The sequence below is a fragment of the Eleutherodactylus coqui genome, chromosome 2 (genome assembly GCF_035609145.1).
Source record: "Eleutherodactylus coqui strain aEleCoq1 chromosome 2, aEleCoq1.hap1, whole genome shotgun sequence".
In the NCBI taxonomy this organism is placed as follows: Eukaryota; Metazoa; Chordata; class Amphibia; order Anura; family Eleutherodactylidae; genus Eleutherodactylus; species Eleutherodactylus coqui.
The window spans coordinates 336,151,774-336,223,862 of NC_089838.1; the positions used below are offsets into that span (position 1 = coordinate 336,151,774).

At 45.8% G+C, this 72,089-nt stretch overlaps 1 protein-coding gene across 4 annotated transcripts; it reads right to left on the bottom strand.

Moving 5' to 3' along the window:
- Nucleotides 1-16,887: 16,887 nt before the first annotated feature.
- Nucleotides 16,888-55,557, bottom strand: LOC136613059 (uncharacterized). 4 transcript variants are annotated; one of them, XM_066593886.1, is made up of 8 exons: nt 55,361-55,556; nt 44,090-44,129; nt 41,302-41,423; nt 39,277-39,304; nt 31,571-31,728; nt 28,680-28,838; nt 21,263-21,403; nt 16,888-19,074 (listed from the first exon to the last, which is right to left on the bottom strand). In XM_066593886.1, exons 2-8 carry the CDS (start codon nt 44,094-44,096, stop codon nt 18,805-18,807), a joined length of 885 nt encoding a protein of 294 aa, XP_066449983.1. In that variant the 5' UTR covers nt 44,097-44,129; nt 55,361-55,556; the 3' UTR covers nt 16,888-18,804. The 4 variants fall into 4 exon arrangements, with proteins under 4 accessions (XP_066449983.1, XP_066449987.1, XP_066449984.1 ...); XM_066593890.1 differs by lacking the exon at nt 28,680-28,838 and having other exon boundaries at nt 55,361-55,557; XM_066593887.1 differs by lacking the exon at nt 44,090-44,129.
- Nucleotides 55,558-72,089: the final 16,532 nt, after the last annotated feature.

Genomic DNA, 72,089 nt, shown 5'->3' on the forward strand with positions numbered 1-72,089 from the left:
CACAAAACAGATATGGCGCTCCCATTAGAATCAATAATCAGGCGGTGTGTACATTATCACACAGATAGATCTGTCCCTGGAAAAAGTTCAAAGACACAGAGGGAAGAACAACACACAGATGTCCGTCCCAAACTGTCATGTTGGTTGTATCCTTGAGCCCTCGCACATGATGCTAGTGGTTTTTGTTCTGGACCCTGTCATTTATCAAGTTTATCATATGCGCATTTTGCACTTGTGGCCGTAAGTTCAATCCTGTCGCTTTCCATTTGGTCTGAAATCACTCCCCTTCGGTATGTTATTACCTGGTGCTATTGGTGGTTTATAACCAATAGTGTAGGTTGTAACACGGCCAATTTGTGGATATACCTCTTGATTATACTGTATGTCTGATTGTCGATGGCAGCTAGCATGGGGGGTAATAGCAACTCTATAGCGTCTATCGTTACAGATATCTATTTTCCTGCAATGTTCCTGCTGGGCTCATTTTCCTACATAGACTACATTGTCTGTGCTCTGGAACTGCCTAAGTTTCTGGGCCTGGGCCTAATTAGCATTTATATACACATTATTATACAGGAGAAATAATTCTCTTCCCTCTTGCTAGCCAAGCCAGAACCTACTGCACACAGATGAGGGGCAATCACCCCGAAACAGTTGTCTGCTCAGCTATCTTTTTCTTCTGGAGAAGATTCTGACATCGTGGTAAGCCTTCTTTACCCTTAAGGACACAACCTTTTTTTTCCCAAGTTCAGTTTTTCCTCCTCATTTTCAAAAAAATCATAACTTTTTTGTTTTTCCATTCACATGGCTCCCCCGAGGTTTTTGTTTTCTGGCATTAGATGTAATTTTTAATGGTACATTTTAATGTACCGCATCATAAACTGGAAAACATAAACATTTCTAAGTGAAATGGAAAAAAAAACACAATTCCATCATAGCGGAGGAAGAGTCTTGTTTCTACGGTGTACATATTGCAGCAAAAATGACAAACTTGCGGTTATTAGAACAAATAGTTTCCTATGGGAACGTTCAGATCAAGGAATTTTAGATTCGCAAAATAACGCTGAACGTTCCCATAGTAAATCATTGGTTCTAACAGCCGCAAGATTGTTACTCGTGTGATTTTTGTGCGCGCAGGTCCCTTCGTGAATGAAACCTAACATGGTATTTAAGGCTGAAAAAAGACATATCTGTCCAGTTCAGCCTATTACCCCCAATGCTGATCTAGAGGAAGGCAAAAAAAACTCCAATGAGGTAGAAGCCAATATTTCCTATTTAAAGGTAAAACGTTCATTTCTGACTCCAATCTGGCAATCGGAATAATCCCTGCATCACCGACCCTTCTGAAGTTATTAATAATTAGAACGTATAATATTGTATCACTCAAAAAAGGGCGTCTGGGCCCTTTTTAAACTCTTTTATTGAATTTGCCTTCCCCACATCCTCAAGCAGAGAGTTCCATAGTCTCACTGCTCTTATAGTAAAGAACCCCCTTCAATGTTGGTGTAGAAATCTTCTTTCTTCTAGATGTAGAGGGCGCCCCCATGTTACAGTCACAGTCCTGGATGTAAATAGATGATGGAAGAGATCTCTGTATTGTCTCTTGATATATCCATACATAGTTATTAGGTTGCCCCTCAGCGGTTTTTTTTCTAAACTAAATAATCCCAATTTTGACACCTCTCTGAGTATTGTAGTCCATCCATTCCATTTATTACTTTAATTGCCCACCTTTGTACCTGCTCAAGCTCTGATATGTCCTTTTATAATGCCCAAAACTGTACATAATATTCCATGCGCCATCTAACCAGTGACTTGTAAAGAGGAAGAACAATGTTCTCGTCATGCACCCCATGATCCAGTTTGCCTTGGCAGCAGCTTTCTGACACTGGTTGGACACTTGGTTAACTAAAATCCCCAAGTCATTTTCCTTGTCAGTGCTTCCCAGTAGTTTCCCATTTAGTGTGTAATGGGGACATTTATCTCCTCTGCCCATGTGCAGAACTTTACATTTATCAGTGCAAAATAGAGATGAGCGAACGTACTCGTCCGAGCTTGATACTCGTTCGAGTATTAGCGTGTTCGAGATGCTCGTTACTCGTGACGAGCACCACGCGATGTTCGAGTTACTTTCACTTTCATCTCTGAGACGTTAGCGCGCTTTTCTGGCCAATTGAAAGACAGGGAAGGCATTACAACTTCCCCCTGTGACGTTCAAGCCCCATACCACCCCTCTGCAGTGAGTGGCTGGCGAGATCAGGTGTCACCCGAGTATAAAAATCGTCCCCTCCCGCGGCTCGCCACAGATGCATTCTGACATAGAGGAGGGAAAGTGGTATCTTGGTGGAGCTGCTATAGGGAGAGTGTTAGGAGTATTTTAGGCTTCAAGAACCCCAACGGTCCTTCTTAGGGCCACATCTAACCGTGTGCAGTACTGTGGAGGCTGCTTTTTGCAGTGTTGCACATTTTTTTTTTTGGTATATCGGCCGTGCAGAGCATTGCGCCCTGCAGTAATACTCCAGGGCCAGAAGCGCTTAGGCAGGGACAGAAGACATATTGATTGAATATAGGCAGTGGGCCTTTGCAAAAAAATTTGGGGAAAAAAATCTATTTGGGCTGCCTGTGAGTGTCCTCAGTGTTCTGGGTCTGTGCTGGGTGTAGTAGTTCTCCAAATTCATACGCAGCCAGCTAAGTGTTACAGCAGGCTTGCGCAAAATTATTTCCTGGCTCTGTCTGGGGTCTGAAATCACCGCTGTATTGCAGTTCACAGTGCAACACTCTGCAGTTCTTTGACATACTCCAGGGCCAGAAGCGCTTAGGCAGGGACAGAAGACATATTAATTGAATATAGGCAGTGGGCCTTTGCAAAAAAATTTTGGGGAAAAAAATCTATTTGGGCTGCCTGTGAGTGTCCTCAGTGTTCTGGGTCTGTGCTGGGTGTAGTAGTTCTCCAAATTCATACGCAGCCAGCTAAGTGTTACAGCAGGCTTGCGCAAAATTATTTCCTGGCTCTGTCTGGGCTCTGAAATCCCTGCTGTATTGCAGTTCACAGTGCAACACTCTGCAGTTCTTTGACATACTCCAGGGCCAGAAGCGCTTAGGCAGGGACAGAAGACATATTAATTGAATATAGGCAGTGGGCCTTTGCAAAAAAATTTGGGGAAAAAAATCTATTTGGGCTGCCTGTGAGTGTCCTCAGTGTTCTGGGTCTGTGCTGGGTGTAGTAGTTCTCCAAATTCATACGCAGCCAGCTAAGTGTTACAGCAGGCTTGCGCAAAATTATTTCCTGGCGTTCCTTAAGCGAAGTCAGCCTCCAACCACAGGCCATTAAGCGGCACATTTAATTACAGCGTTCTGTTTCTGCATTACTGGTAATACAGCATGCTGAGGGGTAGGGGTAGGCCTAGAGGACGTGGACGCGGCCGAGGACGCGGAGGCCCAAGTCAGGGTATGGGCACAGGCCGAGCTCCTGATCCAGGTGTATCGCAGCCGACTGCTGCGCGATTAGGAGAGAGGGACATTTCTGGTGTCCCCACATTCATCGCACAATTAATGGGTCCACGCAGTAGACCTTTATTAGAAAATGAGCAGTGTGAGCAGGTCCTGTCATGGATGGCAGAAAGTGCATCCAGCAATCTATCGTACACCCAAAGTTCTGCGCTGTCCACTGCTGCAACTCAGAATCCTCTGGCTGCTGCTCCTCCTTCCTCCCAGCCTCCTCACTCCATTACAATGAGACATTCTGAGGAGCGGGCAGACTCCCAGGAACTGTTCTCGGGCCCCTGCTCAGATTGGGCAGCAGTGGTTCCTCTCCCACCAGAGGAGTTTATCGTGACTGATGCCCAACCATTGGAAAGTTCCAGGGGTCCGGGGGATGAGGCTGGGGACTTCCGACAACTGTCTCAAGACCTTTCAGTGGGTGAGGAGGCCGATGACGATGAGACACAGTTGTCTATCAGTGAGGTAGTAGTAAGGGCAGTAAGTCCGAGGGAGGAGCGGACAGAGGATTCGGAGGAAGAGCAGCAGGACAATGAGGTGACTGACCCCACCTGGTTTGCTACGCCTACTGAGGACAGGTCTTCAGAGGGGGAGGCAAGGGCAGCAGCAGGGCAGGTTGCAAGAGGCAGTGCGGTGTCCAGGGGTAGAGGCAGGGCCAGACCGAATAATCCACCAACTGTTTCCCAAAGCGCCCCCTCGTGCCATGCCACCCTGCAGAGGCCGAGGTGCTCAAAGGTCTGGCAGTTTTTCACTGAGAGTGCAGACGACCGACGAACAGTGGTGTGCAACCTTTGTCGCGCCAAGATCAGCCGGGGAGCCACCACCACCAGCCTCACCACCACCAGCATGCGCAGACATATGATGGCCGGCACCCCACAAGGTGGGACGAAGGCCGTTCACCGCCTCCGGTTTGCACCGCTGCCTCTCCCCCTGTGCCCCAACCTGCCACTAAGATCCAACCCCCCTCTCAGGGCACAGGCACTACCATCTCCTGGCCTGCACCCACACCCTCACCTCCGCTGTCCTCGGCCCCATTCACCAATGTCTGTCAGCGCACCGTCCAGCCGTCGCTAGCGCAAGTGTTTGAGCACAAGCGCAAGTACGCCGCCACGCACCCGCACGCTCAAGCGGTAAACGTGCACATAGCCAAATTTATCAGCCTGGAGATGCTGCCGTATAGGGTTGTGGAAACGGAGTCCTTCAAAAGTATGATGGTGGCAGCGGCCCCGCGCTACTCAGTTCCCAGTCGCCACTACTTTTCCCGATGTGCTGTCCAAGCCCTGCATTATCACGTCTCCCGCAACATTGTACGCGCCCTCACCAACGCGGTTACTGGCAAGATCCACTTAACAACGGACACGTGGACAAGCAAAGGCGGGCAGGGCCACTATATCTCCCTGACGGCACATTGGGTGAATTTAGTGGAGGCTGGGACAGAGTCAGAGCCTGGGACTGCTCACGTCCTACCCACCCCCAGAATTGCGGGCCCCAGCTCGGTGGTGGTATCTGCGGCGGTGTATGCTTCCTCCACTAAACCACCCTCCTCCTCCTCCTCCAACGCAACCTCTGTCTCGCAATCAAGATGTGTCAGCAGCAGCACGTCGCCAGCAGTCGGTGTCGCGCGGCGTGGCAGCACAGCTGTGGGCAAGCGTCAGCAGGCCGTGCTGAAACTACTCAGCTTAGGAGATAAGAGGCACACGGCCCACGAACTGCTGCAGGGTCTGACAGAGCAGACCGACCGCTGGCTGGTGCCGCTGAGCCTCCAACCGGGCATGGTCGTGTGTGACAACGGCCGTAACCTGGTGGCGGCTCTGCAGCTCGGCAGCCTCACGCACGTGCCATGCCTGGCCCACGTCTTTAATTTGGTGGTTCAGCGGTTTCTGAAAAGCTACCCACGCTTGTCAGACCTGCTCGGAAAGGTGCGCCGGCTCTGTGCACATTTCCGCAAGTCCCACACGGACGCAGCCACCCTGCGCACCCTGCAACATCGGTTTAATCTGCCAGTGCACCGACTGCTGTGCGACGTGCCCACACGGTGGAACTCTACGCTCCACATGTTGGCCAGGCTCTATGAGCAGCGTAGAGCTATAGTGGAATACCAACTCCAACATGGGCGGCGCAGTGGGAGTCAGCCTCCTCAATTCTTTACAGAAGAGTGGGCCTGGTTGGCAGACATCTGCCAGGTCCTTAGAAACTTTGAGGAGTCTACCCAGATGGTGAGCGGCGATGCTGCAATCATTAGCGTCACCATTCCTCTGCTATGCCCCTTGAGAAGGTACCTGCAATGCATAAAGGCAGACGCTTTGTGCTCGGAAACAGAGTCGGGGGAAGACAGTATGTCGCTGGATAGTCAGAGCACCCTCCTGTCTATATCTCAGCGCGTTGAGGAGGAGGAGGAGGAGGAGGGGGAGGAGGATGAGGAGGAGGGGGAAGAGACAGCTTGGCCGACTGCTGAGGGTACACATGCTGCTTGCCTGTCATCCTTTCAGCGTGTATGGCCTGAGGAGGAGGAGGAGGAGGAGGAGGAGGATCCTGAAAGTGATCTTCCTAGTGAGGACAGCCATGTGTTGCGTACAGGTACCCTGGCACACATGGCTGACTTCATGTTAAGATGCCTTTCTCGTGACCCTCGCGCTACACGCATTCTGGCCACTACGGATTACTGGGTGTACACACTGCTTGACCCACGGTATAAGGAGAACCTTTCCACTCTCATACCCGAAGAGGAAAGGGGTTTGAGAGTGATGCTATACCACAGGACCCTGGCGGACAAATTGATGGTAAAATTCCCATCCGACAGCGCTAGTGGCCGAAGGCGCAGTTCCGAGGGCCAGGTAGCAGGGGAGGCGCGGAGATCAGGCAGCATGTACAGCACAGGCAGGGGAACACTCTTTAAGGCCCTTGACAGCTTTATGGCTCCCCAGCAAGACTGTGTCACCGCTCCCCAGTGACGGCTGAGTCGGCGGGAGCACTGTAAAAGGATGGTGAGGGAGTACGTAGCCGATCGCACGAACGACCTCCGTGACGCCTCTGCCCCCTACAACTACTGGGTGTCGAAGCTGGACACGTGGCCTGAACTCGCGCTGTATGCCCTGGAGGTGCTTGCTTGTCCTGCGGCTAGCGTCTTGTCAGAGAGGGTGTTTAGTGCGGCTGGGGGAATCATCACAGATAAGCGTACCCGTCTGTCAACCGACAGTGCCGACAGGCTTACACTCATCAAGATGAACAAAGCCTGGATTTCCCCAGACTTCTCTTCTCCACCAGCGGACAGCAGCGATACCTAAGCAATACGTAGGCTGCACCCGGATGGAGGCATCGTTCTCTATCCCCATCAAAAACGGGGACCTTTTTGCTTCATCAATCTGTGTATAATATTCCTCCTCCTGCTCCTCCTCCTGAAACCTCACATAATCACGCCGAACGGGCAATTTTTCTTAGGCCCACAAGGCTCAGTCATATAATTTTTCTAAACAATTTTTATGCGTTTCAATGCTCATTAAAGCGTTGAAACTTGGACCTGAACCAATTTTTATTTTAACTGGGCTGCCTCCAGGCCTAGTTACCAATTAAGCCACTTTAACCAAAGCGATTAATGGGTTTCACCTGCCCTCTTGCTTGGGCATGGGCAATTTTTCTGACGTACATTAGTACTGTTGGTACACCAATTTTTGGGGGCCCTCGCCTACAGTGTAATCCAATTAATTTTTTGCCCACCTGCTTTACAGCTGACGTTACATCAGCTGTGTTGGGCACTGCAATGGGATATATTTATGTACCGCCGGTGTGATCCAGAGAGCCACCCATGCTGTGGGTCCACAGGGCGTTGTAACTGCATGTGTCCACTTCTAAAGAACCCCAGTCTGACTGGGGCATGCAGTGTGGGCCGAAGCCCACCTGCATTAAACATGACATTACCTCAGCTGTGTTGGGCAATGCAATGGGATATATTTATGTGCCGCCGGTGGCTTCCTGGCAGCCACCCATGCTGTCGGTCCACAGGGACTTCACAATAGGGAGTTGTACCTGCCTGTGTCTATGAATTAAAAAGCCCGGTCAGGTTGGGGCATGCAGTGTGGGCCGAAGCCCACCTGCATTTAATCTGACGTTAGCTCTGCTGTCCAGGGCACTGCAATGGGATACATTTATGTACAGCCGGTGGGTTCCAGGGAGCCACCCATGCTGTGGGTGCACACTGAATTCCCATTGCGGAGTTGTACCTGCCTGTGACTATTTATAAAAAAAACGCGGTCTGACTGGGGCATGCAGACACCTTGACAGAATGAATAGTGTGTGGCACATAGGTTCCCCATTGCTATGCCCACGTGTGCAGCTCCAGATGGAGGTGGCACAGGATTGGATTTCTCATTGCTTCTGTACAGCATTGTGGACTATCGCCCCGCCCCTTTTAAAGAGGGTCGCTGCCTAGCCGTGCCAACCCTCTGCAGTGTGCGCCTGCTTTTCCTCTGGCAGACGCACTTATAAATAGACATGAGGGTGGTGTGGCATGAGGGCAGCTGAAGGCTGGGCAGGGACAGTTTGGTGTGCGCTGTGGACACTGGGTCGTGGGGGGGGGGGGTTGGGCAGCATGTAACCCAGGAGAAGTGGCAGCGGAGTGTCATGCAGGCAGTGATTGTGCTTTGTTGGAGGTAGTGTGGTGCTTAGCTAAGGTATGCATTGCTAATGATGGCTTTTCAGAAGTAAAAGTTGTTGGGAGGGGGGGGCCCACTCTTGCCGCTATTGTGGCTTAATAGTGGGACCTGGGAACTTGAGATGCAGCCCAACATGTAGCCCCTCGCCTGCCCTATCTGTTGCTGTGTCGTTCCCATCACTTTCTTGAATTGACCAGATTTTCACAAACGAAAACCTTAGCGAGCATCGGCGATATACAAAAATGCTCGGGTCGCCCATTGACTTCAATGGGGTTCGTTACTCGAAACGAACCCTCGAGCATCGCGAAAAGTTCGTCTCGAGTAATGAGCACCCGAGCATTTTGGTGCTCGCTCATCTCTAGTGCCAAACCTTATTTGCCCCTTTTCTGCCCAAGCTCCCAACTTATCCAAATCCTCTTGCAATCGCCTTGCATCCTCTAATGTTAATTTCTTTACATAGTAAAATATCAATATTCGCAGAGGACAAAAAACTATGCAATCCTTCTGCCAAATCAATAGTAAATATATTTAAAAGAATAGCGCCCCAAAACCAGTGGTACCCCAGAAGTAATGGCGAACCAGAGTGTGTGGCATAAAAAAACCCTCTTCTTTCTATCACTGATCACATTCCTACCCACTTAGGCGGGCTGCACACGGACGGGTCGGAATCCGCATGCGGAAGCCCACAGCGTAATCCGGCTCTGACCGGCGACCCTGCATACTTGCTTTCTTCTGTATGTCATATGACCATGGCGGCTTGCGCTGCAGTGATTGGCTGAGCTGAGGTGCTCGAGAACTAATCAGAGCCAGAGCTTCCTGGAGGCGGAGTTTTTGAACCTACAACCAGGAAGCATTGGCTAAAGACTAGGTGCCGGAGCTGCAGAAGAGAAGTGCAGGGGTGTGGATTGCGCCTGCTAGGTGATGCATTGTGTTTTTTTTTAGTTTTTACATGCAGATAGGCTTATTTTTCAGGAAGGGCTTATATTTCAAGCCCCCCGGAAAATTCCAGCAAAGGAGCGCTACAAAGGCATGCGACTTTGTAGTGACACAAAATCGCAGTATCGCACAGAACACAGATGCGATATCGCTGTTGCCAATGTAAAAGAGGCCTTAAACAGGATTTTACATAAAGGTAAGCCCCGCAGCCTTTCCGGTTTTTACGATCTCTTTTTAACAGACTGTAACTCACTGCCCAGTCACAGCTTCATCCAACCAGGTCTCTATTATTCCCACTATGTCATAGTTTTTTTTTAGACATTATTACTTCTAGTTCATCTATTTTATTTGACAGACTTCTAGCATTAGGTAACATACAGTTTAGAAGGCTTTGGTTATTTTGTATATTACGTATATCCCTACCAACTATTCTGTCAGTTTTATCTGCACTAACCCTTCCCACGACTCCACCCCCATTTCCATTACTTAGTCCCGGGTCACTGTGTACACAGTCTTCCCCTCTATCGATCTGGTTGCACTTCCCCACAGCCCCAGTCCCTAGTTTAAACACTCCTCTAACCTTGTATTCATTTATTCCCCCAGCACAGCTGCACCCTCCCCATCGAGATGCAGCCCGTCCCTACATTTGAACCTGTAGCCAACAGCAGAGGAGTTCTCAAAGAACCCAAATCTTTCCTTCCTACACCAACTCTGGAGCCTCCCTAATCTCCCACCGCCTTTCTGTTGTGGCACAGTTAATATTTCAGAAAATATTACTTTGAAGGTCCTCACCCTAAGCTTATATCCTTGTTCTCTGAAATAATTTTTAAAGGACCTTCAACCTACCTCTAACTTTGTCATTGGTGCCAATGTGCACAATGACTGCTGGATCCTTACCAGCCGCTCCCAGTAATCTGTCAAGCCGATCCACGATATGTTGAACTTGAGCACCAGGAAGACAACACATCGTTTGACGATCCCGGTCTTTGTGGGAGATTGACCTGTCAGTACCCTTAATAACTGAGTCTCCTACTACCAGGACCTTCCCCTTCTTACTGGAGCAGACATCCTCCTGGCAGTTAGAGGCTGTTATCAGACCACACTGGTACCGATCTGATAACCTCGTTGCCAGGTGCCAAATTGGTAGATATGGAAGTCCGTGATGAGAAGATTTGCTAGCAATTATCTATCAATAGCATGAAATCACTCCATGTTATGTCAAGAGACTTCTCCATGAGAACTCAATGAATTCTACTTTATTATCAACATTGCCAACTCCTATACAGAAAGACAAGGGCAGATTTAAGAGTTACTTGGTACAAAGATTAGTGTTACATAGGTGACAAAACTGATTGATCATAAGGCTTATTGACATCTACCAAATAGTCTCAAAGCTCTTAAGGCTCGTCTCACACACAGAATTACCTAAGTCAGGATATTGCTGTTGCATTAGACAATATTTCTGTAATAGCTGTGTGTCTTCTCTGTTACCATAGCTTAGCCTTATTTAATTTGTCTGTTGACTTCTTATCTTAAATTCCTAGTTACCGGCACTACAACGCATAGGTTTTAGTCTTCTATTTAAGGGCCAATAGTCCAATACAAGGTAAGAAACATACACTTACTGCATTCTGAAACTTAACACTTTATATTCCACTAGCTTACCCGTCGCGCGTTGCTGCGAAGACAGACAGACATACATTCATTCGTTTTTATATATCTAGATAACAACCAATCACAGCGCAGCTTTCATGTTACCTCAGTGGTATAATATATAACAACCAATCACAGCGCAGCTTTCATGTTACCTCAGCAGAAAGAGAAATAACAACCAATCACAGCGCAACTTTTATTCTGCCTCAGCAATATAAAAAATAGCAACCAATCACAGCGCAGCTTTCATGTTACCTCTGCGGTATTATATATAGCAACCAATCACAGCGCAGCTTTCATGTTACCTCAGTGGTATAATATATAACAACGAATCGCAGCACAGCTTTCATGCAACCTCAGTAGTATAAGAAGTAGCCACCAATCACAGCACAGCTTTCATGTTACCTCAGCAGTATAAGAAATAGCAACCAATCACAGCACAGCTTTCTTTTTACCTCAGCATTCTCAATATCCAGCAATTGTCTTGCGAAACGTTCGGCGGATGCATCATTTTCTGGTTGAACACTCATCCCGTTGCTCGTAATGCCTTTTGCTTTCGTGCTTGAGATGGAAATCAAACGATATTTGTCTGGGGGGCATAACTGTCGACGATGCTCGTACGCGTGGCACCTATCGCAGGATGTTTGTACTATGCCTATAATCTTCCCAGGAATGTACTCAGCAACTTCCCAAAGTCTCATGGCAATTGGATGAATGGTGTAGTAATGCATAAAGGACAGACAGACATTCATTTATAGATATCAGGAAGTGAGCAAATTACATTCCGTACGTAAAATTTGGACACTAATTCTTTTGCACATAGAATTGAATAATCGAGTTGGGACCCATTAACTTTTCCTATTTATGGCATAATCAATGCCCGTGCCAAATTTCAAGTTTCTATGTGAGAAAATGACATTCCATACGTAAAATTTGGACGCTAATTCTTTTGCGCATAGAATTGAATAATCGAGTTGGGACCCATTAGCTTTTCCTATTTATGGCATAATCAATGCCCGTGCCAAATTTCAAGTTTCTATGTGAGAAAATGACATTCCATACGTAAAATTTGGACGCTAATTCTTTTGCGCATAGAATTGAATAATCGAGTTGGGACCCATTAGCTTTTCCTATTTATGGCATAATCAATGCCCGTGCCAAATTTCAAGTTTCTATGTGAGAAAATGACATTCCCTACGTAAAATTTGGACGCTAATTCTTTTGCGCATAGAATTGAATAATCGAGTTGGGACCCATTAGCTTTTCCTATCTATGGCATAATCAATGCCCGTGCCAAATTTCAAGTTTCTATGTGAGAAAATGACATTCCGTACGTAAAATTTGGACGCTAATTCTTTTGCGCATAGAATTGAATAATCGAGTTGGGACCCATTAGCTATTCCTATTTATGACATATTCAATGCCCGTGCCAAATTTCAAGTTTCTATGTGAAAAAGTTACATTCCGTACGTAAAATTTGGACGCTAATTCTTTGGCGCATAGAATCGAATAATCGAGTTGGGACCCATTAGCTTTTCCTATTTATGACATATTCAATGCCGTGCCAAATTTCAAGTTTCTATGTGAGAAAATTAGATTCCGTACGTAAAATTTGGACGCTAATTCTTTGGCGCATAGAATTGAATAATCGAGTTGGGACCTATTAACGTTTCCTATTTATGACATAATCAATGCTCGTGCCAAATTTCATGTTTTTATGACATCGCGAAGTGAGAGAATTAGTGGCAATGATGGAAATCAAACGATCTACTTGGGGGGGCCGCAACTGTCGACGACGCTCGCACACGCGCCATTTATCGTAGCATAAATGTACTATGCCTATAATCTTCCCAGGAGTGTACTCAACAACTTCCCAAAGTTTCATGGCAATAGGATGAATGGTGTAGTAGCGCATAAAGGACAAACAGACACGCAGACAGACACGCATACATTCAATTTTATATATATAGACTAGCTTACCCGTCGCGCGTTGCTGCGAAGACAGACATACATTCATTCGTTTTTATATATCTACATAACAACCAATCACAGCGCAGCTTTCATGTTACCTCAGCAGTAAGAGAAATAACAACCAGTCACAGCGCAACTTTTATTCTGCCTCAGCAATATAAAAAATAGCAACCAATCACAGTGCAGCTTTCATGTTACCTCTGCGGTATTATATATAGCAACCAATCACAGCGCAGCTTTCATGTTACCTCAGTGGTATAATAACAACGAATCGCAGCGCAGCTTTCATGCAACCTCAGTAGTATAAGAAGTAGCCACCAATCGCAGCACAGCTTTCATGCAACCTCAGTAGTATAAGAAATAGCAACCAATCACAGCACAGCTTTCATGTTACCTCAGCATTCTCAATATCCAGCAATTGTCAAGCGAAACGTTCGGCGGATGCATCATTTTCTGGTTGAACACGCATCCCGTTGCTCGTAATGCCTTTTGCTTTTGTGCTTGAAATGGAAATCAAACGATCTTTGTCTGGGGGGCATAACTGTCGACGACGCTCGTACGCGCGGCACCTATTGTAGGATAGATGTACTATGCCTATAATCTTCCCAGGAGTGTACTCAGCAACTTCCCAAAGTCTCATGGCAATTGGATGAATGGTGCAGTAATGCAAAAAGCACAGACAGACAGACATCCATTCATTTATATATATCAGGAAGTGAGAGAATTAGATTCCGTACGTAAAATTTGGACGCTAATTCTTTTGCGCATAGAATTGAATAATGGAGTTGGGACCCATTAGCTTTTCCTATTTATGACATAATCAATGCTCTTGCCAAATTTCAAGTTTCTATGACACCGGAAAGTGAGAGAATTGGATTCTGTACGTAAAATTTGGATGCTAATTCTTTTGCGCATAGAATTGAATAATCGAGTTGGGACCCATTAGCTTTTCCTATTTATGACATAATCAATACTCGTGCCAAATTTCATGTTTCTATGACATTGGGAAGTGAGAGATTTAGATTATGTACGTAAAATTTCGACGCCAATTCTTTTGCGCTAGAATTGAATAATCGAGTTGGGACCCATTAGCTTTTCCTATTTATGACATATTCAATGCCCGTGCCAAATTTCAAGTTTCTATGTGAGAAAATTACATTTCGTACGTAAAATTTGGACGCTAATTCTTTGGCGCATAGAATTGAATAATCGAGTTGGGACCCATTAGCTTTTCCTATTTATGACATAATCAATGCCCGTGCCAAATTTCAAGTTTCTATGACATTGGGAAGCGAGAAAATTAGATTCCGTACGTAAAATTTGGACGCTAATTCTTTGGTGCTTACAATTGAATAATCGAGTTGGGACCCATTAGGTTTTCCTATTTATGACATAATCAATCCTCGTGCCGAATTTCATGTTTCTACGACATTGGGAAGTGAGAGAATTAGTGGCAATGATGGAAATCGAACGATCTACGTGGGGGGGTGGGGTCGTAACTGTCGACGACGCACGCACGCGCGCCATTTATCGTAGGATAGTTGTACTATGACTATAATCTTCCCAGGAGTGTACTCAACAACTTCCCAAAGTTTCATGGCGATCGGATGAATGGTGTAGTAGCGCATAAAGGACAAACAGACACGCACACAGACAGACACGCAGACAGACAGACAGACACGCATACATTCAATTTTATATATATAGACTAGCTTACCCGTCGTGCGTTGCTGCGAACACAGACAGACATACATTCATTCGTTTTTATATATCTAGATAACAACCAATCACAGCACAGCTTTCATGTTACCTCAGTGGTATAATATAAAACAACCAATCACAGCGCAGCTTTCATGTTACCTTAGCAGTATAAAATATAACAACCAATCACAGCGCAGCTTTCATGTTACCTCAGCAGTAAGAGAAATAACAACCAATCACAGCGCAGCTTTCATGTTACCTCAGCAGTATAATATATAACAACGAATCGCAGCACAGCTTTCATGCAACCTCAGTAGTATAAGAAATAGCAACCAATCACAGCACAGCTTTCATTTTACCTCAGCATTCTCAATATCCAGCAATTGTCAAGCGAAACGTTCGGCGGATGCATCATTTTGTAGTTGAACACGCATCCCATTGGTCGTAATGCCTTTTGCTTTTGTGCTTGAGATGGAAATCAAACGATCTTTGTCTGGGGGGCATAAATGTCGATGATGCTCACACGTACCCCACCTATCGTAGGATAGTTGTACTATGCCTATAATCTTCCCAGGAGTGTACTCAACAACTTCCCAAAGTCTCATGGCAATTGGATGAATGGTGTAGTAATGCATAAAGGACAGACAGACAGACATACATTCATTTATATATATCAGGAAGTGAGAGAATTAGATTCCGTACGTAAAATTTGGACGCTAATTCTTTTGCGCATAGAATTGAATAATCAAGTTGGGACCCATTAGCTTTTCCTATTTATGACATATTTAATGCCCGTGCCAAATTTCAAGTTTCCATGACATTGGGAAGCGAGAAAATTACATTCCGTACGTAAAATTTGGACGCTAATTCTTTTGCGCATAGAATTGAATAATCGAGTTGGGACCCATTAGCTTTTCCTATTTATGACATAATCAATGCTTGTGCCAAATTTCACGTTTCTATGACATTGGGAAGTGAGAGAATTAGTGGCAGTGATGGAAATCAAACGATCTACGTGGGGGGCGTAACTGTCGACGACGCTCGCACGCGCGCCATTTATCGTAGGATAGTTGTACTATGCCTATAATCTTCCCAGGAGTGTACTCAACAACTTCCCAAAGTTTCATGGCGATCGGATGAATGGTGTAGTAGCGCATGAAGGACAAACACACAGACAGACAGACACGCAGACAGACACACACACAGACACGCATACATTCAATTTTATATATATAGACTAGCTTACCCGTCGCGCGTTGCTGCGAAGACAGACAGACATACATTCGTTTTTATATATCTAGATAACAACCAATCACAGCGCAGCTTTTTAAGGTTACCTCAGTGGTATAATATATAACAACCAATCACAGCGCAGCTTTCATGTTACCTCAGCTTTATAATATATAACACCCAATCACAGCGCAGCTTATATGTTAGCTCAGCAGTATAACATATAACAACCAATCACAGTGCAGCTTTCATGTTACGTCAGCAGTAAGAGAAATAACAACCAATCACAGCGCAACTTTTATTCTGCCTCAGTAATATAAAAAATAGCAACGAATCACAGCGCAGCACTCATTTTACCTCAGCGGTATAATATATAGCAACCAATCACAGCGCAGCTTTTATTTTACCTCAGCATTCTCAATATCCAGGAATTGTATTGCGAAACGTTCGGCGGATGCATCATTTTGTAGTTGAACACTCATCCCGTTGGTCGTAATGCCTTTTGCTTTTGTGCTTGAGATGGAAATCAAACGATCTTTGTCTGGGGGCGCAACTGTCGACGACGCTCGCATGCGCGCCACCTATAGTAGGATAGATGTACTATGCCAGTAATCTTCCCAGGAGTGTACTCAACAACTTCCCATTAACTTTTCCTATTTATGACATAATCAATGCTCGTGCAAAATTTCAAGTTTCTATTACATCGGGAAGCGAGAAAATTCGATTCCGTACGTAAAATTTGGACGCTAATTCTTTGGCGCTTAGAATTGAATAATCGAGTTGGGACCGATTAGCTTTTCCTATTTATGACATAATCAATGCTCGTGCCAAATTTCGAGTTTCTATGACATTGGGAAGCGAGAAAATTAGATTCCGTACGTAAAATTTGGACGCTAATTCTTTTGCGCTTAGAATTGAATAATCGAGTTGGGACCCATTACCTTTTCCTATTTATGACATAATCAATGCTTGTGTCAAATTTCACGTTTCTATGACATTGGGAAGTGAGAGAATTAGTGGCAGTGATGGAAATCGAACGATCTACGTGGGGGGGGCGTGTAACTGTCGGCGACGCTCGCACGCGCGCCATTTATCATAGAATAGTTGTACTATGCCTATAATCTTCCCAGGAGTGTACTCAACAACTTCCCAAAGTTTCATGGCGATCGGATGAATGGTGTAGTAATGCATAAAGGGGCACAGACACACACACACACACTTTTATATATATATATATATATAGATGACAAGGCCATGTTATGCTGGAGCAGTGCTTATCCTGTAATGTCATCCCCCTCATCTGCCAACTTTGCTACCTTATTGGGGTGTGCCAGTTTAGAACTATCATCCCTGGATCTTTTCCCTCTACCCCTCCGAACTGGTCACCCAGCTAGCTGCCTGCTTTTCCAAACTGCCATGCACCCCAGCGAGCGCACGCTCAGTGAGCAGCAAACGCCTTTTCATGTTGCCAATGGATTTCGGTGTTGCAAAATGTTAATTTAGATCCAGGATCTGGGCTTCCAAATACGCAACACGCTCACATCTCATACAGCAGTCTGCACCCGACTGTTCGAGGGCTGCATACAAGGCACAATATGTACACAGGATGGCATTGCCAATCCTGGAGCACATTCTAAATGGGGACCGTACAGAGAGGTTAGATGAAAGTAATATATACAAATGACTTTTCCAAAGTCACAGTTATGACACGGTACACTTACAACATAGTACCGTTACGTCAGCTCACTTTGGTTTGGATAATATAGCACTTGGCTGTAGCGCTTCTGTTCCTTCTTGGCTTGGAATGATAAACTCTCTGAGCCCCAGACTAAAGTTAACTTTTTCAGTATTTCTTTTAAATAAAAATAAAGTATCTTTGGAAAAAATATTATTTTCTAACCACCATAACTTTATTTTATCATCGTTATAGTTGTGTGAGGGCTCAGTTTTTGCAGGTTGTCCTATAGTTTCTATTTCTATCATTTTGGAGTGTGTTTGGCTTTTTGATTGCTTCTTATAAAATTTTGCTTGAAGATAGTGTAACCAAAAATGCACAACCTTAACTTTTTTTTCTAATTGTATTTATCATGCAGGATAATTAATGTGTTGCCTTGATGGATCGGACTTTTATGGACGTGGAAACACCAAATATGATGTTTTTATCCTTATTAGGGGAAGGGGCGGGGTTTAAACCTTTGTTTGCTTTATTTCTTAAATAAGTAAAAAAAAACAAAACATTTTTTTAGGCTGCATTGTGGACTTGAACTTGCAATTGCTTTATCACTCATACAGTATTATGTAATACCACAGCATTATATTAAACCACTTTTTCACAGGCACACCTTCATAGGTATTTAATCATTGCAGCCCTAGGGGGTTTTCAGAAGGTCCCTGGCTGCAATAACGAACAAACAGCACCCCAGTGATCACATTCTAGAGGGGCCATTCAGGACCTCTGCACAATGAGTGGGGTATTAAAATGCTGCTGTTTAAATTCCATTGTCAATTCTGAGAGTTAATAGCCAGTCACAGATAACCAGCACCTACTTTCTATGGACTGGGATCAGCTTACGATCCCCCTCTATATACAACTCGTACACTCAGTACATAAATATATGCCCTGTGGTGCTAAGGGGTTAAAAGTTCTGACATTGACTTGCAGGAATGCTGACTTCCCATAAGTGTTACTGTAGAAGAATTGTTCATCTTCCCATTTAAAGAAAAGTAATACAACGAATGACTATTGTATCTCTTACAAAATTGTCCACAAACCAAAGAGATAAGCCAGGACTCTCACCTCTAAGGCTACATGCATATGGGTGCAAGTTTCGCCCCAATATGGACTCCATTCTTTTGAATGCAGTCATGATGCAAGGAGTTTTTATATGAAAAACACCTAACATCTGCAGGTAAAATGCATGTTGACAAGTGTGATATTGGCCCAGGTTTCTTGGCCCGATATGGCACTCGCCCGTGTGAATGTAGCCCCAGTGTAATTGAACCTGGAAACATGGACAACATTTTCCGATATTTAAAAAAAAAAAAAAGGTAGTTTTAACCTTGATGAATGCTAAGATGGCCTAATCACTGCTCACCTCAATGCCCAGTGGAGATAAAAACACGAACACATTTTTTGTAGCCATGGACACATTTCATATAAATACAGTCAGTGGTATAAAACACACTGCAGGCATATAAGAGAACAAAAACAGCAGTTGCAGCATTCAGCGATGCAGATGAAACAGTCCCCAACCCAACACAGGCAGTTCCTGCATTCAGTGAGGCAGTCGGCTCCGTTACTGGAAAAGTCAACATTTCTGCCCTTCTCTTTTCCACCAGCAGATCCGTTTTCCCAGCTCACACAGTCAATAATCCATAAATCTTGGAAAGTTGTAGAAAAGTTATCCAGTCTCCGGCTCTCATGGAGGTGAAAGTTCTAAGAGGCAGGAAAACAGGCAGTTTATGTATCCTGATCTGGAAAAACTATTTAAATAATAGCAAGAAGAGTAAAAGTATGATGACTAATACTACAGGTCAACTAAATTTTAAGGGTTAGAAACTGGGTCTGTCTGACTGAAGGACACATCGCTCTCATCCTACTGGTATGACAGGCCTTGCAGAATGACTAAGCATGTAAAGTCTTATTTACACACAACAATTATCGCTCAAAATTCACTCAAGCCATCTTTTGGGTGATAATCATTGTGTCTAAATGAGCGCCCATCATGCACTATTCTAAGCAAGTTAGAAATCACCGATGACTGTTATCAGCGCCGCACACTGATTTTCTTAGCAGGCGGCGCTGATAGCATTCTTTCAGCTGGTATCCCGTACAGAACTCTCAGCAATAGCTCCAAGAAGAAAGCAGCTGTTTGCATATACAAAACAGCTGCTTTCCTCTGAGTTATCAGCGGTGTCCAGCTCTACCTGCATTTAACTCAAAGTACGAGGGGGTGCTGATAAGTCTTTGGCTTTGTGTTCTTTTTTGTCTCTATGGTAACGAATGTTACATCACATGAAAGCCTTATTCGTCCAATGTATGTTTTCAAAATTTTGTGTTTGTAGCTTATGGCATCAGTGATCTCGGCACGCGGGAAAACAAAATGGCGGAGTCTAAGGCGATATTCACAGTAAATGAGAGCCGAGAAGTGATAAAAGTCTTGTTTCTGCAAGGAAAGTCCATGAAGGATATTCATGGTGATATGGCGCAGACATTGGGGGATCAATGCCCTTCATATTCTACAGTTAAGAACTGGGTTGCCAAATTTAAAATGGGCCACTTCAGCACCAATGACGAGGAACGTCCTGGACGACCAAGAGAGGTTGTTGTTCTGGAGATCGTGGATGCTGTGCACAACCTCATACTGGAGAATTGTCGAATTTCAGCTGCAGGAATAGCCGACATCATGGGGATTTCTGGTGAACGTGTTTGTGTCATTATCCATGAACATTTGAACATGAAGAAGCGATCTGCAAAGAGGGTCCTCAAATGTTTGACAACAGATCAGAAAAGAACTTCCTGGATCGACTGATCACTATGGATGAGACTTGGATTTATATGTATGACCCTGAAACCAAGAAGCAGTCAAAAGAGTGGAGGCACAGTGGTTCTCCTCGCCCAAAGAAGTTCAGCCACTAAGATAATGGCGTCTGTGTTCTGGGATAAGGAGGGCATGCTGCTAGTGGACTACCTTCACAATGGTTCCACCATCAATGCAAGGTATTACATTGAACTTTTGGACCAATTGAAGGCAGCTCTGAAGGCCAAAAGGAGCAAGCTGTCCAAAGGAATTCAACGCCTCCGCTCATATTGCACAAGCGACCACGGCAAAACTGGTGGAGCTAGGCTTCAAGCTGGTTGACCACCCACCTTATTCACCAGATCTAGCTCCCTCCGACTATCATCTGTTTCCAGAAGAAACACCTCAAGGGGACCAAATTTCATACCATTTTTGATGCCATGGCTGCTACGGATGACTGGTTTGAAGCACAACCGAAATCCTTCTTTTTGCAAGGCTTACAGAACTTGGAATACTGATGTAAGAAGTGTGTTGGCATCAGTGGAGAGTATGTTGAATAAATGTAAAGGTTCATCTTTCTATCATTTCTTTCTGGGTAAAGCCAAAGAATTATCAGCAGTCCCTCGTAGCTACTTGCAAAGATGTTCGCTCAAAACTGTCACTCAAACGGTCGTTTGAGCGATTTTTGACGGATCATCTTTCAGTGTAAATGCACCTTAAGCCCAACCAGAATATATGTATACATTTAGCTGTTTTGGGGGTTCTTGCCCATAATTCCATCATTAATTTCCATATTTTTATATCCCAGGGAATATTGCATTTCCTATATAAACTCTCATAGTGCTTTCCACATTTGAGAACACTACCCTCGAACTCACATAGATGGTCTCTCACTCAGCCAACTAGAAGCCTGAAACAACTGTCTGTACTTGAGTATACTAGTTTGAATTACAACCCTAGTCCATGGCAAGACCTGTTAAAATGTTGGGATATTGACTCAAATAATAGCAACCATCCAATAGGTGGCGCCGTAGAGGATTATTCAATCACAGATTTGCATTCAACTACTTCCACTATGCAAACGGAAGATGAAAACACACTCACCAAGTAGAGGAAAGCTCCAAGGATTACAGTTTTTGCACAGGACTCCATGCCCATAGAGAACTGGAAGAGAACCTGAGCCGAAGTCCCGTCTCTTTCACCTATTATTTTGGCTACTTGATGAGACCCGTTCATGCTCAGTATCTTAGGGATGATAAGAGGACAATACAATTTTCTTAGAATACAATATGCTGTATGTAGACAAAATGGCAGTTTTGGTGAACTCTGACAAATATCTTGTTATATCGAGTATGGCTCTAGCAAAGTTTAACTTGACTTTACACGTTGTAACTCTATTTGGCCTCTCAATAGCTTCTCAATGGCTTTATCACCGAAAGTTATTACTGTCAACTTAAACTTTTCTAGATCTGTACATCACAGGTTGGAGACTACAGATGAGAAACAGCCCCTCCACCCTTCAACCATATACCTTATACATGTGACAGTAGGTGAAGACTCACTGTGTGAATGACTGATTTGGCTTTGGACTACTCCAAAAGGTCCCCTGGTTTTCACACTTTAAACACTTTTATAAGGGATTTGGTCTTAGCTGCAGGAACCTGTAGGGTCATTTCTGCAGGAGTAGTCTCAGTGCAGAAACAGCTGACCTAGGCCTGATCCAACGGTATCAGAGCGTGATATCAATGGACAAGCAAGGGCATAGTCAGTTTAACGGGCTAAGGTTGGGACAAGCAGAGTTTGTGCAATCAAACTGGGAGGTCAGGACATGTTCTGTCAGACAAGATGTAGTCAGAAAACTGGCCGGGATTGGGGCAGGCAGAGGTTGAGAAAGCTGGGTATACAGACAATGGTTAAAAACTAAAGATGAGCTAGCACCAAAATGCTCGGGTGCTCGTTACTCGGGACGAAAATTTCGCGATGCTCGAGGGTTCGTTTCGAATAACGAACCCCATTGAAGTCAATGGGCGACCCGAGCATTTTTGTATATCGCCGATGCTCGCTAAGGTTTCCATTTGTGAAAATCTGGGCAATTCAAGAAAGTGATGGGAACGACACAGCAACGGATAGGGCAGATGAGGGGCTACATGTTGGGCTGCATCTCAAGTTCCCAGGTCCCACTATTAAGCCACAATAGCGGCAAGAGTGGGCCCACCCCCTCCCAACAATTTTTACTTCTGAAAAGCCCTCATTAGCAATGCATACCTTAGCTAAGCACCACACTACCTCCAACAAAGCACAATCACTGCCTGCATGACACTCCGCTGCCACTTCTCCTGGGTTACATGCTGCCCAACCCCAACCCCCCGCACGACCCAGTGTCCACAGCGCACACCAAAGTGTCCCTGCCCAGCCTTCAGCTGCCCTCATGCCACACCACCCTCATGTCTATTTATAAGTGCGTCTGCCATGAGGAGGAACCGCAGGCACACACTGCAGAGGGTTGGCACGGCTAGGCAGCGACCCTCTTTAAAAGGGGCGGGGCGATAGCCCACAATGCTGTACAGAAGCAATGAGAAATATAATCCTGTGCCACCGCCATCAGGAGCTGCACACGTGGGCATAGCAATCTGGAACCTTTGTGCCACACACTATTCATTCTGTCAAGGTGTCTGCATGCCCCAGTCAGACCGCGGTTGTTTATAAATAGTCACAGGCAGGTACAACTCCGCAATGGGAATTCCGTGTGCACCCACAGCATGGGTGGCTCCCTGGAACCCACCGGCTGTACATAAATGTATCCCATTGCAGTGCCCTGGACAGCAGAGCTAACGTCAGATTAAATGCAGGTGGGCTTCGGCCCACACTGCATGCCCCAACCTGACCAGGGTTTTTAATTCATAGACACAGGCAGGTACAACTCCCTATTGTGAAGTCCCTGTGGACTGACAGCATGGGTGGGTGCCAGGAAGCCACCGGCGGTACATAAATATATCCCATTGCATTGCTCATCACAGCTCAGGTAATGTCATGTTTAATGCAGGTTGGCTTCGGCCCACACTGCATGCCCCAGTCAGACTGGGGTTCTTTAGAATTGGACACATGCAGTTACAACTCCGTGTGGACCGACAGCATGGGTGGCTCCCTGGAACCCACCGACGGTACATAAATATATCCCATTGCAGTGCCCTGGACAGCAGAGCTAACGTCAGATTAAATGCAGGTGGGCTTCGGCCCACACTGCATGCCCCTGTCAGACTGGGGTTCTTTAGAAGTGGACACATGCAGTTACAACTCCGTGTCGACCGACAGCATGGGTGGCTCCCTGGAACCCACCGGCGGTACATAAATATATCCCATTGCATTGCCCATCACAGCTGAGGTAATATCATGTTTAATGCAGGTGGGCTTCGGCCCACACTGCATGCCCCAGTCAGACTGGGGTTCTTTAGAAGTGGACACATGCAGTTACAACTCCGTGTGGACCGACAGCATGGGTGGGTGCCAGAAAGCAACCGGCGGTACATAAATATATCCCATTGCAGTGCCCAGCACAGCTGATGTAACGTCAGCTTTAATGCAGGTGGGCAAAAAATTTATTGGATTACACTGTAGGCGAGGGCCCCAAAAAATTGGTGTACCAACAGTACTAATGTACCTCAGAAAAATTGCCCATGCCCAACCAAGAGGGCAGGTGAAACCCATTAATCGCTTTGGTTAATGTGGCTCAATTTGTAACTAGGCCTGGAGGCAGCTCAGTTAAAATAAAAATTGGTTCAGGTGAAAGTTTCAACGCTTTAATGAGCATTGAAACGTATAAAAATTGTTTACAAAAATTATATGACTGAGCCTTGTGGGCCTAAGAAAAATTGCTCGTTCGGCGTGATTACGTCAGGTTTCAGGAGGAGGAGCAGGAGGAGGAGGATGAATATTGTGCACAGATTGATGAAGCTAAAAGGACCACGTTTTTGATGGTGATAGAGAACAATGCTTCCATCAGCGGGTGCAGCCAACGTATTGTTTAGGTATCGCTACTGTCCGCTGGTAGAGAGCAGAGGTCTGGGGAAATCCAGGCTTTGTTCATCTTGATGAGTGTAAGCCTGTCGGCACTGTCGGTTGACAGGCAGGTATGCTTATCTGTGATGATTCCCCTAGCCGCACTAAACACCCTCTCTGACAAGACGCTAGCCGCAGGACAAGCAAGCACCTCCAGGGCATACAGCGCGAGTTCAGGCCACGTGTCCAGCTTCAACACCCAGTAGTTGTAGGGGGCAGAGGCGTCACGGAGGACGGTCGTGCGATCGGCTACGTACTCCCTCACCATCCTTTTACAGTGCTCCCGCCGACTCAGCCTTGACTGGGGAGCGGTGACACAGTCTTGCTGGGGAGCCAGAAAGCTGTCAAAGGCCTTAGAGAGTGTTCCCCTGCCTGTGCTGTACATGCTGCCTGATCTCCGCGCCTCCCCTGCTACCTGGCCCTCAGAACTGCGCCTTCTGCCACTAGCGCTGTCGGATGGGAATTTTACCATCAGCTTGTCCGCCAGGGTCCTGTGGTATAGCATCACTCTCGAACCCCTTTCCTCTTCGGGTATGAGAGTGGAAAGGTTCTCCTTATACCGTGGGTCGAGCAGTGTGTACACCCAGTAATCTGTAGTGGCCAGAATGCGTGTAACGAGAGGGTCACGAGAAAGGCATCCTAACATGAAGTCAGCCATGTGTGCCAGGGTACCTGTACGCAACACATGGCTGTCCTCACTAGGAAGATCACTTTCAGGATCCTCCTCCTCCTCCTCCTCAGGCCATACACGCTGAAAGGATGACAGGCAAGCAGCATGGGTACCCTCAGCAGTGGGCCAAGCTGTCTCTTCCCCATCCTCCTCATGCTCCTCCTCCTCCTCCTCAACGCGCTGAGATATAGACAGGAGGGTGCTCTGACTATCCAGCGACATACTGTCTTCCCCCGCCTCCGTTTCCGAGCGCAAAGCGTCTGCCTTTATGCTTTGCAGGGAACTTCTCAAGAGGCATAGCAGAGGAATGGTGACGCTAATGATTGCAGCATCGCCGCTCACCATCTGGGTAGACTCCTCAAAGTTTCCAAGGACCTGGCAGATGTCTGCCAACCAGGCCCACTCTTCTGTAAAGAATTGAGGAGGCTGACTCCCACTGCGCCGCCCATGTTGGAGTTGGTATTCCACTATAGTTCCACGCTGCTCATAGAGCCTGCCCAACATGTGGAGCGTAGAGTTCCACCGTGTGGGCACGTCGCACAGCAGTCGGTGCACTGGCAGATGAAACCGATGTTGCAGGGTGCGCAGGGTGGCAGCGTCCGTGTGGGATTTGCGGAAATGTGCGCTGAGCCGGCGCACCTTTCCGAGCAGGTCTGACAAGCGTGGATAGCTTTTCAGAAAGCGCTGAACCACGAAATTAAAGACGTGGGCCAGGCATGGCACGTGCGTGAGGCTGCCGAGCTGCAGAGCCGCCACCAGGTTACGGCCGTTGTCACACACGACCATGCCCGGTTGGAGGCTCAGTGGCGCAAGCCAGCGGTCGGTCTGCTCTGTCAGACCCTGCAGCAGTTCGTGGGCCGTGTGCCTCTTCTCTCCTAAGCTGAGTAGTTTCAGCACGGCCTGCTGACGCTTGCCCACCGCTGTGCTGCCGTGCGACACCGACTGTTGGCGACGTGCTGCTGCTGACACATCTTGATTGCGAGACAGAGGTTGCGTAGGAGGAGGAGGGTGGTTTAGTGGAGGAAGCATACACCGCCGCAGATACTACCACCGAGCTGGGGCCCGCAATTCTGGGGGTGGGTAGGATGTGAGCGGTCCCAGGCTCTGACTCTGTCCCAGCCTCCACTAAATTCACCCAATGTGCCGTCAGGGAGATATAGTGGCCCTGCCCGCCTGTGCTTGTCCACGTGTCCGTTGTTAAGTGGACCTTGGCAGTAACCGCGTTGGTGAGGGCGCGTACAATGTTGCGGGAGACGTGGTCATGCAGGGCTGGGATGGCACATCGGGAAAAGTAGTGGCGACTGGGAACTGAGTAGCGCGGGGCCGCCACCGCCATCATACCTTTGAAAGCCTCCATTTCCACAACCCTATACGGCAGCATCTCCAGGCTGATAAATTTGGCTATGTACACGTTTAACGCTTGAGCGTGGGGGTGCGTGGCGGCGAACTTGCGCTTGCGCTCCAACACTTGCGCTAGCGACGGCTGGACGGTGCGCTGAGAGACATTGGTGGATGGGGCCAAGGAAAGCTGAGGTGAGGGTGCGGGTGCAGGCCAGGAGATGGTAGTGCCTGTGTCCTGAGAGGGGGTTGGATCTCAGTGGCAGGTTGGGGCACAGGGGGACAGGCAGCGGTGCAAACCGGAGGCGGTGAACGGCCTTCGTCCCACTTTGTGGGGTGCTTGGCCATCATATGTCTGCGCATGCTGGTGGTGGTGAGGCTGGTGGTGGTGGCTCCCCGGCTGATCTTGGCGCGACAAAGGTTGTACACCACTGTTTGTCGGTCGTCTGCACTCTCCGTGAAAAACTGCCAGACCTTTGAGCACCTCGGCCTCTGCAGAGTGGCATGGCGCGAGGGGGCGCTTTGGGAAACAGTTGGTGGATTATTCGGTCTGGCCCTGCCTCTACCCCTGGCCACCGCACTGCCTCTTCCAACCTACCCTGCTGCTGCACTTGCCTCCCCCTCTGAAGATCTGTCCTCAGTAGGCGTAGCAAACCAGGTGGGGTCAGTCACCTCATCGTCCTGCTGCTCTTCCTCCGAATCCTCTGTGTGCTCCTCCCTTGGACTTACTCCAATTACTACTACCTGAGTGATAGACAACTGTGTCTCATCGTCATCGTCCTCCTCACCCACTGAAAGCTCTTGAGACAGTTGCCGGAAGTCCCCAGCCTCATCCCCCGGACACCGGGAACTTTCCAAAGGTTGGGCATCGGTCACGACAAACTCCTCCAGTGGGAGAGGATTCGGAACCATTGCTGCCCATTCTGGGCAGGGGCCCAAGAACAGTTCCTGGGAGTCTGCATGCTCCTCAGAATGTGTCATTGTAATGGAGTGAGGAGGCTGGGAGGAAGGAGGAGCAGCAGCCAGAGGATTCAGAGTTGCAGCAGTGGACGGCGCAGAACTCTGGGTGGACGATAGATTGCTGGATGCACTTTCTGCCATCCACGACAGGACCTGCTCACACTGCTCATTTTCTAATAAAGGTGGACCCATTAATTGTGAGATGAATGTGGGGACGCCAGAAACGTGCCTCTCTCCTAATCCCGCAGCAGTCGGCTGCGATACACCTGGATCAGGAGCTCGGCCTGTGCCCACACCCTGACTTGGGCCTCCGCGTCCTCGCCCGCGTCCACGTCCTCTAGGCCTACCCCTACCCCTCAGCATGCTGTATTACCAGTAGTGCAGAAACAGAACGCTGTAATTAAATGTGCCGCTTATTGGCCTGTGGTTGGAGGCGGACTTCGCTTACGGAACGCACAGCAGAGGCAGGAAAGAATTTTGCGCAAGCCTGCTGTAACACTTAGCTGGCTGCGTATGAATTAGGACAACTACCCTCAGCAGAGACGCAGTACACTGAGGACGGTCACAGGCAGCCCAAATAGATTTTTTTTCCCAAATTTTTTTGGAAAAGCCCACTGCCTATATAGACTGTATATGTCTTTCACTGTCCCTGCCTCACCACCACTACTGGCCCTGGACTATGTAAAATTACTGCAGGACGCAATGCTCTGGACGCAATGCTCTGCATGGCCGATATACAAAAAAAAATAAAAAAAATGTGCAACACTGCAAAAAGCAGCCTCAACAGTACTGCACACGGTGAGATGTGGCCCTAAGAAGGACAGTTGGGGTTCTTGAAGCCTAAAATAACTCCTAACGCTCTCCCTATAGCAGCTCCGGCATCAGCAGCACTTTCCCTGATCTCTGTCAGAATGCATCTGTGGTGAGCCGCGGGAGGGGCCGATTTATATACTCGGGTGACACCTGATCTCGCCAGCCACTCACTGCAGGGGGGTGGTATAGGGCTTGAAAGTCGCAGGGGGAAGTTGTAATGCCTTCCCTGTCTTTCTATTGGCCAGAAAAGCGCGCTAACGTCTCAGAGATGAAAGTGAAAGTAACTCGAACATCGCGTGGTGCTCGCCTCTAGTAACGAGCATCTCGAACACGCTAATACTCGAACGAGTATCAAGCTCGGACGAGTACGTTCGCTCATCTCTATTAAAAACAGATAGCAAACAGAATACTGGAACACAGTCACTTAGAACTCTAGGAACCTGCTGCTCAAAGGGGTTGGGTGCCTTAAATCACCACAGAAGGGCCTGATAGATCAAGGACAGAAAGCCGGGTGCGTATGCTGGTATGCTTTACCAGAAGAAGAGACAGCCTGAAGCACAGTGTGGCATCTCCCACACAGAATACCAGGAATATGCCGTTGACTTCAGCCAGGGGAGGTGAGATGAAGCATTGACGGGTATATGAATATAGGTTTCCTGTACCCACCTTGAGGAATTCACTCACCTCTATTGAAGTGCTCCTTTGTGTCTGTAGAAACATTGGAAGACTTGCAATGAAAGTACATGTGTTCTTTGTCATCTGGATGCAAATATTGAGGTTTCCAGATACAGAATCAATTTTTACATTACCTATAGGGTGCATTGGAAGGGCAATGATCTGCAACTAAAGGAGAAGTAGGATGTATCTATTGTAGGTAGGCAAGTTCCCTCTTTCTAAGCAAGACACTTGAACATTTTGCTTTGTGGATTCATGTCCAGTTGACATTTAATTTACATATAATAATGCATGAGATCTCTCTGAACGAGTACAATTATTTTCTTGTCAGCCATTTTTCTTATTCCTTCTTTACTATATACAAAAATATATACTTTAATAAAAATAAAAACATAGCTAATAGAGATGAGCGAGCATACTCGTCCGAGCTTGATGCTTGTTCGAGTATTAGGGTGCTTGAGATGCTCGTTACTCGAGACGAGCACCACGCGATACTCGTCTCGATTAAACGAGCACTGACCATTGAATTCAATGGAGCCGGCAATACAGCCGGCTCCATTGAAAGCAATGGGCTGCCGGCGATCTCAGGATGAATTTTCGGGAAGGGCTTCAAAATATATGCCCTTACCTGAAAATCATCCTAAGGGTGCGTTCAGACGAGCGTGTTTTGGTGCGTGCATACGCACGCACAAAAACACGCTTGTATTTGCAACACTGCATTCCCTATGGTGTGTGCACATGTCTGTACTTTGCAGGTGCGTGCCTGCAAAGATAGGACATGCGTGCACCATAGGGAATGCACGCATTGTTTTCAATGGAGCCGCGGCTGCTGCCGGCGGCTCCATTGAAAACAATGGCCTACTGGCTCCCTGCATTCCTTTTCAGGGAAAGACTTTACATATAAGCCCTTCCCTGAAAAAGAAAGATTTTAGTGTAAAAAAGAATAAAAATGCAGGCATTCTCTTCAATGGAGCCGCTGCTGCTGCCAGCGACTCCATTGAAGACAATGGTCTGCTGGCACACCTGAATTCTTTTTCAGGGAAGGGCTTTACATATAAGCCATTCCCTGGAAATGAATTAAAAGTGATTTAAAAAACAAAAAAATAGATACTCACCTCCCTTCAGCTGCCGGGGCACAGCCGCGTCTTCTCCTGCTGCCCCTTGCACTGTGGTGCTGAACTGCTGATCTATCACCAGCTGGGGATTTAAAATCCCCGCCTGCTGAAAGAGCTGAATGTGATTGGCTGAGGTGCACACCCAATCAGAGGCAGCTCTCACTCACACCCATTCATGAATTCATGAATGGGTGAGTGCTGCCTCTGATTGGCTCAGCGCAGGGACCAATCAGGGGCAGCTCTCAGCTGTCAATCAGAGGCAGCACTCACTCACCCATTCATGAATTCATGAATGGGTGTGAGTGAGGGCTGGCCTCTGATTGGTGAGGCTGTGACCAATCAGAGGCAGCTCATTCAGCAGGCGGGGATTTTAAATCCCCGGCTGCTGAATACTACTCAGAGCAGTTCAGGAGAACTGCCGGCCAGACGTGGCTGAACTCCGGCTTCAGCGGAAAGGTGAGTTTCCTTTTTTTTTTTATTTTTACACATTTTAAGATGATTTTCAGGTAAGGGCTTATATTTTTAAGCCCTTCCCGAAAATTCATCCCGCGCTCGCCGGCAGCCCATTGCTTTAAATGGAGCCGGCTGTATTGCCGACTCCATTGAATTCAATGGGCTAACATCGTTCTTCTCTGCCACAGCTGTTACAGAGGAGAACGATCTTTATGCTGACAGTGCGGGGGGGGGGCACTCTTGCCGCTATTGTGGCTTAATAGTGGGACCTGGGAACTTGATATGCAGCCCAACATGTAGCCCCTCGCCTGCCCTATCCGTTTCTGTGTCGTTCCCATCACTTTCGTGAATTTCCCAGATTTTCACAAATGAAAACCTTAGCGAGCATCGGCGATATACAAAAATGCTCGAGTCGCCCATTGACTTTAATGGGGTTCATTACTCGAAACGAACCCTCGGGCATCGCGGGAAGTTCGACTCGAGTAACGAGCACTCGAGCATTTTGGTGCTCGCTCATCTCTAGTAGCTAAACAAAAAGACCCAACGTGTTTCTACAGGTCCATACCCACCTGATCTACTATTGATGCTTCTTGCCACTGACCCTACTTCATGACCAAGGTACGCTCTGCTTTCTGATGCTCCAAAATATGCTGATGCACAAAATACAGTACAAGTCTGCTGCAGAAACTCCAGGGTTTGCTCTCAAATACAAGGTTTGCTACATTGACCTACCTGGTACTACATATATAAGAGGAAATGAGTAAGGATGAAAACCCAGCAGGACAGGAAGGTGATTTCATTCGATAACTCCTATCCCGGCTCAGGACGCAAATATATGATATTGGATATATGGATGACTAGCTGATATACCCGGCTTTGCCCGAGTTAATTTGGTACTGGTGTTTTTATCTGGTGTTCACACGGAAAATCTTATGAAGTTGTGGTTACTGTTATAGTCATGTTACATGGCCTATTAAAATGTTGACTCTGTCTATTGTACCTTCCAATAGGTAGTGCTGGTTCTCAATCACCATGCTCTCTATACACCTTGTCTCCACCTATAATTGGAATCCAACCCACCATGTCTCATACTGATGTATTTTTATATAGAGAAGAGACCTATAGGCTCCCAGAGGCATCAAGGCACATGGCCAACGGCTATCTCGAATAATATTTTACTATGTGTGATAAAGAAGAGTTGTTTTGGTCTAGTGGATGCCATGATAAAAACGTACCCCTGGGATAAAATAACAGAGAGTGAAGGTTTTAGAGAGTGATGTACTGTAGAACTTTTGACTATGGTACAGATCAGTCTCATACCACAATACTTACGAAAGTATCATAACTGCCGGATCCATCGTCCGAGATCAAATGAAGCCCAACTACATCCTTCTTGTCACGGTCTCTGAAATATAAGTTTAGGGTCGGTTCAAGGTGGGCTTTTTCCTGATGTACTGAAAAGAGGGTCTGCCCATCACGAGTCTGGAAGACTGAAAGAGGAGTAACTGCAGTTAGAGCAGAAAGCAGTGATGTGCAATCCATATAAAACAGGAAATAATATGGCCTCTCCCCAAGAAGCTACATTGACCATCTTGATTAAGACAAAGTTACAGAGTAAAGTAGAAGCCTCCAATGTTAAGAAGAAGTAGTATGGTAAAATTCTTCCAAGTGAGAAACAGCAGCTGCTAGTGGTCAATTCATAGGAAAAAGAAACAGGGCCCCAACACCTTATCTATGCTGAGAAGGAGCAACAATTTAAAAGCCACACTGTCAATACCCATCAAAAACCTTAAATGCTTAATGCATTAAGTAGCCACCTACAGGTGGCATTAGAGAGCCATTTTGCATTGTTTGTCCAAAAAGGTGTCTTAGAACACATTACCTACTCCTACTAGCAAGAGCAGACTGTGCTGGGGGGGGGGGGGGGGTCAGGGGGCATATGTGTCACTAGGGCCAGTCAACCAGAGATCGCCTGCCAATGACGGTTGGAGCAGACTGGGAGTTTACAGCACACCAAGAGGTTCTGGCCCAGAAGGGAGAAATCTGTGGTTTGCACTCAGCTCTGATGAGCAGCGAAGCCATAGTGCAGCAGATTACAAATGAAGCCCGACAGCTCATCCCAGTGATGTCGCTCCTGTGCGGATCCACATAAATGAGTATCACTGGCATCACTTACAGCGCTGCTGAAATGGAGGCGGAGCAGTCTGGGGAGCACTCTCCCCCAGACCGCTTCTATTTAAGGTAAGCAGAGAGTCATTCAAAAATGAACGACTGCCATTTTCACCGAACGGCACGTCATTCAGTTTTCTGCATGCAGAAACTGAACAACTCTTGCTGCATACATTTACATGGGATGATTATTGTTCATATTCTCAGAGGAGTGTGGGAATCTGAACAAGAATCATCCCATGAGATGGAAACCTGGACGGCCCTAAACACGTTCTCGACCTGTTAGTCATGCGGTGTCATAAAGAGGCAAGTTGTGCTGCTAAACTGACTTTTGGGGGCTGGTAGCTGTTGGCATGGGAAGGGGGGAGTTGAGGGGTTCTTTGTCAAAAAAAATAAATATATATATATATATATATATATATATATATATATATATAGGTCAGAAACGCTCTTTTCTCCTTAGGGAGAGCAACTATATACTATAAACTAAGTGAGGAGACTCAAATGGCCACGCACGCTCCTCTGGGTAATATGCAAATAAGGGAGATGGAATAAATCCTCCACAGTGCCACCTATTGAAAGGCAGCATTCCTTCGAGTCAAAGTGGGACTTTTTATACAAGTCTTGTTACAATGACTGGGAATCAAAAGCAAAGCCAGACTCCATGTACATACAGCAAAAGCCAGACTCCTACTGTACACTGATGATGGGCAATAACCCGGAAACAGCTGTATGTACATGGAGTCTGGCTTTGCTTTTGATTCCCAGTCATTGTAACAAGACTTGTATAAAAAGTCCCACTTTGACTCGAAGGAATGCTGCCTTTCAATAGGTGGCACTGTGGAGGATTTATTCCATCTCCCTTATTTGCATATATAGCTAATGGATGGGTCTTTGCTCATGGGCCAGTGATGAATGCATGCGCCCATACTAAAAATGTGCGATCCAGTCCCTACCCACTAGGCCTGTTGAGGATCTATCTACATAGCTATAATATGATATATTTTTAGATTAGACATTATTCAGTTATAATGTGGCCATATTTTAACATCTTAAATATGGCTTCAAGTATCAGCTAGACCACAGACCTACAATCCACAATTAATGACATCAGTCATCCATACAGGGCTTTTAGCTTAAGTCACTATGTAGTTGTGCTGCGGTGAACCCCAGCCACACAAGTAGTGGGTACTAAAAGGAAGTATAATAGCTTAAAGTACTTAAAGGAAAATGGAGTAATTAACCAGAGCCAGCATGGGTTTGGAACAAACAAGTCATGCCAGACGAATCTAATTTCCTTCTATGACAGAATCACTGACTGGGTTGATGAGGGAAATGTGTCAGATATAGTACATCTTGACTTTATTAAAGCATTTGAAAAAGTGTCTCATATCATTCCTATTGAAAAAAAATTTACCAAATATGGGATTGACAATGCAAGTGTTAGATGGATTCAGAATTGGTTGAATGATTGTACTCAAAGAGTGGTCATAAATGGCTGCACATCCAAGTGGAAGAATGTATCAAGTGGGGTACCACATTTCTATAAAATGACCTGGGAGGAGGGAACTGATCAAATTTGCTGACGACACAAAGCTAGGAAGGTATAGCTAACAACAGAGAAGAGAGAGCGGATTCAAAAAGATCTAGAAAAGCTTGAACATTTGGCAGCGATTAACAGAAAGGCATTGACAAGGAGAAATGCAAGGCATCTGGGCAAGAAAAATGAAAAAAGCACATATAGAATGGGATGAATTGGGCTAAGCAGCAGCACATGTGAAAAAGACTTCGGTATACCAATAGATCAATCAATAGATCAATAGACTAAACATGAGTCAACAATTTGATGTAGCGGCAAAAAAGGCAAAATAATTCTGGGATGTATTAAGAAAAGTATAGAGTCTAGATCACATAAGGCAATTATGCCCCTCTACTCTTCCTTAGGGCTCCTTGATATGGGCACTGTGATTTTCGACCGTCTGGAGAAAAAAGAAAAAAAACACACAAAGTCACGGCTGATACATTTCCCGCTTTAACGCCCGTTCAGATGTCTGGGCCTGTGGCGTACATACTCCAGGATACACTTGGGCGTCAGGAGAGAGTTTAGCTCTGCTAAACTTCCTCCCCCTTCATTCTCCCTTTCTGCCCTTTGTCGGCTGTTGGCAAAGGGAAGCGGCAGGACAGGGAGGTAGTGTGCTAAACTTCCGCCACCCTCTGGCCCTTGCCGGCTGCCTGCAATTGGAGAGGGCGAGAGCTAGTGTGCTAATCTCCCACCCCATCCCGCCCCCTCCCTTTGCCGACAGCCGGCAAGAGGAAGGAAGGTGGAGGGAGTTTAGCAGAGCCGCTGCTAAACTCCTTCCCACCTCCCTTTTACAGCAGCTATCATAGGGTCCTATGAGTCATATAGGAGTCTATGGAAATGTCCCAAATATTCCATCCGGAAGATGGGTCCAGACCAGCCAGAATAAAAACGGTCAGCCAGAATGCACTCTTTTTTCCACCTGCCCGTTTTTATGCACCAGAAAATCACCCATCTGAACTGATACATTGGAATCCAATGCATCAGATGGTCGCGATTTGTGGCTAGCATTTTATCGCGGCAAAAACAGGATTTTTGGTACAATTTACCGTAAAAGCTCTTTCTCGTCCTATTCATTGGTGGACACAGCAAGACCTTGGGTATAGCTTCTGCCACTAGGAGGTGACACCAAGCATAAAAAGTGTTAGCTCCTTCCACTAGCTATACCCCTCCTGCAGGCATTCAGCTAGCTCAGTTTGTATGCAAGCAGTAGGAGCAGCCAGTAGGATACGACAATCGTTAATAACAATACTTAAGAAATTAACCCTTTGTACCACCATGTGCTACTGCACTGAGGACCCTCCAACCAAGGAGTACATGTTACAGTCCTAATACCAGACTGGGTGGGTGCTGTCCCCCCCCCCCCCTCCCCCAATGAACAGGACGAGGAAGTGATTTTACGGTAAGTTATACCAAAAATCCTGTTTTCTCGTTCGTATCATTGGGGGACACAGCAAGACCTTGGGACAATCTAGAGCAGTATCCAAGGGGGTGGGAAATTATAAGAAGCCAAAAGGTGTGACAAAGCGCAATAAGCTCTTCAACTGTGACTAGCGTTAATGGATAGTCCGGCCTCCAGTGGGCTCAGAGATGGAGCATAAGACAGCTCAAGAAACAGACCCATTCATCCATCAGGAGAGAGCTGCCTACAATGGAGCTTTCGATGAGGCACTCGCTGTCCGAATAATATGTGCCATAACACAGCCAGACAATATAATGCTCTTGGCACTGTAACCTCGTACTGCCGCAAAGCAGTATTGGTACTAGGAGTCAAAGGCCATGACTTGAGTTGTCAGGAGGACCAGCAGAGAGCTAGGACAACTGAAGAATCCCACTTGAGATAATCTTGCAGTCGGAAAGAACCACCTGTGATGGTCAGTGGGACAGACCACCATCAATAAACTTACCAACCGAAGTCTTCAGTAAAGTGTATCCCAAGACCACTTGCCATGAGGGAATATGCAACAGCTCGAAAACAACCTTGTCCTGATGAGAAAACGACCGTAAAAAAAAAAATCCGCCCGATAGAGCTTACTGCTCAGAAGATGGACTGCTAGCCAAGGTGAGTTGTACGTGACCTCAAGGCACAAAACAAATTTGTCTGTAACAGCTGCTGCACGACTAAGCATCCAAAAAAGATCTGTGGTGTCATCAGCAGCAACAAAGCTGTAAACTTCAAAGTACTGGGGCCTTCTAGCTGTCGATCTGGGTGAACAGCTGCCTCCACCAAAATCCCGACTGTAAACACTGTGGTTGGAAAGCTGGCAGGGAGAGGCTCGCGTTTCCCCAGGTCAACTGTCTTGAGAAAGTCGTACAAGCAGCTGACTATCTTCAGAATGTGGGGTACATAGAACACCGGCACCGCTGTTCGGTCCAAGGCCATATAACTGAAGTGCGGCATGGCCCTGATGCCGTGTATTCCGACAACCCCCACACGAGACGTTGGTTCTCTTGGCAGCTGTAAAGTGAAAAGGACTTGCGTAAAAAGGTTCTTCAGCCAGTTAGCTTGTCGTTAAATGACCGTATCTCTGTTAAATGGTGAAAAGGAAGCCTCCCAGTAGGCATGGGAGCTACAGCTAGCAGAGTGAATAGGGGATGTAGACACCTGGCTCACAAATACCAGTAGTAGCTGCATGAAACCTATTGGTTTGCAAAGAAGTCTGCTGTAGAACGATGAAAAAGAAGCACTCCACTGAAATTGTGACAATGTCTGCATGAAGGCTATTACTTTTCCAAGGCTGGACTTCTTAAAACGAACTCGGGTTGACCATGTCCAAAGATGTCAGGACAACCGTATGACTCTAAATCAGGCCAAAGAAACATTGACATTAAGACACTACGTGAACCTCGCTGGTCCCCCTGTGGAAACATCAGAGCAGGGAGAGACGAGCGCGAATGACTGAAAGCAGGATAACTGTATAGTGTTTCACGACTTCCTACAAGCAACCATGCAGGAGGAATATAGCACAGGAGGAGCGCAGCGTGTGTCCGGATCCGTCAGATTTAAACGCTTAGTCTATCAGATGGTGCTATATAAGGACAGCACCTGGTATTCCCAGGCGGTCTCCCCCACCCTGCTTAGCTTCCAATCAGAGATCAGGCATGTTCAGGGCGGTGTGGCCATAGGCTGCAGAGGGCCTGCACCAAACGAAAGGACTTGAAAAATGAAAATAGCTTCCGGAGAGGTTAACCTCAGGGACCGTAACCCCAGGGACAGAGTCCATGGATGTCAGAGTTGGCCATGGCAAGAATTCACCACAGATGAGAAATTTTGTTGCCGTAGTTGCTGAGGAACCCCTGCAAATTCTCTGCTGATGCAAATTCACTCACCTAAAGGGGGGCGCATCAGCCATAGAACAAATTTACTCTTGTCAAACGAGAAATCAAAGGATGCATGACATCCCAACTCTTTGGATTAGCGAAGCAGTTGTCAGACAGGCTCCAAAGTTGGACCAGAGCATTGTATCTGCGCAGGAAGGATCCATGGAGAATGCTCGAGGAGCATATTTGGACACTACTCTGAATACAGAGTGCGCCTTATGGCCACAGTCCGGCCATCCACAATCAAAGAGACTTCTTGGCCCGTTGTACCCATGAGATACCGACCCAACATGTCTCATCCATGCATCACAGACACCATGAGTGACCCACGGTCTCATGGCCATGGCTGACGGAACTAGCTGCTCATCGGTTATAAAGAACTAGATGCCGTTATGGTGCTGAAACCACATGACAAGGAATTGGACCCACAGTGGCTCAGTGTCTCATGGAGCTGACCGGAGGGGTGCCAATAATGGAATTACAGCCCCCAGGCACCCTGTCAAAGGATGGAACCCCAGACTTACCACAATATGTAGACTGTACGACAAGACATACTCTGACAGGTTGGCAGTCCTATATCGTGGTGAGAGCGCACAATAATATGCGGCTCTGGATGTCCCCTGACTGCCCTTTCCAGCTGCAGTCTGGGAAAACAGGGAAGAGGCGAGGGGTATACTAACCTCCTGTATACTCACCCCTTTTCCAGAAGATCCTGCAAGGATCTGTCCCCTGCTATGTTGACCTTCCATCACAGCCATCCGTCTGAAGAAGTGTTCCCCACCGGGAGTTGCTCCAGGGTGGGGAACGATATAGCTGGCGGGCCTCGATCTAGTGCACACAGGCATAATCTAGCCACCGTGTCTTCTTTGGGTTGGGCGTAACAGCATGGTGGAGACACTGTACTGTTCGCCCTTCCCTGGGAGGACAGCGAAGTCAGGGAAAAGCCCTGCTTCCCTGTATTCCCAAAATTGACATCTTCCATAAAGACCTAAACTACACATGTCTGCCTCCTGCAAACACTAAGCGAAAAAACTGAGCTAGCTGAATGCTTGCAGGAGGGGTATAGCTAGTGGGAGGAGCTAACACTTTTTATGCTTAGTGTCGCCTCCTAGTGGCAGAAGCTATACCCAAGATCTTGCAGTGTCCCCCAATGATACGGACGAGAAATTGCTGTAATAAAACACTCGTGTGAATAAAGCCTTAGTCAGACCTCATTTGGAGTACTGTTTCCAGTTCTAGGCAGACTGATTTAAAAAAGACAGAAAACTGAAACAAGTATAGAGAAGAGCTACCAAGATGGTGAGCGGTCTGCAAATCATGTCCTATGAGGAGCGGTTAAAGGATCTGGGAATGTTTAGCTTGCAGAAGAGAAGGCTGAGAGGAGACTTAATAGCTGTCTTCAAATATCTGAAGGGTTGTCACAGTGCAGAGGGATCAGCCCTATTCTCATCTGCACAAGGAAAGACTAGAAGCAATGGGATGAAACTGAAAGGGAGGAGACACAGATTAGATATTAGAAAAACTTTTTGACGGTAAGGGTGATCAATGAGTGGAACAGGTTACCATGGGAGTTCTCCTTCAATGGACGTGTTCAAACAAAGGCTGTACAAATATCTGTCTGGGATGATTTAGTGATCCTGCACGAAGCAGGGGGTTGGACCCGATGACCCTGGAGGTCCCGTCCAACTCTACCATTCTATGATTCCATGTTTCTGCCTATAGATTTATTAAATCTTTTTAACGCATTGCAGAATTTGTCAGTGAGAGAATGGACATTGACATTACCTTTTTGGCATATTTGTTATGTTATTTCTAAAGGTTGTGAGAAAATAAAAGGAAGTCATTTTTGGTCATGCTGTCCCACACAGAGTAAAGGCTCAGAAAAATCATGAATAAATGGCTGCCTGCTCTGGGCAGGACTAGCATATGATCAGTCATTATAAACAACAAGGTTCTACCATTATTTTACCTTTTTCTTTAAATATAATCTCTTCTACCTGTAATGAAAAAGAAGGGTTGAGGTTCTTGCAAGCACCAGCTGCTCGTGAGGACTTTTCGAATGACAGCAAACATGACCAGGGGCGCCCCTATGATGAAGTGACCCGAGATTATTGCCTCAGGCAGCAGTCTGCAAGACTTCAGAGGGTTGGCGGGTTGCCACCCGGCTGATGAATTTTTTTTTAACATCCTTTAATGGCCAGTAAGAAATAATTTCCCAACAAGCAACCCAACAAGCATTGCACTCACACAGCCTGCAGCTCCTGTCTGCCTGCCGCCCCCTTTCTGTGACCCCTGGCCTCTTTCCATCTGTGTTACTGTATGCACATCCTTGGGTTAGAGGACAGGTTTCACAGAAGCTGTGGCTGGGGGCAGACAGGACCTGCAGGCTAGGTGAGTGCACCGCTTGTTGGGTTGCTGCCAGGCTGGAGGCCAATATTATTAATGGACCACTATTGGGGCACTATTACTGCTGGTGCCACCAACAAGGTCAAGTATTACTACTTGGACTACTAACAGGGTAACTATTACTACTAGAGTCATTATTACTACAAGGGTGACTAACGGGGTCACTTACTACTAGAGCTATAAACCCCTTAGTGACGGAGCTTTTTTGCTTTTTTCCATTTTCGTTTTTTCCTCCTCCCATTTAAAAAATCGTAGCTCCTTTATTTATCCATCGACGTCGCTGTATGAGGGCTTGTTTTTTGCGGGATGAGTTGTATTTTTTAATGGTACTATTTATTATACCATATAATGTATTGAAAAAAACTTTAAAAAAATTCTAAGTGGAGAGAAATTAAAAAAACAAAACGACATTCCACCATCTTTTGTTGCGCCTTGCTTCTACGGCGCACAAACTGCAACAAAAAAATGACCCGATAACTTTATTCTATGGATCAGTACAATTACGATACCAAACGTACAGTTTTTTTTTTTTTGCTGTACTACTTATATTTTTTTTTAAATTAGATTAAGATATTTAATTTTTTTAATTATTTGTGTCCCTTTTCTGCGGACAATAACTTTATTATTTTTCCGTCGACATAGTTGAGTGAGAGCTCATTTTGTGCGGTACAATTGACTTTTTGGTCGTTTTTTATTACATTTTTTATTGGAGATAGGGTGATCAAAAAAGTGCATTTCTGGCGTTCTTAATTTTTTTTTTTCGTACCATGTTCACCGTGCGGGTAAAATAATGCATGACTTTGATAGATCGGACACAGTGATACTAAACACAAATTTTTTGTTTAATATTTTGATTTTTTTTTACTTTTAGTACTTTTTTTTTTAATAATTAGTAAAACTTTTTTGCTCTTATTTTTACACTTTCTTTTAGTCCTCCTAGAGGACCACAACCAGCTATGCTTTGATCGCTCCTGCAGTATGACGTAATGCTATAGCTACGTCATACTGCTTTTTGACAGGCAGTCTATCGAGCCACCCCATGGGAATGGCTTGATAGGCAGCCCTGTGGCCTTTCAGAAGTCCCCCGGCTGCCATGACACCTGCACTGCTGCCCCAATCTCACTGCGGGGGAGCTGTACGGGACAGCGGCATTTAAAGGGTTAGTACGGCCGATCGTAGATTTTGCCCGTGGGTGTCAGCTATAACAAACAGCTGATGCCCACGCTGTATGGAGGGAGATAGCGGCGCTATCTCCCTCCATACAAGTCCTGCAACAGCAGGACGTAAAAACACTATTGGACCATCACTAAGGAGTTAAGTGTGACACCCTAATTATTGGCGTCCCTGCACCTGGCCCCATTACTCTGCCACTTTAGACAAGTTTCAACAGTTCCGATGCATGTTGGATCTTTTGTACCTTTTGTGTATTGGCGGATTTGATGCCTGTAAAGAGAGGGTTTTTCTCTTTTGTTTGGGGGGGGGGGGGCAGTGGACAATATTTTTTACACTTCAATTTAGGCAACATCTAGTTTTGGGGTGCCCCTGAACACGGACTAATGGTATACTCCCGAGCACAGACATTTCTAACCTTCGTAAGGTAATCCAGTTCACAGGGGGCGATGGTCATCGATGCAGTGTACCCCTCCTGGTTGACATTAGCAGCTTGCCTGGGTCTTTGAGGTTGGCTTTGGATTGGAGAGAATTTGCGATCTGTAAAATACAAAAACAGCTGCCAGTGTCGCTTTCCACAAAATGAAAAAAGAAAAAACAAAGCACAGTTTACCCATTCAGAATACGTTTGTGTTCACATTATCACCAGGGCACAAAGCATCTTCATATCCAGGTGATCGTAGGAGTACGGGTTCTTCACTATGTCCAGTCTTCTGGGTTTTTCCAAGATCTTTTGTGTGGCATTTTTGATTTCTAAACTAGGTAGTAAATTCAGCTGTCCCATAATCCCCCAAAGAGGAAGATTCTTTGGCTTTATGCTGCATTAATGCCACGTTTAACCATTTATTAAAGAAAGTACCATAAAGTATTTTAGGCCAAGACAGGTCTCATCAGGACAATTTTTAAACTCGACTCCAACTGCTGATAAGCTGATCGTACGGATCCCCAGTGAGCGGCTCTTATCACCACAAAGCAGATCACACATTCACATGTATTACCTGCCATTCGCAGGGGCTACAGTATGCCAGCATACAATGCTATCCTGTTCAGCCTCTTAATAACGTGGCCCTTTTTTTTCTCTCTTAGTTTTTTTTTTCTCTACACTTTAAAAAAAAAAAAATAATAATCACAACTCTTATTTCTCCATTAATGTAGCAATCTGAAGACTGGTGTTTTGCTAGACGAGTTGTATCTTTCAATGGGACTATTCAATGTATCGTATACTATGCAGAGAAACTTAAAACACCTCTTAAGCGGAGTGAAATGGGTTAGAAAATGCAATGTTACCGTCTTTGCAGGAGTATTGTGTTTACAGCTTATTCACTGCAACTCAAATTCCAAGATCATTTTGTTCTGCGGGTCAGCAGGATTACAGTAACAAATTTGTTTAGTTTTTTGCTTTTTTTTTGCTGTAAAAAAATATTTTAAAAATATATATCTATGTAATTTGTTTCCTTCTGCCATCTTCTGACCGCAGTAATTTTTTATCTTTCTGTTGATGGGGTTCGGAGTTCTATTTTTGTAGGATGTCCCGTAGTTTTTATTGGTTCAGGCATCTTTATCACATTTTTTTCCCTTGTAGAAAGATTGCCAAAAAAAAAAAAAAACACAATTCAGACTTTGTGTTTTTTATGTGCTGACATTCACCATGCTGGATATATGCATCACTTTGATTGATCAGCCTTTTAGGTTGGTTTCACACGGTAGATCGTGATATTGTGACAAGAAAATTACGGCAATATCACCATTTTGCTCAAGAGATGTCTGAGCGTCAGTGATGTAATTTCTCGCAAAAACATTGCTGCCACTTGCGATTTTCCCGTGAGAAAGACGACAGGACTTTAATGTTAAAACGTATTGCATCACATGAAAATCGCAACATGGCGATAAAGAAGAGCAAAATGCAGAAAGATAAGGACATGCTGCGATTTTTTTTTTAGCCCGCAACATCGCATGAGTGAAAACATTGGAAAAGTGAAGGAAACCTTTGCACAGCAGGGGTCTCAGAATTCTGCATTTTCATGCGTGATTACCTTACTTGGTCTCACATGACCGGTTTTCAATTTTGGAATCAGCAATCGTCAACTGCACGGATGATCCGCGGTATTCCACATCTATTAACAAGAATGGAGCCTTGTCAGATCTGCTCACAGGATTTCTGCTTGCAGCATGCTCTGTTATTGTACAGATTCTGCATGGACAGCTTCTACTGAAGTCAATGGAAGCCATCCGACCCATGGCCGATCCGCAATTGACATTGCAGATTGATGCAGGTACCCGCGACCGTTGCCTAGCAATGGCGCAGTCAAAAAAATAATAGAAAACAAAATCTGTCCAATGCATGTGCGATGGCGAGCTGTCCGGACCGTCCGCAATCCAGATCTGAACATTTCCACACGGCTGGTGGTTGTGGTCAGAGCCAGATTCCGCTGTTGGCTCGTGCATATGGAATCCGACCCGTCTGTGCGAGACCGGCCTCACAGGTGCAGCGATACCAAATATGTTTGGGGGGTGGGGGGGGTTGTTTATTTTTTTTATTACAAATGCAGGAAAAGCTTGATTTTTTTTTTTCTTTTAGTATTCTTTATTTTATTAATAAAAAATAAAAAAATAAAAATAACTTCATCTTAGTCCTCATAAGAACTTGAACTTGCAACAATTTGATCATTTATCATATATGCTGTAATTCTTTAGTATTGCAATATCAGGTATTTATGACAGCATTCTGTTAGGATTGGGCACATGCCAGCACTGTGGGCCTTCAGAATGTCCCTGCTGCTATGGCAGCTGAACGGCACCTGGTTAACAACCACTCCTGTGGGCACTGATACTATTAGGGCCACTTCTGGGGAAACTATTACTACTGTGGCCTCAACCGGGAGCACTACTACTGAGGTTGCTGCTACTATTGGGGCCACTGAGGGGGATACAAGTACTAGTTGTAATTAGGTAAAGCCATACATTGTAGTAAGCCACACCCCATCCATACTTTTTACAGTTGCCTTTTAGTGATAAGGGTGCTGCCCCTATTGCTGCCCTGGGTACATCAGACCGCTCCTTAGTAGTTTCCCTTTCAGGATTTTGCACCCAGACGACCATTTCCCTGAACACGCTCTCCCCGCACCCTTACAAGGGACAGATATACATAAAGCAGCATCTCCACTGATGTGGCTCAGCGCCCCTCTTCCACCTGCAGCAGAACTTACTGGACATCACGGGTGGTCATCGGTCTTGGTTAGTTCCACCCTGTAGAATAAACAGATGGACTTTACTGAGATGTTTAGCCTAGAGCACACAGCGATCACGGACTGGCATCGCGCCCCGGGGTAGAACATTACACCAAGTCCCAAGAGTAACCATGCAAAGAGTGATACACAAAGCGGAGGCCCCCCCCATCCCCTATAGAGAAGTGTGTGAAGACCAGACCGACCCTCCTGTATACCAAACCAGCCATCTTCTATGGAGTGAACTATAATTACAGGGACAGAGACAGCCAGAGGCTCCGGGGGTTGGGGGGATAACCTGAAATCCAGACAGAGTGAGGAAATCCAAAGCATATGAACCAAGAGAAGTCAGCAATGGGGCTGATGAAAAAAGCCAACAGACCGGCCCCTCCATCTGTGAGAACTGCCAGAAGGGAGAGAATGATGTGCAGGTGACTCGTTAAGACACAAGGCGGGAGGTGGAGAATCCATGTGAGTAATGTAGTACCTGCAGTCCTATGTAACCCCACAGAAAACACACCAATACCTCTCAGAGGACAGATAATGTAGTGGATGTGACCGGCAGTCCTATGTAACCCCACAGATAACACACTGATAACTCTGAGGACAAATAATGTAGTAGATGTGACCAGCAGTCCTATGTAACCCCAGAGATAACACAATGATAACTCTGAGGACAGATAATGTAGTAGATGTGACCAGCAGTCCTGTGTAACCCAACAGATAACACAGTGATAACTCTCTGGAGGACAGATAATGTAGTAGATGTGACCAGCAGTCCTGTGTAACCCAACAGATAACACAGTGATAACTCTCTGGAGGACAGATAATGTAGTAGATGTGACCAGCAGTCCTATGTAACCCAACAGATAACACAGTGATCAAATATGTCTTGATTGTCATCTAAGTCGCATTCATAGACCGTTATGATAATTTTTGCGGTGATGGTGCAATAATAATGACGTTATCTTTATTCTGTTGCTATGGTTACGGCAAAATTAAATTAATATGTGTTTTTGTGTGTTTGTTTTTTAACAGTGATACTCCTTAAAAAAAACATCTTTATACAGCCACGACATTTTTCCTATTCCAGTGATGCCGCTTTGTCAGGGCTCCAGTTTTGCATGACGACCTGTAGTCTTTATTAACCCCTTCCCACCACAGGACGTAACTGTACATCCTGGCAGGGAGGTACTTAGCGCAACAGGATGTACAGTTACGCCCTGGGGATAGCGCGAGAACATAAGAGATCCCCGCTGTTAACCCCTTCCCTGACGCGATCTATGTAGATAGCAGCATGTGAAGGGTTCACAGAGGGAGCGCGCTCCCTCTGTGATGTCATTGGATTCTCACGATTTAATCGCGGAGAGCTCGAGTGGTTACCATAGCAACAGAATGCCAGATACATGCATTGCCAGTGCCTGTGATCGCTGTAACAAGCGATAAGGCATTGCAGAACAGAAATCCTGCAATGACTTATCATTGCAATCAAAGGTGGTATAGTCCAAATCCCCCCCAAGGACATAAAATTTGTGAAAAAAGATAAAAAATAATGTACGAAAAAGAAAAATGTAAAAAAAAAAATTATTAAAATAAACCTTTTTTTTGTGCTTTCTCATATTAGTATAAAATTTTAAAAAATATAAATCCCACAGGCTTTTTATTCTGCATGGCAAAAAGTGTAAAAAAAAACAACATAAAAAATCAACTCATTGTGCAACATCCTGCGTAAAGCCACTCGATCATGTGACATATGACTCGCACAGCACTGTATTGTTTATTGACTGCAACTTATATTAGGGCTCATTCACAGCAGCATCACTATTTCTGCTTGGAACCTTCATATCTGAGTGCCATTAACCACACCTCCCAACTTCTGAACAACAAAAAGAGGGACAACTGTAACATCATGTGCAGCAGCAATTTTTTTTCGGACAGATGATGCCCTTTTTACACAAAGCCATAATAGTGTCCCTAAGTGAGCCCCCCCCCCCCCCCCACCGTAATAATGACCCCCTAATGGTCCCAGTAGTAATAGTGATCCTCTAGTAGTCCACGAGTAACAGTTCCTCCATTAGTGGCTAATAGTGAGCCCTACAGTGGCCCAATAGTAGTAATAATAATCCCCATAGTTGTAATAGAGATCCTCATAGTGGCTCCATTTATAATAGTGATCCCCACAGCGGCCATAGTAGTAACAGTTATCTTTTTAGTGGGCCAATTGTAACATTGCCCCTGTTAGTGGCCCCAGTAGAAATTGTGACACCCATAGTGGTCCCCAATAAGTTTCCCCAATAGTGACCACAGTAGTAATAGTGACTTGCATAGTTGCTCCAGTGGTAATATTGACACTCATAGTGGCCATGGTGTGCCTATTAGTGGACTCAGTAGTAACAGTAACCCCTATGGTAGTTCCACTAATAAGTGTCCCCAATAATAATAGTGACCTTTATTGTGGCCCCAGTAATAATATTGACTTTCATAGTGTCCTCAGTAATAATAGTGACCCCATAGTGGCTCCAGTAGTAATAGCAACTCCCTATAGTAGGCCCAGTAGAAGTAGTGTCCTCACAGTGGCCCAAGTAGTAATCGCTACTCTCGTTAGTAGACCCAGTAGTATTAGTGACACTCATTAGAACCCCCAGTCCTATTCAATGGAGTCCATTTGGCACTGCTCAATTCTGTCATATGACAACACTATTTTGGCACTGGATGCAGGAAAGCAGAACCTAAAAGTGCTGATGTAAATGAACCCCTATAATGTTTATTGCTAATGGTGGTGTTGCCCGGCTTCAGTCCCATGCCATAGCTCCAGGATAACCAGCCATAAAGCCATGCTACTAGTGGCCACTTACACTGCTAGGGAGGGGCCTTTGAGATACAATAGGCACGCAGTTGAGCACCATGATGTAGTGATTTGTAGGGTGAAAATGAAAGAAATTGTACCATAATAAACTTCTATCACCTGTCCATAAGATAAATTATGAAAGTCTGGTTGGTGGAGGTCTCATCATTGAGAGTCCTATGATCCTGAGAATGGGAGTCCCATTACCCCCTCTCCTCGCTACAGCTTTTGAAGCTGGGGATCTCCCGTGGACATCTCACGACTTCCGCAAGATTTCCGCGGGATTACCATCCTGTGTGAACTCAGCCTTAAACTCCTTCCTATTGATTTTGCCATCACCACTTGCTGAGGCAGAGAGTTCCACTGTCTCACTACTCCTACAATAAATAACCCCCTTCTTCTGTACTGGTAATGGAACCTTCTTTCCTCTAGACGTAGCAGATGCCCTCTAGTTATCATCGCAGTCCTGGGTATAAACAGATTATGGGAGAGATCCTTGTATTGTCCCCTCATGTATTTATACATAGTTGTTTGGTCACCCCTGAGCCGTCTTTTTCTAGGGTGAATAATCCTAATTTTGATGCCTCTCTGGGTATTTAATTGAATTTAATAATTTAGTTGTCCTTCTTTGTACCCCCTCAAGCACTGCAATGTCTTTCTTTAATACTGGTGTCCAGAACAGTACACAGTATTCCATGTGAGGCCTGACAAGTGGCTTATATAGTGGAAGAATTATGTTCTCGTCCCGAGACCCTCAATTGTTTTGTGCATTGCAAAATGCACAAAACTCACACAGAAATACAGCACATTATTTACAATGGATGTATTTACATTTGCAAATTTTATCTTTCAGCATCCTCTATTCTCTGGAGAAGAGCAGTTGTGGACAAGGCTCATTGCATGCTTGGAAAATCTCACTAGGTAGAGAAGAGCCTTTCTAGGAGTGAATCCAAGCGTGATTTTGATCAGTGGGTTGAGGATGAAGCCTCACTGCGAGAGATAGAGCGTGAGGCCTAGGGGTTTATTTGGTACCCTAAGACTTTGATATTCTCAAAGCACAAAAGTTAACAATCCCTAAAAGAAGAAAGAATGGGAAGCATTTAAAGAGACCAGGATGGATGAACACAGAACTTACACACATGTTAAAAACTATGAAAAACATGTTTATCAAACGGAAAGAAGGGGGAATATCTAAAGAAGAATATAATGTGGTCTGCAGAAACTGTAGGGCTGGGTTCACACAGGGCGGATTTGCCGCGGCAAATCCACCCGCGGCCGCTAATCTCAGGATTAGCCAGCCATGTGGACGAGATTTCTCAGAAATCTCTTCCACACGGGATGGCCAATCCGCTGCGGTAAGTCCGGCTGAAACCGCGGCCCCCGCAGCCGCAGTTTCAGAACATGCAGCATGCTCTATTTTTTTTTTTTTCCGCCGCGGCTGCGCTCTTCTCTATGGGAGCGCCGGCCGCAGCGGAAGAGCGAGCGGCCGGGCCACTTCAAAGCCGCCGCGGTTTTTCCGCAGCGGTTCTCCCGTCGGAAATCTCGCGGTTTCGGCTGCGGCCAAACCGTGGGATTTCCGACGGCAATACGCCTAGTGGGAACCCAGCCTAAGGCAAGTGTCAGAAAAGCTAAAGCTAATAATGAATTGAGGCTTGCAAAAGAGGCCAAGCAATAAAAAAAGATTTGGGGGGGTATGTCAAAAGAAAAGTCAAAGATGCTATTGCTTACAAGAAGAAATGATGTTGTGAAGGCTAAACTTTTAAATTCCTATTTTGTATCTGTTTTCTCTCAGAAAGTAGATTCAACATCAACTGATCTTCCCTGTGCTATTGGTGGAATAAAAGAATGCAGGCTACCTATAAGCAGATGTATGGTGAGGGAACACTTAGCTAACTTAAATGAATTTAAGTCTCCAGGTCCAGTTGAATTACATCCCAGGATACTAAAGGAAACAGCGGAGGTAATTGCTGAATCACTCGCCATAATCTTTGAAAATTCCTGGAGAACAGGAAAAGTCCCAGAAGATTGGAAAAGGGCAAATGTTGTCCCTATCTTCAAAAAACGGAAGAAGGTGGATCCAGGAAATTACAGGCCTGTGAGCCTGACTTCTATACCGGGAAAGATCTTTAAACAAATTATTTAACAGCAGGTATGCAAGTATTTGGATGAAAATGCAGTACTTAACCAGAGCCAGCATGGGATTGTAACAAACAAGTCATGCCAGACTAAACTAATTTCCTTCTATGACAGAATCACCAACTGGGTACATCAGGAAAATGTGGTGGATATAGTACATCTTGACTTTAGTAAAGCATTTGGAAAAGTATTCACTCAATAAAGACAACAGATCCCTGCGCTCCGAGTGGATCTACTTCAGCCCCCAGTGGGTTGTATTCCCCAGGACGACTCTCCAGTGAACTGGATTGGGAACCAGAGATACATGCTTAAGGAGATCGTGGATCGGGGTGACGGTGGTTTCTCTAGCCAAAGAAATCCACCGAGCACCAGGTGAGTGTGTTTCCTTCATTCACCATTTTTCTACTGTTTGCTTTTTTCTGGACCTGACAAGGTGCTTATCTATCTATTTGTTTGTTTATTTGACAAAGTATCTCATACCATACTTATTGAAAAAATGACCAAAATGGGATTAACTAGGCAACTGTTAGGTGGATTCACAACTGGCTGAGTTATCATACTCTTAGAGTGGTCATAAATGGCTGCACATCCAAGTGGAAGAATGTATTAAGTTGGGTATCACTCTGTCCTAGGCCCAGTGTTGGCCAACATTTTTATAAATGATCTGGAGGAGGAAATTGATGGAAAACTGATCAAATTTACAGGCGACACAAAGCTAGGAGGATAAGCTAACACTAGGGAAGAGAGAGCGAATATTCAAAAAGATCTAGAAAAGCTTAAACAGTAGGTGGTGACTAACAAAATGGTATTTAAATATAAATGGTATTAACACCTTAGTGACCAAGCCTGTTTGCGCCTAAATGACCAGGCCAAATTTTGCAAATCTGACATGTCACTTTAACATGGAAAAACACCAGAAAGGTTTTGCATATCCTAGCGATTCTGACAATGTTTTTTCGCCACATGTTGTACTTCATTTAGGCGGAAAAAATAGACCAATAGAATTTGTGTTTATTTATTAAGCGCGCCAAAATTGGGAAAATTTTGAAAAAAATCGTCATTTTTTCACATTTCCAACTGCAATATCTTAAATATGTGCAAACATAATATAGAAAATTTTGCTAAGATTTATATTTCCACCTGTTTACTTTATTTTGGGCGCACATTGGAAAAACTTTCGTTTTTTTTAACCATTTAGGAGACGTACAAATTTAACATTACTTTTTAGCATTTCGAGGAACACTTTGTTTTCCTGCACCAAGCAAAGATTGCAAAGGCTCATGAGTGTCAGAATAATAGGTACCCCGACAAATGACCCCATTTTAAAAACTACACCCCTTAGTGTATTCACTGAGGGGGGTCATGAGTATTTTGACCCCACAGTTTTTTTTCAGGAATTAATTCAATTTAGAGGAGAAAAAGTGAAATTTCATATTTTTGCAAATCTGTCCTTTTTAAGACATATTTTTTTCCTATAGTTTACATGAAAATGAGGATTTACACCCTAAAATGGATACCCCTGTTTCTCCCGTGTTCAGAAATATACCCATTGTGTCTCTATTGTTATATCTGAGTCCACAATGGGGCCCAAAATGAAAGGAGTAATCAGTGTCTTTCAAAACAGAAATTTTGCTTGAAGTCCTTTTAGGCCCCATAGCACACATGTAGAGTTCTTGAGCACCCAAAACCATAGAAAACCCCCACAAATGACCCCATTTTGAAAGCTAGACCCCTTAAGGAATTTATCTAGGGGTGCACTGCATATTTTGACCCCACACTTTTTGAATGAATTCAAGCCAAGCAAAAGGAAAAAAATTGTGATTTTTGTTTTTTTGGCAATTCTGTCATTTTAAAAACAGCTTTTTTTTGTATAGCACACATATGAATGAAGACTTGCACCCCAAAATTGATACCCCTGTTTGTCCTGTGTTCAGTGACATACCCATTGTGGCCCTAGTATTATGTCTGGATGCACAACAGGGCCCAAAATGAAAGGAGTAGTCAGTGGCTTTCAGAACATAGATTTTGCTTGAAGTCCTTTTAGGCCCCATTGCCCACTTGTAGAGTTCTTGAGCGCCCAAAACCATATAGAACCCCCACAAATGACCCCATTTTGAAAACTAGACTCCTTAATGAATTTATCTAGGGGTGTAATGTGTATTTTAACCCTACATTTTTTGAATAAATTCAAGCAAAGCAAAAGGAAAAAAATTGGATTTTCGTTTTTTTGGCAATTCTGTCATTTTAAAACAGCTTTTTTTGTACAGCACACATATGAAGGAAGACTTGCCCCCTAAAATGGATACCCCTGTTTGTCCCGTGTTCAGAAACATACCCATTGTGGCCCTAATAGACTTACAGGACACATGGCTAGGCCTACAATGAAAGGAATACCCGTTAGATTTCAGGGTACAACGGAATAAATTCCAGGCCCCATTGCCCACTTATAGAGCCATTGAGCGGCCAAAACTATAAAGAACCCCCTCAAGTGACCCCATTTTAAAAACTAGACCCCCTTAACAAATACATCTAGGGGTGTACTGCGTATTTTGACCCCACAATATTTGAATGAATCTAAGCAAAGCAGAAGGAAAAAGTTACGATTTTCAATTTTTTTGGCAATTTTTTCAAGTTAAAAACAGGTTTTTTTGTACAGCGTACATAGGAATGAAGACATTCACCCCCAAATGTATACCCCCGTTTGTCCCGTGTTCAGAAACATACCCATTGTGACCCTAATTTACTTACAAGACCCATGGCAAGGCCTATAAAGGAGGGAACACCCGTTGGATTTCAGGGCACAACTGAATAAATTCCAGGCCCCATTGCTTATTTGTACGGAATAAATATTGTCTCCCTAAAAATTTTCCCGCCCCCGCCCCCACACACACACACTCAACGCCCTTTTCGGCGTTCACAAATCTTAGATAAAAGTAATAATGTGAACTGTGCGGTATTTCCGAAGACAGGGGTAATTATGGAGGCTGGTTGGAATGGGCCCATGGGGCAATAAAACCGTGTATCCCCCCTCCTCTCATGCTTTTTGGGGGTATTTTGTGACCTCAGTGGTGGGTATGGTGTGTAAAAAGTGGCGTTCAGTGAGTCTACGAAGGTGCTCAACAAAGTGCTCCTGGAACTGCATGAAGGCAAGCGTTCCCAGGGTTTCTTGTAAAATACGTATTACAGGTAGCGGTCTGAATAACGCCAGGCTCACGCAGCCGTAGGTGGAATCCGCTTGCGGAGGCTCGCAGCGGATCCCATCTGTGAGCCCGGCTGTGACCCTGCGTACAGCCGCGTAATGTACTGCGCATAACTGCCTACTCACACAGGCGGTCATGCGCAGTAAACCTTTTTTTTGTTTGTATTTCCCGCACCGTCGCTTAGCGATGACATGGGTACCCGCAGCCCGTATACAACGTAGTTGCGCATGGGCAGCGGGTATATCCGCGACCATGGAGCACAATAGGCTCTATGTTGTGGATATCCGCGGTAAAATAGAACGTGCTGCGTTCTCTTTTCTGCAAGTGGATGACACAATTCCAACCCGCTAATGTGAGCGGAATTGTGTAATCCAATGCGATTGATCTGCGCAATACCGCGGATCAGACGCATGCGGAATCTAATTCCTATCCGGTCATGTGAGACTGACCTATGTTAGATCGCTACTTTTTTATTACGTGACCAGCGAACGCTCAACGAGGCCACCCGTCACTGCTCTAGGCTCTCTGTGACCGTTGGTCGCTGAGAGCAAGGAGATTTTAAATTATGCTTATGTGTCCGGCTTTTTGCTGGCAATCGCATGTGCAGAATTCGGGAAGGTTCACGAAGGAGGATTGCGTCAGTGTGCAAGTACGGAAGCCTCCGGTAAAAAGTTTCATCTCCTCTCACCGATCGCATCGGTGAGGGGAGATGAAACTTCAATTTTTTTTTTTAACTTTTACGTGATCGCCATTATTGGATAACGGCGAACACGTGACCAGGAACCGCTCACCGCGGCCCCCCGTGAAATCTCCAGGCTCTTGGCTACGTTTTGTAGCCAGGAGCAGGGAGAATTTAAATTATCCTGGCAATCCACAGCTTTTGCGCATGCGTCCGCCATCTTGGCGACGGGCGCGTGCGCAGAAGCTGGGGTAAGGTCCGCGGATTAATCCGGGGCCTTATGTACGTACTTTCATCCTCCCTCACGGATATGATCCGTCAGGGGAGATGAAACGTATGCTTTTTAAACTTTTTTTAAACTTTTTAAAACTTTTTTTTACTTTTTTTTTTTTTTACTTTTTTACACTTTTTTTTAACTTTACATGATCACTGTTATCCATTTGGGTAACAGTGATAATGTCCCCGGTATAATCTCTCTGCTCCTGGCTACACATGGCAGCCAGGAGCAGAGGGGTTTTGAATTTCCCGAGGCTCAAGCCCCTCTGTGCACGCGCCCGACGTCAATCATCGGGCGCGCATGCGCAGAAGGGGATTTCGGGTCCCGGGACAGCGGGGCAGCGGGGAGGACCGAGGTGAGTATTTTCACCTCCCCTCATGGATCCGATCCATGAAGGTTGGTGAAACTTTGCTTTTTTTTAAACTTTTTCTCACTTTTCCGTGATCGCCGTTATCCATTGGATAACAGCGATCGCGGTACCGGGGACCGCTCACCGCGGTCCCCACTGACATCTCCTGCCTCCCGGCTACCTACAGGTGCCGGGAGCCAGGAGATTTTAAAGTGACGTAATGCCGCCTGGCGCGCATGCGCAGAAGGACGGCTTCGGGACCCGGAGGACCAGGACAGCGGGAAGCAGTGCGGCGGACCCGGGTGAGTAATTTCAGCTGCCCTGATGGATCCGATCCATCAGGGCAGCTGAATCTTTAACTTTTAAAGCACTTTTATTTACTTTATTGCGATCGGCGCTATCCATTGGATAGTGCTGATCGCAATGCCGGGGGGGGGGGGTCTGTCACCGCAGCCCAGGATGACAGCTCCATGCTGTCGGCTACCTGCGGGCACCGACAGCATGGAGCTGTCACGTCCAGAACCCGAGGGGCTTTATTCTCTGTAGGACGCATGTTTTTACGTCCTCAGAGAATAAAGCCCACTTCGGGAGGACGTAAAAAGGCTATGGCCCGGTTGTTAAGGGGTTAAAGGGCGAGAAAAATGAAAAAAAGCACATATAGAATGGGAGGAATTAGGCTAAGCAGTATAGATGAGCGAGTATACTTGGTAAAGGCAATTGCTCGAGCGAGCATTGCCTTTATCGAATACCTGCCCGCTCGAGATGAAAGGTTCGGGTGCCGGCGGCGGGCAGGGAGCTGCGGGGGAGAGCGGAGCGGAACGGAGGGGAGATTTCTCTCTCCCTCTCTCCCCCCTGCTCCCTACTGCTGACAGCCGCTACTCACCGCTCCCCCGCGCCGGCACCCGAACCTTTCATCTCGAGCAGGCAGGTACTCGATAAAGGCAATGCTCGCTTGAGCAATTGCCTTTACCGAGTATACTTGCTCATCTCTACTAAGCAGCACATGTGAAAAAGAAGGGTATACTAATAGATCATAGACTGAACATTAGTCAACAATGTGATGCAAAAGCCAAAAAGGCAAACAAAATTCTGGAATGTATTAAGAGAAGTATAGAGTCTAGATCACATGAGGTCATTATCCCCCTCTACTCTTCCTTAGTCAGACCTCATCTGAAATACTGTGTCCAGTTCTGGGCACCCACTTTAAAAAACACATAGACAAACTGGAGCAAGTTCAGAGAAGAGTTACCAAGATGGTAAGCGGTCTGCAAATTATGTCATATGAGGAATGGTTAAAGGATCTGGGAATGTTTAGCTTGTAGAAGAGAAGGCTGAGAGGAGACTTAATAGCGTCTACAAATATCTAAAGGTCTGTCACAGTGCAGAGGGATCAGCCCTATTCTCATCTGCACAAGGAAAGACTAGAAGCAATGGGATGAAACTGAAAGGGGGGAGACAAAGATTAGATATTAGAAACTTTCTGACAGTGAGAGTGATCGATAAGTGGAACAGGTTATCATAGAAGTGTTCAAACAAAGGCTGGACAAATATCTGTCTGAGATGATTTAGTTATCTTGCACTGAGCATAAGAATCACCATACCAGGACAGAAACCCACTGCAACCCATCCATCGTACAATGTTGAACCCTGCTCAGTATTCTGTTCCTCACAAACGTCTACCTTTTCCATCCCAAGATCTATCCCGACCCTCCTAAAGAACCAAGATACCATTCAGCTTGCTCATTACAGTGGAAAATATCAACTCACTGCAGATCGAGATCAGATCCTGTTCTTCTTTTTCGCGTCACCTGGAAAGTGGGATGATAGACAAGTTGAAGCGACTGAATTTGGGTTTACTTCCAAGAAATTAGGAAATGATCAGTTCCGTCAAATGCTTTGTTATAAATGGAGATTTTGGTGTTGATTGTAAAAAGGAAGTAGTGAAACTACCTAGACATGAATGGGAGTGGTGAGTAAGATTCTCATCCCCAAAGAGCTGGCGAGATGCCAACCATAATCGTATGCTGAGAAAAATACATAGTACACAAGAAATGCCCTCAGGCAATGGACGTCATTTCTTTAACATGAAGATTTGAGGAAGAGAACTTAGTTCATACATGCTTGCAAACACATTCATATCCACAAGATTAAGGTGTCTCTGAAATAGACTGAGCTCAAACTGCACACAGTAGTAAAGAGAAGTTCTACCTTGTACCTTACAGTTTTAGGACTTTGCGTACACTTATTAAAAAAAAATAAGAAGGAGTTGTTGGAATCAAATGAAACTTTCTATGTGTGACTGTAATTATGATATAAGTAAGTGATTACAATATTAAAGTGAAAGGATAGGTTTATTAGAGAAAACTGAAAAATTCAAAGGAGGTTCTAGTACCCTGTTGGGTCGCCTCTAACTTGTATACATGATTAGATACGTTCGGGCATAAAGGCATACAGGTTCCGAATATTATCCTGTGGCACATTTGCCCACAGATGTTGCAACTGGATTTCCAGATCCTGCACACTCAGGCATCACAGTGGGTCCTATAAATGCTCAATTGGCGATATATCTGGCTACCGAGAAAGCCAAGAAAGTCTGGCAACCAGGTAGAGGCATTCCTGGAAAACCCTTGCTGTGTGTGGGCAAGCATTATTTAGCTACAAAAATTCCCATTGGAAGCCTGTCATGAGAGGCAACACATGTGGCCACAGGATTTCTGGCACATTTCTTTCTGTTAAGCATCTGGAAATGGTCTGTGCAGAGACAGGGCTCTGTAATGATGGTGACATCTGTGTCTAGATGGTGGACAATAAAATTGTTAGATCTGCTTATGCTTGTTGGTAGATCAAATAATCCTCTCTACTGATGGTCTGTCTGGGCCATCTGAAGCCTGTTCACAGTGTATGGCATCCTCATGTAACCACTGCTCCCAACACTTCCTAACAGCTTGGTCACAAGAGCCTAGATGGTGGGCAATTTGTTGAAATGACAATCCTACTTCTCTGATTACAATAATGTGCATTGTAGAGGAATGTCTAGCAGTGAACGCTCTCTTAACAAGAGGTACACTGCACAAAAGTAGCCTCTTAGTGCCTTCTATAGGGGAAGTATTTTTACGGCCTCTGGTGGCAATGCCCAGTGTCTAATCTAACTTCAACTTTAATCATTTACATATTCGCCTGAGACATAACCACAGGCCAAGTTTTGAGGCAATCCAACATTTGTACCTGGGTTCATTCATTATTTTGTCAATGAGTGTATTATCAGTGGAGCAAGACTTATAATGGCTTTATTTTATTTAGGGCATTACTGTCAGGGGGCATGCTGGATTTTCTCAAAGGGGTCATTAAATAAAGTCCTTATGAAATAACCAAGTGGATGCAGCAAAGTGAGGACACTCGGCAGCTCTAGGAGTCCAGCACCACTGTGTGAGAGCAAGAACACTGGCTGATGATGCTGACTGTCAATGTCTCTCCATCTCCCAGAAAGGAGGGCAAGCTTCCTCTCATAAAGCCAGGAATGTTTTGCAGAGTAACTCTGAGGCCGACAGCTATCTCGCCTGGCACCCCCATATTAATGCATGTAAGGGGGTTTGAAGAGAGCTGTACACCATTCAAATGTGTGTTTACAGGATGGGCCAATGGCCAATCTGGTGATGAGGCTGAGGCATGAGGAAATGGTTGACCACGAGAATGACCGTTCAGAGCAGAGAGGATAATTCTGCAGACTTGGTGGCCCTGACCGGAGAGACTGTTACAAGTGAGATCAGAGTGCTGCCCTACAAGTGTTCTAAGTACTGTACTCATATTATGCTTTCTGGGAAGCACTTCTATGCATTTTGATGACCCTTAGAGGAAGTAGATTGGCGATAATTATTAACAAATTGTTTATTATTATTTTGAGATGTAGAAATATATAAATTTTTTTCTGCTTTCCTTCACATTTTGCAATTCATGCATCTTAATGGTCTTTTTATTTCACTAATCACTGTGACAGTAGGGTTCTTTTTAAACTTAATTATTTACACTGGGAGGAGACCACTAACTAATTTTAAACATAAAATATAACTTTTATTCACTCTGTTAAAAATTGAGCTCACTGACAAACATACACAGATATATATCAATCTAAATGATCAATTTACGATCAGTAAAGTATCAACACTGTAGTTCCAATATCAATAGATTCTGTTGGTGGACAAAAAGTATATACATTATGCACGATCAACTTGTTTTTGTGTATCGTGCAGAAATTAATTTATTCTCCCACAGTCGACGCGTTTCTTCAGTCACCTCCAACCTGTGACTGATTCATCAGGATGGGGAGACAGTATATTACAGAAATAGGTCCACTTTGATGATGGATAGTGAGGATGTATTAATCACTTATCAAAAACTCCCTTTTTTTTCTCTTGTGGATTTTTTTATAGTACGGGAGTTTTCTTTTCCCCAAAATTTGATGATACTTGTGTTGCAAATGGGCCGGACGTCTTGTGATAGGTGCAAACAGAGACGAGCCCCCAATGAGAGGGGAGGAGTTTGGTATACTTAAACCCTGACAAACCAGAGGATACCAGGTCTGTCAGTTTATTGTGGGACATTGATCCCAGTGGTTGCACATGCTGTGCTGTGTGGGAAAGGTTGCAGGGTGCTATCAGATATCACATCCGATTCCAGTACTATGTTACAGCTCTCTTTAGTGATCTGGGCAGCAAACTAAGTCAGCTTTAGTGTTCAGTCACTGCAATTGAGCCAAAGTATCTAGCTCTTTTGACTTAGACTAACCTAAAGCTGCACTAAGGACACTAATGATAACACAGTTTATCAATGGGCTCATAATATTGAGGCCCAACTGTGTTTATGACCGCCTATATAAAAACATTTCAAGTAGCTGTGTAACATCTGTTAGCTACTTACTGATGGTTTATAAACAAACATCAGGGACAGCTATACAGAAGTACCCCAGCAAGTTACTAGAATAATTTATGGAATAAGATCACACTGATGACCATTAGTCTAACAGAGTCACAGTGAAGATACATACATCAGTTGGATGCCAGTCCGTGTATTATCGTAACCACATGATTCCTTAATGATATCATTTATGTGGTTAGAGATCTAGCTCGGATGGCATCCGTTAACCACGATTAAACTTAAATCAATCTGGGCTGGATACTTCAAGTACTGAGCTGAAACCAATTAATATCATAATTTAGACCATTCGCTTACTGGAAGTGGGGTATTGAAGCCAGGAGTACATGGAAGCCTGCAGCAGCGACGGCGACCAGTGCGAGGGACCCAAATGCTGTCTACTAGGTGAGTATTGTAAGACACCCCCTAAAAAATTAGACACTGTGCCTGTTCTGGGGCAAAAATGAATATAAAACAGTGTCTTATTTTTGGGAAAACACAGTACCAAATCAGAATTTAAAAGTTCGACCTTCCCAACATCATTTTTAACCAATTCCCGATTTTCATCCTAGAACATCTTTGACTTTTCCTTTGCCTTACCCAATAATTCTCTTATATTGCTTTTGGCTTCTCTTACAAGCCTCAACTAATTATTAGGTTTAGCTTTTCTGACACTTGCCCTACAGTCTCCACAGACTGCATTATGTTCTGCTTAAGATATGCCCCACTTTTTCCATTTGATAAATATTTTTGAGGCCTTGGTCAGACAAGCGATTTTTTTGTTTAGCTATTAAATCCCCACAAAAGGCCCTTTCCTTTAGAAAAGGTCCATTTTTTACCATTTTTTGCTTTCATAATTGAAAAAAAAAGCATACTGTGTATCAATTTGGCTTTTTAGAAAAAGCAATAAAGGGACTGTGCCTATAAAGATGTCAGTGAATGACCAAGGGTTTTTCCCAGAAGCTGTATCCAAGGAGTTTCAAATACTTTTTTCTTCCACCGCAATAGATCCGACAGAGAGATGAGCAATAAGGAAAAAATATGAACCCCCAACATATATGAGGGGGGTAGAAACAAGGGACAATAGGTTGAGAGACCTTTATGCGCTCATGTGGGCAGAGATATTTGTAGATCATAAATTTTCACTTACTTTGAGGTGGAATTCCCTTTAAACTCTATAGAGAGGTATAGTCCCCTCCCATAAATCCAGGAAAGCTTTGAATAGTCCTTTAAGAGGTTTCTTTAATAGAACACAGCAGATGCATTGGATAAAAGCCAGATATGTAGCAGGAAGCAGGTACAGGCAGGCACACTAAACCAGAGGTGGATGACAAGTATAGCAGACACACATACAAAATAGAAGAAAGGAGATTATGGCCCAATCAGAACCAGACAACCGCCAGATTGTGGCTCGGAGTACATGTACTTTATAGAAGACCCTTGTAGACTTAAATATGTGGGACAGACCATCAATTCTTTAAGATCTCACCTAAATAAGTACGGGTTATTGTAAGAGGATATACAAAACATAGTGTATCAAGGCATTTCTCTAAACAACAAGAGAAAAATATCTCCGGCCTCCGTCTAGCCAGGGAAATGTTCTGGATGTTTAGACTGGATTCCTCAACTCCAAATGGCTTGATCAAAGTATTAGAAGAAATTTAGAGAGAAACAAAAAGCCCTTTATCCTCCTCCTTTTAAAACGTAATATTGAAAAATAGTGGGCAGCATGTCTCCTCTTCCAACTCAAAGAAAACGTTGGGGCTTGTCACTGACATGGTTAAGGGCTGTGGAGAGGGGGCTACTGGCTGTGGTTTGGGGTCAACCCCTAGCAGGGCTGAATCCGTTAATTAGTGACCTTGTTGGCCTGTAGGGGATAGAGGTGGCCGAAATGCCCATGAAGGGCCTGCATGTTCCCTTTTGGGGCCGGGCTGCCTAGCAGAGGCCTGCAATTGACAACTGACAGGGGACAGAGGTTGGGAAGGGGACCTTATTATGCCATAGAAAGAATCTGGTACATCATTTGTTGGGGGAAAACAGAGGCCTGTGTTTAAGGTGCTGCTCCAGTGTGTGTGTGTGTGGAGGGGGGGGGCTTTCGAGGGGGTTAGTCGCCTAGGCCTATCTACCCTCAACACCTGGCCCTGAGCTCCAGAGCTGAGGGAGGCGTGAGAGTCTCCAGAATGTACGTGTAATGGGGTGGGGAATAAGCATCTCCCATGAATGCTTCCTCAGAATACAGCTCAGGTGTTATTTTGCTCACCCGTGTCGTTGGATCTCAGACCAAATGTTCATAAGCCCACCTTTGGCAGTGCCTTTCTCTGCCATTGAGACACCAGAGGTCTAGAAACCAAAACACCTCTATTGCAGGCTCTGGCTGGAGGGTGAAATCTAAAAACGTTTCAATGGCCACCTTCACTGTACCCTGTATGCTCCTGCGGAACTTGGAGAAGCGAGATGTGCGTGCCTGGCAGAAAATGTCGGCCCAATCCTTACCTGACCGGATTTTCAGGTTAGTCCTACAATCCACGCTGGACCTGAACTCCAGACGAAGCAGCATCAGGCGGGGCTCCCAGAAGAGCTCTAGAGGAAGGCCAAGGGGGAACTCAAGGGGGAAGCCCTGGACCTGAGACCCGAGGGACGCTGCTGAGGCAGCCTTTCAAACACCAGGCGATGCTGATCTGGGCTGGACTGTGGCTTGCCATCTCTGGGTCCTCCTCCTCCTTATAATTGGACCCAAGATTTCTTAATCTCCTAAAGGCAGAAAGGGGAAGCGAAAAAATTGTAAAAATAGTTTCTGCATAACAGCCAAACTTCCAAGTCAAACTTACATATGGCGCAGTAAGTGACACTAATTAGCTCTGTCCAGTTTGTAGGCTTAATTGTGCCAGGCCAAAAAATGACATTGCTTGGCCCAGGTCTATTTTGACTATGTTTGGTGTTTGAACTTAGCCTAAAAGCACACACACCTTCTAAAAAGGGCATACTTGCATTGATTGCAGAACAAAGGGAACTGGAAGGGGCCGTAACAATAGAGCATTTGACCCTGTTACAATTGGAGGTGGTGGAAGAGCATACTGCAACATGGCTCAAACATAGACACTGCTAGTGCCTGCACAATGCATACTAGATAGCTTGACAACTACTGTGTGCTAACTAGTCTATTTCCAGACCACCACTTTCCCCCAATGCGCAATTCTTTAATATACTTATAAGGGAAGCTCCATAAACTGTGATTTCAGTGGAGCAGGTACCATCCAACACATGAAATAGATTCAATATTTCGAAAAAACGTGAGATGTATTCAATAAATGGATTAAGTACAATAATGCCAATAGGATTGAATGAGAACTTGGAAAATGTTCATGATTAATATCCACTACGAATACGTTATTAATACTTCTACTTAACTTTATTTTTCTATACTTGTTTTATCACATTATTAGAAATCAAAAATCATTATTTATTGTATTTTTCTCTTAACCATAATGTTATATAATCATCATCTATATATATATAAAAATGAATGTCTGTCTGTCTGTTTGTCCTTTATGCGCTACTACACCATTCATCCGATCGCCATGAAACTTTGGGAAGTTGTTGAGTACACTCCTGGGAAGATTACTGGCATAGTACAACTATCCTACGATAGGTGGCGCACGTGCGAGCGTCGTCGACAGTTATGCCCCCACGGAAAAGGTCGTTTGATTCTAAATGATTCATTGAGCGCCGTGTCAGCTAATCAGAGCCGATGCTCGATTAACCAATCACAAAGATTCACTGAATTACAGATTCTGCTCTCCAGACCTGTGGCTATTACACCTGAGGAACCCAATCCAGTGCCCGAAACCGCTATGTAAATATATGTATACTGGTATACTGTATAAAATACCTCAGATATTACTAAAAGCAATATAGAATATACAGTATATATAAAATTCTATGTACATAATGGAATCTTCCAGATACAAACAAGAGTTATATGTAAGGGACATAAAATGAGTATCATAAAATACCTTAGGAAGAGAATATTGATTAAATGATGCTATGTTCACGCATTGGAAAGTTTAGAAATAGAGATGAGCGAACCTACTCGGCCACGCCCCTTTTTCGCCCGAGCGCCGCGATTTTCGAGTACTTCCGTACTCGGGTGAAAAGATTCGTGGGTGAGTGGGGGGTTGCAGCGGGGAGTGGGGGGCAGAGGGAGAGAGAGAGGGTTCCCCCCTGTATCCCGCTGCTACCCCCCGCTCCGCCACGCCACCCCCCGAATCTTTTCACTCGAGTACAGAAGTACTCGAAAATCGCGGTACTCGATCGAATAATTACTCTAAACGAGTATACTCGCTCATCTCTATTCAGGAAGTCTTAAAATCAATTATGTGTGAGAAACAACCCCTCTACCCAAACAGTGCCCTCCAGGAGTTAGATTTTATCCTGATGCTTCGTTAAGGCTGTCCTTGTTGTGTCCGCTACAAACGTGTGGTAACGGTATTCCTGAAATCAACACATGGGAACAGTTCACACCACAGAAACCGGAAAGCAAACAGTAGTGGTAAAGAGAAAACAAAGAAGATGGAAACTCTACCTTTGAGATACTAACAAGTGATCGCTAGAGATGAGCGAGCACCAAAATGCTCGGGTGCTCGTTACTCGAGACGAACTTTTCGCGATGCTCGACGGTTCGTTTCGAATAACGAACCCCATTGAAGTCAATGGGCGACCCGAGCATTTTTGTATTTCGCCGATGCTCGCTAAGGTTTTCGTTTGTGAAAATCTGGGCAATTCAAGAAAGTGATGGGAACCACAGAGCAACGGATAGGGCAGGTGAGGGGCTACATGTTGGGCTGCATCTCAAGTTCCCAGGTCCCACTATTAAGCCACAATAGCGGCAAGAGTGGCGCCCCCCTCCCAACAACTTTTACTTCTGAAAAGCCCTCATTAGCAATGCATACCTTAGCTAAGCACCACACTACATCCAACAAAGCACAATCACTGCCTGCATGACACTCCGCTGCCACTTATCCTGGGTAACATGCTGCCCAACCCCCCCCCCCCCCCCTGGACCCAGTGTCCACAGCGCACACCAAACTGTTCCTGCCCAGCCTTCAGCTGCCCTCATGCCACGCCACCCTCATGTCTATTTATAAGCGCGTCTGCCAGAGGAACCGCTGGCACACACTGCAGAGGGTTGGCACGGCCAGGCAGCAACCCTCTTTAAAAGGGGCGGGGCGATAGTCCACAATGCTGTACAGAAGCAATGAGAAATCCAGTCCTGTGCCACCTCCATCTGGAGCTGCACACGTGGGCATAGCAATGGGGAACCTATGTGCCACACACTATTCATTCTGTCAAGGTGTCTGCATGCCCCAGTCAGACCGCGTTTTTTTATAAATAGTCACAGGCAGGTACAACTCCGCAATGGGTATTCCGTGTGCACCCACAGCATGGGTGGATCCCTGGAACCCACCAGCTGTACATAAATGTATCCCATTGCAGTGCCCTGGACAGCAGAGCTAACGTCATATTAAATGCAGGTGGGCTTCGGCCCACACTGCATGCCCCAACCTGACCTATTGTGAAGTCCCTGTAGACTGACAGCATGGGTGGGTGCCAGGAAGCCACCGGCGGTACATAAATATATCCTATTGCATTGCCCATCACAGCTGAGGTAATGTCACGTTTAATGCAGGTGGGCTTCGGCCCACACTGCATGCCCCAGTCAGACTGGGGTTCTTTAGAAGTGGACACATGTAGTTACAACTCCGCGTGGACCGACAGCATGGGTGGGTGCCAGGAAGCCACCGGCGGTACATAAATATATCCCATTGCATTGCCCATCACAGCTGAGGTAATGTCACGTTTAATGCAGGTGGGCTTTGGCCCACACTGCATGCTCCAGTCAGACTGGGGTTCTTTAGAAGTGGACACATGCAGTTACAACTCCCTGTGGACCCACAGCATGGGTGGCTCCCTGGAACCCACCGGCGGTACATAAATATATCCCCTTGCATTGCCCATCACAGCTGAGGTAATGTCATGTTTAATGCAGGTGGGCTTCGGCCCACACTGCATGCCCCAGTCAGACTGGGGTTCTTTAGAAGTGGACACATGCAGTTACAACTCCCTGTGGACCCACAGCATGGGTGGGTGCCAGGAAGCCACCGGCGGTACATAAATATATCCCATTGCATTGCCCATCACAGCTGAGGTAATGTCACGTTTAATGCAGGTGGGCTTCGGCCCACACTGCATGCCCCAGTCAGACTGGGGTTCTTTAGAAGTGGACACATGCAGTTACAACTCCCTGTGAACCCACGGCATGGGTGGCTCCCTGGAACCCACCGGCGGTACATAAATATATCCCATTGCAGTGCCCAACACAGCTGATGTAACGTCAGCTGTAATGCAGGTGGGCTAAAAATTAATTGGATTACACTGTAGGCGAGGGCCCCCAAAAATTGGTGTACCAACAGTACTAATGTACCTGAGAAAAATTGCCCATGCCCAACCAAGAGGGCAGGTGAAACCCATTAATCGCTTTGGTTAAGGTGGCTTAATTGGGCTGCCGGGAGGCAGCCCAGTAAAAATAAAAATTGGTGGAGGTGAAAGTTTCAACGCTTTAATGAGCATTGAAACGTATAAAAATTGTTTAGAAAAATTATATGACTGAGCCTTGTGGGCCTGAGAAAAATTACCCGTTCGGCGTGATTATGTGAGGTTTCAGGAGGAGGAGCAGGAGGAGGAAGAGGAATATTATACACAGATTGATGAAGCAAAAAGGTCGCCGTTTTGGATGGTGATAGAGAACGATGCTTCCATCCGCGGGTGCAGCCTACGTATTGCTCAGGTATCGCTGCTGTCCACTGGTGGAGAAGAGAAGTCTGGGGAAATCCAGGCTTTGTTCATCTTGATGAGTGTAAGCCTGTCGGCACTGTCGGTTGACAGGTGGGTACGCTTATCCGTGATGATTCCCCCAGCCACACTAAACACACTCTCTGACAAGACTCTAGCCGCAGGACAAGCAAGCACCTCCAGGGCATACAGCGCGAGTTCAGGCCACGTGTCCAGCTTCGACACCCAGTAGTTGTAGGGGGCAGAGGCGTCACCGAGGACGGTCGTGCGATCGGCTATGTACTCCCTCACCATCCTTTTACAGTGCTCCCGCCAACTCAGCCTTGACTGGGGACCGGTGACACAGTCTTGCTGGGGAGCCAGAAAGCTGGCAAGGCCTTGGATAATGGTCCCCTTCCTGCGCTGTACATGCTGCCTGATCTCTGCGCCTCCCCTGCTACCTGGGCCGCGGAAATGCGCCTTCGGCCACTAGCGCTGTCGGATGGGAAGTTTACCATCAGTTTGTCCACCAGGGGCCTGTGGTATAGCATCATTCTCGAACCCCTTTCCTCTTCGGGAATGAGAGTGGAAAGGCTCTCCTTATACCGTGGGTCGAGCAGTGGGTACACCCAGTAATCCGTAGTGGCCAGAATGCGTGTAACGCGAGGGTCACGAGAAAAGCTTCCTAACATGAAGTCAGCCATGTGTGCCAGGGTACCTGTACGCAACACATGGCTGTCCTCACTCGGAAGATCACTTTCAGGATCCTCCTCCTCCTCCTCCTCCTCCTCCTCCTCTGGCCCTACACGCTGAAAGAATGACAGGCAAGCAGCATGTGTACCCTCAGCAGTGGGCCAAGCTGTCTCTTCCACCTCCTCCTCATGCTCCTCCCCCTCCTCCTCCTCCTGCTCCTCCTCCTCTGGCCATACACGCTGAAAGGATGACAGACAAGCAGCATCTGTACCCTCAGCAGTGGGCCAAGCTGTCTCTTCCCCCTCCTCCTCATCCTCCTCATGCTCCTCCCCCTCCTCCTGAACGCGCTGAGATATAGACAGGAGGGTGCTCTGACTATCCAGCGACATACTGTCTTCCCCCGCCTCTGTTTCCGAGTGCAAAGCGTCTGCCTTTATGCTTTGCAGGGAACTTCTCAAGAGGCATAGCAGAGGAATGGTGACGCTAATGATTGCAGGATCGCCGCTCAGCATCTGAGTAGACTACTCAAAGTTTCCAAGGACCTGGCAGATGGCTGCCAACCAGGCCCACTCTTCTGTAAATAATTGAGGAGGCTGACTCCCACTACGCTGCCCATGTTGGAGTTGGTATTCCGCAATAGCTCTGCGCTGCTCATAGAGCCTGGCCAACATGTGGAGCATAGAGTTCCACTGTGTGGGCACGTCGCACAGCAATCGGTGCACTGGCAGATTAAACCGATGTTGCAGGGTGCGCAGGGTGGCAGCGTCCGTCTTAGAGTTGCGGAAATGTGCGCTGACCCCGCGCACCTTTCCCAGCAGGTATGACAAGTGTGGGTAGCTTTTCAGAAAGCACTGAACCACCAAATTAAAGACATGTGCCAGGCATGGCACGTGCGTGAGGCTGTCGAGCTGCAGAGCCGCCACCAGGTTATGGCCGTTGTCACACACGACCATGCCCGGTTGGAGGCTCAGCGGCGCAAGCCAGCGGTCGGTCTGCTCTGTCAGACCCTGCAGCAGTTCGTGGGCCATCTGACTTTTCTCTCCTAAGCTGAGTAGTTTCAGCACGGCCTGCTGACGCTTGCCCACCGCTGTGCTGCCACGCCGTGCGACACCGACTGCTGGCGACGTGCTACTGCTGACACATCTTGATTGCGAGACAGAGGTTGCATAGCAGGAGGGTGGTTTAGTGGAGGAAGCATACACCGCCGCAGACACCACCACCGAGCTGGGGCACGCAATTCGGGGGGTGGGTAGGACGTGAGCGGTCCCAGGCTCTGACTCTGTCCCAGCCTCCACTAAATTCACCCAATGTGCCGTCAGGGAGATATAGTGGCCCTGCCCGCCTGTGCTTGTCCACGTGTCTGTTGTTAAGTGGACCTTGGCAGTAACTGCGTTGGTGAGGGCGCGTACAATGTTGCGGGAGACGTGGTCGTGCAGGCCTGGGACGGCACATCGGGAAAAGTAGTGGCGACTGGGAACTGAGTAGCGCGGGGCCGCCGCCGCCATCATGCTTTTGAAAGCCTCCGTTTCCACAAGCCTTACGGCAGCATCTCCAGGCTGATCAATTTGGCAATGTGCACGTTTAACGCTTGAGCGTGCGGGTGCGTGGCGGCATACTTGCGCTCGCGCTCAAGCAGTGGCGCTAGCGACGTCTGGACGCTGCGCTGAGAGACATTGCTGGATGGGGCCGAGGACAGCGGAGCTGAGGGTTTGGGTGAACGGCCTTCGTCCCACCTTGTGGGGTGCTTGGCCATCATATGCCTGCGCATGCTGGTGGTGGTGCCTCCCCATCTGATCTTGGCACGACAAAGGTTGCACACCACTGTTCGTCGGTCGTCTGCACTCTCAGTGAAAAACTGCCAGACCTTTGAGAACCTCGGCCTCTGCAGGGTGGCATGGCACGAGGGGGCGCTTTGGGAAACAGTTGGTGGATTATTCGGTCTGGCCCTGCCTCTACCCCTGGCCACCGCACTGGCTCGGCCTGTGCCCACACCCTGACTTGGGCCTCCGCGTCCTCGCCCGCGTCCACGTCCTCTAGGCCTACCCCTACCCCTCAGCATGGTGTATTAGCAGTAGTGCAGAAACAGAACGCTGTAATTAAATGTGCCGCTTATTGGCCTGTGGTTGGAGGCTGACTTCGCTTACGGAACGCCAGGAAATAATTTTGCGCAAGCCTGCTGTAACACTTAGCTGGCTGCGTATGAATTTGGAGAACTACTACCCCCAGCACAGACCCAGAACACTGAGGACAGTCACAGGCAGCCCAAATAGATTTTTTTCCCCAAATTTTTTTGCAAGGCCCACTGCCTATATTCAATCAATATGTCTTCTGTCCCTGCCTAAGCGCTTCTGGCCCTGTAGTATTACTGCAGGGCGCAATGCTCTGCACGGCCGATATACCAAAAAAAAAAAATGTGCAACACTGCAAAAAGCAGCCTCCACAGTACTGCACACGGTTAGATGTGGCCCTAAGAAGGACCGTTGGGGTTCTTGAAGCCTAAAATACTCCTAGCACTCTCCCTATAGCAGCTCCAACAAGATAGCACTTTCCCTCCTCTATGTCAGAACGCATCTGTGGCGAGCCGCGGGAGGGGCCGATTTATATACTCGGATGACACCTGATCTCGCCAGCCACTCACTGCAGGGGGGTGGTATAGGGCTTGAACGTCGCATGGTGAAGTTGTAATGTCTTCCCTGTCTTTCAATTGGCCAGAAAAGCGCGCTAACGTCTCAGAGATAAAAGTGAAAGTAACCTGAAAATCGCGTGGTACTCGTCACGAGTAACGAGCATCTCGAACACGCTAATACTCGAACGAGTATCAAGCTCAGACGAGTACGTTCGCTCATCTCTAATCATGACCACTTATTGTTAATTTTGTTTCAATGATCATTGATCATAGTGATCGCCCCTACCTAAATAATGAACGTCCCATCCTGATTAGGATGCACTCACGAACGAGCCTGGGGCTCTCACTATCCCTGTAACCTAGAAATAAAGATACCACAATACCAGATAGCACACTGCACTATAAAACAAACATAGAACGGATCTTAGAAAGATGTTTGAAGAAACACAGAATTCCATCTCTGGATGAGTCACTGAACACAGCTATGATCTCCAACACTCCCTGAAGAAGACTGCAAGAACAATTAAACAGCACAGAACTAACATGAGGAGGAAATAAAAGCCCTCCCTGATAGCCCTCAGGTATACTCCAACAGCAACACACCAGCAGAGCGAAACGCAACCCGACACAACAGCCCTGTTCACACTGCACAGCTTCGCTTCCAGACATAATCTGCAATTAGCTTTATCTCTGATTACATTTCTGAGGTCTTGTAGCTCTTCATGGGCTTTTAAAAGATATCCCTCATATTTCTTTTTCTCACTTCTCAATTCTTTCAAGTCTTGTTCACACTGAGCGGTTTACTCTTCCAGCAACAACTTGAGACCAGCTTCAGGTTATCTTCTGAGGCACTCATTCTCCTTTAAGACAATCACACTTTTTGCGTTCACCTGAGTGGCTTCTTTGAGAGCATCCTCTCTTTCCCTCTCAAGTCTCTCTTTTTCCTCTTCTACTAATACCCTTTGCCTCTTGGTTTCTTCTCCAAATAGACACAAGTTTGCCAATTAGTTTTCTAGCTGCACATAAGATATCCTATCCACAGCTTGTAAGACTTCCTCAAGAAAATCGGCACAAGCTCGCATCTGTACAAATTCTTCTTGAACGCTAAGCAATCTTTCACTGTTACCTTTTTAGCAACCTTTCTTGCTACACTGTCTTTAGGTTTCCAATCTGATTGTTTATAGTCGAGCTTGAAGCAACTTGCAGACCACACACACATTGGATGTGATAGGAAGTCATTTATTTATTCCATTAATAAACAGCAAGATATATATATATATATATATATATATATATATATATATATATATATATATATATATATATATATATATATATATAAACCAAGGACATTTGCTATGCTAGAAAACGCCTCAATTGTGGTTATAATTTATTTATTATCATTCGTTAGTAATTACTAAACAAGGATATTAGCATCTTAGTTGTCACGCAAGTGGATTAGAACCATGGGTAATAGATTTCTGAAAACAAAATGTACAAAAATGTATAAACAATAAGCTATAGCTTCTTCCAGCACAACAAGCTGTGCTGACACAAGACTAACAGGCTGGGCTCTTTATCTCCCCAGCACAGAACATTCTGTTTGATCGAGGCCTTTTGAGCTCCCACCCCCTCTCTGCCTCCTCTCCACCCCGCTGCACTATTTTCAATGAGGAGAGGTGGGACAGGGGCAGAGCTAATTCCCAGAATTTACCCCCGCCCCGTTCCGCCTCCTCTCATTGCAAATAGTGCAGAGGGGCAGAGAGGGGGTGGAGAGGAGGCAGAGAGGGGCGGGAGCTCAGTGCACTGCTCCCGCCTCTTCCAGCCTCCTCCCCCTGCAGAGAGAGACAAATATTGGCTGGGAGTGAAAACCCAGCCGATATACGGTCGTCTGAATGCACCCTTAGAACCATATATTCCAAAGACCATCCATTCACTCTCTTTTCCCAGGACAGTATAAAGCTATATATATATATATATATATATATATATATTAACACATGGGTTCTGACACTCCAAGTCACCAAGTTTCATAACTTTTCCTTTGGTGTAAAAATCATACACATTCACAGCGTCAAGACAAATAACACTCAGAAATGTCCCTTTTGTGACAGGTTCACCCTACACACCAAAACATACCTTCTGTCGGATTCATATCTCAAAGCACAACAGTAGTGCCCTCCACCAACTCTAGACATATCATAGACAGAACCAAATATTCCACAATTCCCCTCATTTGAGATTCCCGTGTCAATGGAAAGCTTTTTTTGCAACACCTCTTAACAATACAGTTAGCATAATATGTCCATGTACAATGTGCAGCTTTCACTGTGCCACCCTGCAAAGCCAACATCTTATGCAACATTTCCATTACATTTGTGTCAGTCCTTTCAAGTCTATACCACACAGAATTTCAGCAGGGCTTTTTTTGTGGTCTCCCTTGACAACCACCATTTTTGCTACACAATCCAATACAGCTTAAAAAAAGTCCACCAACTTGGTTTCGCAGCAATCCTGCCTGACCTTCATTGCCCCACGAAAACCACACTTTCAGCCTCCTGGCCCTTTAAATGCAGCCTGCAGGTTTGTGCACCATTCTCTGCAAGTGCATCCTCCGATTGTGGCAGCCTGGGGGTACTTGTTATTAGGATTGCAATCTTTGCCTTTCAGCAGGAATGGGCACCACAAGCATAAAGGCTCCAGGTACTTGGATTACTTGAAATTCTGGTATCTGCCAGCTTTTATTTCATATCACATCAAGTTCTTGTGAAACATACAAGACTCACGGTTCACAACCCACAGGGGTGTCTAGAGGGCATCATCCCTTGACAGACTTTGTGACGGGTCCAGACAAGTCAACACCAGACCTCAGACTCCCAGTTATGATACTGCTGCTGCAGTCTTTCTTTCTAGCTGACTAACTTCCCCCTAATCTAACTTCCCCCTGAATATGGCAGAAACTAGAACCTTTATTTATCTATCTGCCACACGCACAAGTGTTTTCTCATAAAATATAGTACCTCAGCTCTAGCATTCCTCTATATAATGCAATCACCATATAATAAGTCAGATATCAGCTCTACAGTAAGGCCGCCTGCACACGGGCGGAAATCCAGCGGCGGGATTATCCGCGGGATTTCCGCCACTGAAAGCCTGCATAGGAGTGCATTACAATACGCAGTCCTATGCAGACGGCCGCGGTTTGGCCGCGCGAAATGTCGCACGGCAAATAAACCGCGGCATGTCCTATTTTTGTGCGGGGCTCGCACAATATACGATCAGAGGCAAGGAAGGGGGCTATGCAACATTTCTTCCATCCATCACTAACATTGATTATTCTACGTGAATGGCAGGACCAGACAGATGACACTCTTAGGCCTGACCCCGAGGAATGTGGGCCATCATCCTTGGGTACTTTAAGGCATATGAGTGCTATTATGC

Bases quoted from the DNA above. Each gene is read 5' to 3' on its own strand.
- LOC136613059 (XM_066593886.1), bottom strand. The intron at 28,839-31,570 runs GTAAGTATTGTG...CTTCTCCTTTAG, and splicing joins CCGGCAGTTATGATACTTTC to TTGCAGATCATTGCCCTTCC. The intron at 19,075-21,262 runs GTGAGTGTGTTT...CCTGCCTCTTAG, and splicing joins TTGGAGCTTTCCTCTACTTG to AACTTTCACCTCCATGAGAG.